The following is a 60,948-nucleotide window of genomic DNA, read 5'->3' as shown; positions in this document are numbered from 1 at the left end:
TTTGAGCGCTCTACCTAGACTACTGGTGATAATGATCAAGTCATCTCTGCGCTCCAGCGATGGTCCACCTCCAAACCCTGCACAGGACGTGAATCCCCACTGATTTCTTAGCTTGAGTTGGATCGCAGGGGCCGTCACATCTTAAATCTTTACAAGATCTTTTGGCCACTTTTACTTGACCAAATGTATGGTGACACAAGACGCGACTGGTGAATACCATAGAAGTGGTTATAATTCAGAATAAATTATTTTATCAATCAGATCAGAATCAGATCATTAGCTAGGGAAAAAAGGCCTTGATGTTTATAATATTGGGAACCTAATGTGGTGCTTTTTTTATGTCTGCATGTAAATGTGCAGCAGTGAGCTTCTGTTTGCAAGATGTAACAGTTCATGTAAGTCATATTTTCCTGCGTTCAGTTATGAATTACAGATACGCCATACAATAATCAGGGGTTCAGACAAAGGCCTGCATTTAGTTGAGTTTGTGTTTAACCACACGTGTGCAAAAAATAAAGAAACGATATTGGTAAAGTCCTGCAAATACGAAACATGAAGTATATAGTTTAATAAATTATGCCTTGAGAATGAACATTTAAGTAGAAAGTCCTCTTGTAGGCCACAAGGCTTGTAGTTGTAACCCTACATGAGCATGGCAATACTACATCTCGAGACACATAAGAGCAACATTTTACATTGTTATTATTGTTCCGATTATAAAATGGACATGCAATGAAACATGTTATTTTGGCAGTTAATTGCTGTCTAGGTATGTTTTGGTGTTACCAAAGATGGCAGTATTTCCTGATCTTTTGGAGTGGTCGCCGACCCTTCGCCGTGCGTGTGACGCTGCCGTAGCGTGGGGTTTCCCAGACCTGAGTGCAGGGTTACCGCGCCCATCTCTGCTGTTTGATGGCCGGAGGAAGAAGCGACTGAGATCCTGGCGTGAAGGAAGAAAACGAGGGACGACGACGGTGGCCGAGTCAAGGAAGGATTTTTTTTTTTGCTTAAAGGTGGAATTTGCGTTGACTTTGAAGAACGCTTTCACGGGACTCTGAAACGTTTATCCGCGTGAACACCGCCTTGTATCTGCTCCTCTGTGCCGGTGTGTCTCCCCCCTCTGCGGGTCAAAAACTGGGTTCGGGGAGTGCCGCTCCTCGGTAGCTAAACTAGCTAAATCTGAGCGCCTGGGTGGAGAGAGGAGAGACAAGATTTTGCTGTTTCCAGTCAATGTGATATAAACAACGGATACACTCGACTGAAAGCGGGTGAGTACACGAAGCGTTTAGTGAAATTATGTTTCAGAAAAATGTCTTGGTTTTTAAGTGGCTGGGCTAGCTTATCGAGCAGCGAAGATGTACGAAGGGTTAAATGGGTTGAGCGGCTCCTCTCGTTAGCCACATGCTAGCTAACGTTAGTCATTGCTGCCAAGAGAGTGGGTGGGGGTCACTGTTGAAGAAACTTAACGCGTTTGTCAAGTACCGAAAAATCCAAACTGGGTTAAGTTGAAGTTTAGGTGATGCCGATGTGTTTTTATTTATGGGTAGAAGTCACGTCTGCTCATGTTGATGAGCATGTTACTTGGTGACAGTTTGATAGGTTAGCCCGCACCCCTCTCCCACGTCCAGGTCTTTTCATTTCTCTCTGGAGAACTGGGGATGTGTTACTTAAAACAAAATAATCCTTGATTCTCTAACCCCTGCGAATTTACCCATATTGTAGATCTCAACGGGGTGCAGTATTAACCGTAAATCGGTGTCAATTGCCTGTTCTGCTGTCGGCCCACATTTTTTTCCATATCTTTGCAACACGGATAGCTAGTGATTGCCTGGTAAGCTAATTTGTTATATTTGTTACTCCCAGTTTACTTCAGATCGGCCATAGGCGAGCCGTTTCGCACGACGTTTAACGTTGCATGCATGCAACTTCTCACACTTGCATAACTCGGACCATCGAAATCGGGTTTCCTTTCATCGGTGTCGAAAATCTGTAGCATCATGCAATTGACAACGAAGAGAGCCTAAAAATGGCTACTTCACCAACAGTATTACCACCACCCCCACTATTCCATAGCAGTACTCGCAAGTTAGCCAGCAGTGACCGCGTCGGTGCGATGTTAGGCTGGTATGGTCGATCTGGGTGTGTAACTTCTATTCCGAACATGGCAGCCAAAAGAATCTGCCTCTATCGTTATTGAATGTGAACTATGTTGTCACTGAATGTCGCGTTTGTTTAAAAGTCGTGGACTCAGGCGGTCATATTTACCTTCCACTAATTGTTTGCGTAATAACGAGTTTCGCAGCAGCAAAGCACTGATTTGAACACAGATTAAAGGGATATATATTGAAGTGCAGCTCAAATAGAAAGCTGTTAATGAAGGGAATTGAATCTTAACGTTGCATTCGAGCCTCTGCCAAAGGTTTTTGCCACCCAGTCATCCACTGATGATTTGTAGAGGGAAATGGCAGTTTCGATATGGTTTTTCGCGTGCAGCAAATGAAGACTCAAATAGTCCTTACATCTGCCCAGAGGAGTTACCAAGCTGAAAGGCTTTACGTAAAATTGTCATGAAAGCGCTGACGGTAATCTGGTCGAGCCAATAGCCATTTTAGCTTCTTTAGTGTTTAAAGCCGAGTTCGATTGCTGTGGCCGGAATTAATTCGAACCTCTTGTTCTAATGCCGTGTAACCGATATTGTCTAATTGGATCTTGTCAAGCTAGTTATTTCGATCATGAGTCCATTGCGGGGCAAGGTGTTAGCGGCTACAGTGGCTCTGCCCCACAGGGCCGCGCTGCCTCATAGTATTAAAAGCTGTAGCCCAGAAAATGGGACCAACTCAATCTACATCAGATCCCGGTTTGCTCAACAATTACAATGCATCAAGGGACGTGAGATGAGTCCGGGGATTTAAATGTATTAGTGGATTTCCCGAAAGATGGTAAAGCGACGAGGCTGACGTGTTGTCGCAGAAAGTCGAGCCGAGCGCCTCCTCCAGCACGGAGGCGAGATACGCGAAGCCCGCAGCCTAAACCAACTTACTGGCGAGCCGCGCTCAGGCTAGACGTCTTGAGAAATAATCGCTTAAAATGATCCGGTTGCAAATGTTTGTTTTTTTATAGTCGTATTTGCTAATCGAGATATTTGTGTGTCCCGGCTCATTTCATTTTGCCAGTGTGCCCCCTCCCTCCGCCACCTCGAATGAATGGGTTCCTGTATTCAGGGCCCAAGCAGCTGCAATGAACAAGATGGCGTTCAAAGCCTTTTTCATCATCGCCTTTTCTGAGACTGAGTGAGACATCTGCCGAGCATCGGATGGGTTCTGGCTTGGCAGACTACATTTAATTGTACTACATTTAATTCCAGCACTCCCCTAATTTATTTTTTCATGAAACATGTTTCAAGCTTTGCTGCCGGTTTTCGAATGTTGCATGTGCATCTCAAATATAGGATATGCCGGGGAAGGTTGCACATCTTGACAGTGAGCATTTATACAAGAGAAAATCCTCAAATACTGAATTTCCTTTGATGGCTTATGGCAATATGAATTGTATATTTTTGAATTAAGGTTTAAAAGACAGTTAATATCAAAAAACAGCTATTTAGAGATTAAGAATTTTGTAACTTTTCCTGCAGCATTGTTATAAAGTAGTTTTCATTGGCAGACTACCTGTAAATATTCATAGCTCAGAGCATGTGTGGCTGCATCGTTTCATTGACCATAGTTGCAGCTCTGAGAATAGCATTTATGTACCTTCAAGCACATTCACCTTTTAATATTATTATGAATTCAATTTTGCCAGCTTGTATGACCTGCTGACCTCTTTCATAATACTGATTCAGGCTGTATGTGACTCTGTCCAGTGACCTCACTGATAGAAACTGCATAAATTGAATATCTTAATATTTAAAAATTTGTATGTGGACCTATAATATTTTTCATTTTTCCCCTTATTGAGAGCAACCTGTCCGGTTGATAAGTGCACCATGACACTGCAAGTGTATGTTAACAATCAGAATCATTAGCCATTTTCACCCTGATCTTTTTTAATTTCAAAAAGTGATTTTCATCTTGCTGTGGCATTTTTTCCCCTTATTTTTCTTATTTGACAAATGCATAAAAAACAGGGCTACCAATCCTATTGTCTTTATATATAATTTCTCTGGTATTGCTTGTCCTGGTTAATGACAAGGGGGAAAATACAATTTTCCACAGTACATTTATACTTTAATTAATTTAGACACTGATCCAATGACACTATATCGCTCACTACTCTCCCACAGCTATCTTCCAAGTGAATGTTTTCTGTTATATCTTGACTCCGTTATTATCAAGAGGTGTACTTTAATATATTTTCTAGACTGCATGCTGAAAACAGTTAGATTATTGTATTATTTTCTCTCATACAATATCCATGCTTGAAAGATATATAATCAATTGCTTTTCTAAGCATTTGGATGAACTCTTATAGAAGGAATACAACTGATCCTCAACCACTGCCTCAAACTGAGCTGCAAGTCACATGACAACCCTATGTTAGTAGATGGATCTGCAGATGGGTCAAAACTGCTGTCAAGACTAGAAATGTGCTCAGTGGCAGATTTTGTGAACTCAGTGGATTTATGTAAGTGAAAGTTTACAATGGCCACAATATTGGTTTTGGTTTTCAAGCTACTAATAGAAGGCTCACAAAGTGTTTGGCCAATCAGGTGCAGCCATGATATGTTGTGTAATATCAGCTGATACCGCTGACGGTAGTTTGTTTGTGTTTGCAGTTGTCCTATTTTGTCTGGCTAGGACTTTTTTATTTTTCACTGTGGTATGGAAAGAGGTGCCAAGTTTTTTTTGTTTTTTTTTTACTAGTATAGCATAGTATTTTGTAATTAGTATTAGTTCAGAGAGTATTCTCAGCAATACCAGAAAAAAACACATACATGATTCATATTAATGATATTACTACTATTACACAATACATAATACATACTGTGGTTAGATTCGATAATTAAATTTATGCTGCTTGCTGTTGTCCTGCGTCTTCCCCTGATATCCTGTTCATCCTTAGAAAGTCTTAAATTTAGATGTTCTAAGGAGGTCATAAAATGTCAAATCTTATTTTTAATTTAGCTTGTTTTGATTTTTGAGGTTCTGGGTATTTATATTCAAAGTACTTTCTATATTTACATTTTTTTAGCCTGCAGAGAAAAAAATGTCTTGTCTCAAATCATTTTACTAAATTAAAATGAAATTAAAACGCCACTATATTTTGAAAAGACAACTGCTGGTAAATTAGGTGACATTTGTTGACCTATTAAGTCAAGGTAGCTCATTATTTTGTAATTATTGATCAGGGATAAAGGTATCATCATGTCAAGCATATCGTATTTGTGTTTCTAGATTATGCAATGAAAAATATAAGCTAAGCTGCAGAAAGACCTAAGGTTTGTCCGTGTACATTAACTGCAAATGTCAAACACCTCTGTTGATTCCAGTCTACATGGTGAGACTGAAAGAAAAAGAACAAGAGAAACATCAGAAAATCAGAGGCTCACTGCTAAGTTGTCGTGAAATATTTATAGCGTTTCACTACAATGGCGCCTAGTTGGCTTTGGTGTACTTTGTGGTTACTTGTTTGCACAGCATTAGTATAAATGGTCAGATAATTGTATAATAATTTTGGAATTGTTCTCTGAAAAACTGGTTGTGTTTGTCCTTCAAATATTGATAATATAACACACTTGCAGTTACCTTAGAACAGTCCCCCCTTCACCAAGAAAGAGGTTGAAAAATACGGAGAGAAGGGGTGGTGATTGCCTCATCCTTTTTGATATTGGTCCCTGTACGTCAAATTGTAGATCTGCTCGAAACAGACATCTTACTGGCAACTCAGGGATTTTACCTGTGTCTCAGCCAGGGGACCTTCAATGTAATTACTATTTCATGAAAAGTCCCTGCTCCTGAGAGAGCATTTTCTATTTGCAGAAAGTTTAATGGGTGTTATCTTCAGTGTGGGGCTGATATGTCAAACACTAACCCTGAAGTTACTACTACCAGGTCTGTCTAACCTGGCACAAGAAGGTAGTTTTAGACAGTAGTTTTCACATGCGAATTGGATATGTCATCACAATTTTATTTTTAGTCATTCATATTAAATTGCCAGCATTTGTGTGTTTGTAGTTAATGCGTGAATTACGAAATCATGGAATATTTTTCCAATCAATATATTGAGATCCTTCTAGTGATGTGAGACCAAACAAACAATTCTTGCATATTTTTGAACATGTCCACTAAATTGGTTTGACAGTGTGACCTTTTTCCCCCGATCAAGAAAACTCTGATGTGTTTCATCGGTCAACAGTTATATATTTTTCTATCTTCTGTATTTTACTGTGGATTCCTTATCAAGAATTTTTGATATTGACTTGTGTTGTAGAAATTAGTACCAAGTTGAAAATTGAATTTTTACCAATTTTTTTTTCTGACATATTGGAAATGTCAGATGAAAATAAGCTGTCTTGAATAATTATTGAGTTATCGGGTATTTAATGTTCAGTATTTAGCAATCATATGTATATTGATATTCATTCATGTAATACTGAAAAGATGACATTCATGGTTTCATTTGCAAAATTTTTTTTTCGTAGTTCCTGTATTTTCCAGCCTGCTAGCATCTGTGTTTGAGTATCAGAAAAAGTGGGGTTTGTGTTGCACCATCTGGGACTTTAATGTAAGTAAAATAAACCATTTCATTCATTCTGCGTGTGTTGCACTGTAATAGAATGTTATAAAATCTTAATTGATTTAAAGGCCAATAAAATATCTAGACTATCTGTTCAACAAGCTCTTGCATAAATAGATGTTTTTAAACTACTTCATTTTCTGTGTACAGCACTTTATTTTTAAGTGTTCTGGCAGTTGTACTATTGATAGACTGAGGTGTATGAAGGACATTTGATATGCATTTTTTTTTCTTTTTTGCTTCTCTTTGATATGTAATCCATCATTCTCTGTGGTGTGTGTTAGAGGGAAGGGGGAGAGACATCTTAATATATACTAATCAAACTTATGTCGATATAAAATGCATTAAGCTTGCTTTTCAATTATCTTCAAAAACTGTTTTGTTATTTTTTTTGTTTGAAATCTGGCAGATCACTGCTCACAAGCAGTTTGTCAAATGAGCATGGACATGTTTGCACAGTTGTAATGGCATGCCAAACAAACATCCAATTTTGGAAAAACCCTTGTGTTTAAAACAAGGGATTGTACAAACAGAACAAGTTCAACTGTTCACCATGTTATTTTGAGCATGTTAAAACTTCTTATTAGTGTTAGGGGTTAAACACTCTCATCTATGATGTCATTTTTTAAGAGTCATTGCTGATAGATTTTCTGTAGCTTTTCAAAGTAAAACCAAGAACATCTATAATTTGAAAATGATTGATGTATCTTGATGCCTTTTATCGTGTCTTTTAATTGTAAATCCAATAGCAATAATGTATTCTTAGTATTTCTGACAATACAATACAATAACTTGCGAACCAATAGAAAGCCTCAATAAGGAGGTGAAAAAGCAAAAAACTTAAGTATTGAAAAAACAAACAGTACCTTGAAATGGAAATTTGTAATGACTACCCATGTTTGTTACATTTGATATTTTATCAGTGACTTGATGTCAGTCTCTGTTCATAATCAGACCAAATGTTGAGCGTTGAGTTGGTTCTGCTTATTTGCTTTTTTTTATTAGGATCTTGGATCATTTTTCAGCCTTTATTTGTCACAAAATGTTAATATGCACGTACTCAAAGGACAGCTAAATTGCTTCTGATCACTGAGTGTAAATAGTCATATGCTGTAGCTGAGCATAATCTGCACATGATGCTGACAAGTACTGTGAAAAGGGAAAGGAGACTAGCATTAAAAGAAAAGGCAGCTTTTTCCTATGTGTTTTGTCCCAGTTACCTCCCATACGCTTATAGACTCACTCTGTCGTGATTAAGTACACTAATATACACATACACATTATCTGCTGTTTACCACTTACCCTCGTTTTGGAACAAGGAAAGTTGGGAAAACTAAGTAGATGCCGGAACATTGGACATTTCTGTCTCTCACGTCTCTGTAGCTGTGCCAGTTCTGGGTCAGTATTACGATCGTGCAATGCTAACTTTGCCGATTTGAATGGATAAAAACAGGCTTTGAAGCAAAGAATTTGTAATTGAGCTGAAGTACTGTTTTCGCCAACAAAATATTGACGTTCAAGTTCTCAAATGGAAGGAGAAATTGAGATAAGATACTGTAGAATGTAATTTGCAGAAATTAAGTAAAATGAAGATCATATTTTCACCTAATATTGTAACAGAAAATTAAAGTGCAAAAAGGAATATATTTCACACAAAAATTAAGTACTACTTTTGGAACTTTGGATTTTCTAACACTATATAACTGTAAGTGAGCTCAACTACTCTCGCTTGTCTAAGTTTCACCACTTTTCATTGAATGTATTCTGCAGCACTGGCAATTTTCAAATCAACTGTCATGACAAATTTTGGGGGTTGCCAAGATTTGAACTTCTTACATGCTGATTAATTTGAAAAAAATGCCAAAGACCTCTAATTCTACCTGTGGAATGTATGTGCTACTGACCTGACTGTGATACAGTGTATATGATGTAAACCACGATGGTTTTAAATTAGATTGGCATGGGATCAGTTATACTAATGCTTTTTTCTTGTTTCCGGTCATGAGCAATTAATCCTGAAACCAGTTGATTGTTTTCACCATGTCGTTAGGCTCTTCAATATCATAGGTCTGGTATGTATATTTCTTTCTTACAAGATTGGGGATCAAAATGTTGTCCATTATGTTTCTTAATGTATTATGCTGATAGATGTATGCAAGAAATGTGCAGTTGAAGACATGATTCTGCAGTTAAAAGATAACCCTTTTAATTGTTCTGTACAGTTCCAATATGAAATCTTTCACATTAAATCACCATAAGAACATGTAAAATTTTAGTAAAAAAGGATAATAAATGACAGTCTTCATTTAGCGACCCAAAAATGCATTGAAGAAAAATAGTCTGATTTAGGAGATATGAAATAATTTCGCAGTTTTGATTTTAGCAGTCCAAAATGAAATTAGTGACATTTTGGAAAACAAATAAACAAAAATGAATACTTAATCAGCTTTCTATATCAGGCACTCCCTTGTCTTACAGTCTCACAGTTAGTCTGTTACAACTGTCTGCCATTTTCTCACTTATGACAGCAGTTACACAGAAAGCAGACTGGCCAAATACCATTAAATGGCGCGTGGTGTGGAGTGGAACAAAGAAATGACACAATGAGGAGACCTTCACCAAATCAAAGTTATTATTTCTTACATGTTACTTGTGTTTACAATTCTATTTTATGGCTTGAATGGAGATGTAATGTGTAGAGCCGGCTTGAGTATCTTACTTTCCTGCTGTCTTTGCAGAACATCTGTACTGCTGTGATTCAACTTTCTAATTTTAATACCCTTTTAAGGTCCCAACTTTTAATTGTCTGCAAGCTGTTAAAATCCCTTTCAGTGTTCCCTGTGCCCTGCCAGCTATAGGGTAAAAGCACCAAACTCTGTCAGGTTTCATATGCAGGTTAATGCAGTTAATGAGATGTTGACAAACCAGTCAACTCACTATCTACAACACTGAATTTTCAAAACTGCAGCTTGTCTTAATTTGTGATACTTCAACTGTTAACCTCTTTGAACATGGATATGTTTAGACCTTGAGCATTTAATACCGTTTTAAAAAAATGTTATGGTACACAAATATGGTCATGTGATGGGCATGAGCCCAAGCAGCTTTTCTACATTGGCTTGCAATGTGAAAGAAGTGGCTGTTAAGCGGTGGATACATTAGGTACTCTCTAGAGCCAGAATTATATGAGCTTCTGCTTGTTTGGGGTGTGGTCAGCTTGATTGTAATGCATCAGTCTAAATCGTGCAGGTCAGCATGTTTCCATTAGCAATTATGAGAGATCATGGTCAAGAGTAGATTTGCTTGTATCTAACTTTATGGAAGTGAGGATTTAAATGCCTGCATGTATATGTGTGTGCATGCATGTGTGCGCCCGCCCACAAGTGTATCTATTATTGTGTGTTAATTGGGCTGAAAAGGGGCTGCACTAGTGGTTTAAGCACTATGTGAGACTGTTACAAATTAAGTATGCTCCAAAAATAATGTGGATGAAAAAAATCCACCCACCAGGCTATTTTACTTGGCAAAATAATTGTGTGCGCGAGTGTATGTACACGCGTGTGTGCGCGGATGTGCTTGATGAGTTGAGGATGTCAGTCATCAACGACAAGAATTGATGTCTGAGTAGTTGGCTCATGACAATATTTTATTTTCTTGATGATTCTGTTACTCATCCACTGTCATGAGCAAGTTTTTTTATTTCTCAGTTTTATTGGTCACCAAGAGAGCAGTTTACAAAAAGTAGGTGCAGTTCCTTACGTCCTGCTTCAGGTGCTTCTAAAATCTGAACTGGAAGGCATCTGTGTACACATTCTTCTTCTGTCAATGGAGTTCATCATTAAAAAGGTAACCAAGGGGGTTTGAGCAATATGGCCTTGAGCAAGGGAGGTCTGAACAAAGAATAGTAATTGTTAGTTTATCATCAGGGTTGATGTTAAGTTTTGGGAATGTTACTGCCTTCTCCCAAATAAATTGAAGGTGAACAAGTTTGTACGGTGCAGATTCAAAGAGTACTTAGTGTACCAAATACTGCTGGAAGAAATTTCTAAAGAAAATCTAGATGTGTGAGCAACTTTTTAAGTATCTGAAAAGCCTGTTTTACACAATGATAATGTGAAATATATATTTAGAAAGTTTGATGAGGTTTTTGTAATTCAACTTCTTCCCGCAAAAATCTTAAATAATTAACCATTTCTCTGGTTTTATTTGTATATTTGATGTCCAAGCTTTTTAAAGAATAGATAGAATAGATAAAGTGAAAGGCATCCCTTAAAAGATATGGGTGAATATCTAAGTGCATATTATATCAGACGATACGTTCGGAGATTTACACTTGGGTTTGTTTTCCAAAAGTAACCTAGACCTGTTTAGTGGCCACGTATTATCCTTGTCAGCCACATTTTATTGATTGGATTAATAAATGTAACCAGTATGTTTGCATGAGTTTATATTTCCCGAAGCTGAAGTAAAATCAACATGCAGGGGAAATGGCACTTCAGTGTCGTCAGCCAGTGTAGATTTGACTGGAGTTCGGCATAGGTAGCTTGTCATCGCTGGCCAAGAGATCCTGGCTACTGTTTTGAATAGCTGAAGTGGCACCAGGACTGTTTAGTGACTCTTTCAGCATACCGACACTGACAGTCTTACTGAAACCCGTGACGAACCCTGACAGAATTCTGCATGTGCACCTCAACACTCTGCTTTGAATAGAAACTGTCTTTCTATTTACATTCTAGCCCGTAGATTTGTCTGCTCCAGGAAAAATGTGACCAAACCTGAAACTCGGCATGATGAGGAATGTGACAGTATTAGTGAAGTTTCTTCTTTAAAACAAGAAAATCTTAAGTCTCTTCAGAAAGAGTGGTCTAGCTGTCATGTGACTTTTTAACACACACACTTGTTTCTCTCTTGAAGGCTGGGGGAGAAAGCACAGGGGGAGGGGAATGATTATAAATGCAATCAAAGAAGTGTGTTTTATGTTTTAAATAAAGTCATGCTTTTGGCTTTAGGCTAGCCTGACCTTCCTTTCCTTTTTTCTTTTACTTTTTAAATCCAATTCATTCACTTTTGCATATGAAAAGCTGGTTGTGCACATGTTCTAAGCACAAAACATACTTTTGTGAATCTATATGACTGTGTCTTTTCGACACGCAATATTTAATTGCTTTCATGCTCTAGTGTGGAAGCAAATTCTTTGGCATACCTCTACTGCCATGTAATAAAATGTATTGTTTTGTTTAATTCGATTGGATCCTGCTTCACAATTGTGTATGTGTACATTTTAGAAATTTCCAATAATTTTGAAAATCTGGCCTGTATCTGTCTAAACACCCAGTGCAGGTGAACCTTAGCCTTTTTGTTGGCAGGTAAAGAGCAAAGTCTTGACTTCAGTATATGAAATATGTAGGATGTGAGCACTTAACTGATGATAAAGTGATCAGAAAGTTGCAATACATATTGTTTAGTCCAATAGTGTTTGCCCAAACACTAATGTAGTTGTAGAATTGTTGTGCACATACATACCACTGTTGGGCCTGTTGGGTGGTTTGTCTGCCTGCTGGCATCACATTTCTCAGGTATATCACAGTTCCTTTTTCTTTAAGAAGGTTCAATCTCTGAATTTTTATGTGGTGATGTTTGTTAAACCCTAATCTGTGACATCTTCATGTATCATTACTGCAATAACTGTGTGTGCAGAACAAGCAGCATAATTTTCTGAACACGTACCTTTACCTTCTCCAGGCAGATGTTGCAGATTTGCGACAGCCAAATATCAGATTTTTCCTGCAACTACAACTTAATTTGAGCCTGAGAGGGTTAAGTCTGTTATCATTTTAGGTTACATATGAATAGGAACAAAAGATTTAGCATGTTTCAGTTGGATTTTCTGAAAAAGTAAATGTTAAAGCCTAATTTTGTCAGACACACTTTGATGAGATTTTTCTCTGTGTAAATGAATATGTTGAGCTAAAGTCTGTTATTTTCACCATCAATACCCTGTCTGCTAAGTGCATCATGGAATGTTTCACTAATCAATGAATTAAACTCTTGTGTCCATCCCATTGATATTGTGTCCACTGTAATCAGACTTTACTCACAATAGACAAAGCAACACTGGGGTGTGGGGGGCACATATTTTTGCACATATAAGGGGTCAGTATAAATCATATTCTGTTGAATGGCAAAAACTATTTCGCGCCATCTCACAGATTTCACCAAAAGCCTGTGTTTTTACTGTAAAGATTCTCAATACCTTATTTTGAAAATGTTATTTTGCTGACTGCAACATGATTATGGTCAATATGGTGAAGAGCACTGACAAAAACATGCCACTTACAAATGTACCCAGGTTCTTCCTCTCTCTCTCACACACATACACACACGCAAGCAATTTATTTTCTTGCTGTATTATATAGCCGAACTCTGATTTATTAGATCATATTCTAATTCAATGCAAGAGATAATGGGTAGCACCACATGACCCATCTTACTTGTGTACTTTCAGTACACACTGTGTGAACTTCTCAGTAAACATGCCATCCAAGTTTGCAAAACATGCAAATGGACACTGAAGGTGAATAATCCATTCATGTTATTTAAAAAAAGATCCCTTATCAGACATTACTAGCTTTTCTTATTTTGTGTTGCAGATTGGAATAATCTGAACTAAAGACTAATGGTGTTGACTCTTTTTTTTTTTTTTTTTTTTTTTTTAAATCAGCCTAGTAAACTGAACAAACTAAAGTGGCAATGATGTTTTGCCAGAAACAGACATAGGACTGTTTTCACACTGCATCTGAAATCCCAGTCCTCCAAAGTTCCAAAGCTCGCTTTGTGCTCACTCATTTGAATTAATCTTCTATTTGGAATAACAGTCCCTCCTACCTGTGATTCTCATGGTTTTCATTGCACACTGAAATATAGACAGATATGGTTCTTATTTTCTTAATGTACTTTATCTTAGTCTGTCCAATCCAACCCCAAACCTTTGTATCCATTCCATGATTTTTATTTGTCTTACCAATCCACTGTCCTGTATAATGTCTCACTGCCTGTATAATTTTTTTTCCAGAAAAATCATGCAGCTTTTAATATCATGTGGAATACCACAATCTAAACTGTTTCAGTTCATGCATTCTCATTCGTAGCCCCAGGAATTTGATCCACTTTCTTTAGCAAAATAGGTTACGGAGCCTTAGGCTCTTCTTTTTCAGTTTACCCATTCTTGAGACCTATAAAGATTTGAACTCCACCTACTCCTCTGTTAGTGAATACAATGTTTGGACAAAATCACAGCCCGAGACTCACAGCGGTGTTCATCACTCTGCAAGGACCAAGATTTAGAACTGTGTTAAATAGTTGCTCTTGGAATATTTGTGCTACATAAATCCTGCCATCCAAGCATGATGACCTTTTAATGAAACCGATAACATATAGTGTCACAGTAAAATTAGAGATCTTTTTTGAGTAAACAGAAGTAGTTAAGGAGGTCTATTTTTCTGTTCTATTCATTGTTCAATCTTTGAACGATACAATTTTTGAAATACACCTGAATTAAACATTATCTTTAATTTGTGTGTGTGTGTGTGTGTGTGTGTGTGTGTGTGTGTGTGTGTGTGTGTGTGTGTGTGTGTGTGTATCTATATGTATATAAATCACACGCCTATCGTGATCTCTGCACAATATTTTTCATATGTTTTTCATTAGTTGTGTGACCTCTGCTGCAGAAGTCTCCTGCATTGTTAATGATGTTTTTCAAATTTGAATGTGGTCAGATTAGGATGTTTTTGCTTTTATTGTCATACAAAAATCAATCAGTATGCCACAAGGTGCCTCTACTACACAAAACTGTCTAACTACACACTTGTCCTGAAAAAATGTCAGCAACTAAACCAGTAGAATTACCATAATAAATCATTTTAAGTAGGGAATCTTGATCTGAAAGAATAAGTAGTAGGCCAAAATCAATAATGTTATTCAGATATTATGGCTAGCTTTTCTTGTTCGGAAAATTAAATTAAGTTCTGAGTAGACTCAAAATTAGAAAGTACAATTTTAGAAGAGTGTGTGGATTGATAATTTTTCCGTCCTCTGAGGTTGTCTTAGATTGGTAGAAATATATAAAGCCAAAGATTGTGTGTTCTCAAGACATACAAGGAGATTGGATGGGCTTTTAAGAAATGTCCGGGAGCAATCTCCTTGTGTCTTCTCTTACTGCATCATCAGCCCCCTTGTTCCGAACTACTTTGACCTGGTTGTATTTCAGCTACATTTACCATGCATCACTTCTCTAGAGTACTCAGACCCTCACCCATAGCCTCGAAAAAAATAAATGACACCCATATGCACATAGGATATGAATCCATATTGTTTAATTTTGACTGAAAAAAAATCTATGTAATACCATACCAACATTTTGAAAATTATTTTGAAGTGAAATAACCGCCAAGTACTATCTAGTAGCTCTTACAACATATTCAAAAAGTGTATATTGATGTGATTTGTCAGTACACTCTGTACTGAATTTGACATTTTCTGCCACAAAATTTTCACCAATGACTGCACTTTGGTAGTGGCTCACTTCAGAAAAGTCAAATGGATGGAAAAGCTATATTATCTATATATGGCTCAGGGCAACTAATCATTTAATCTGTTTAGATTTTATATTTCAAGACACTTATTGATAGTGATTTTGTCAGCCAGTCACTATTTGTGTTATGAGAAGCAGAGAGCAGAACACTTAAAATACTGTAGACTGTGAGTCAATTGATTCTGAAATGAGTTAGTTTTTCTGTAGTGGTCCATAAAGGCCAATCAAGTTGCAGTAAAATCTGAGTGCTACTGTTTGGCAATATAAAAACTGTTACTTCCTTCAGTCAGAAGTACAGCCAGTAAAGTAGTTTGAAAAGGCTATAGATGACCAACATCCCCAAATTGTCATCTGAGCAGAAAGTTTCCAGAATGGCTTAAACTGATTTAAAATGATTAAGATCAAAGGTTGGTGTATCCACAAAATCACGAAGACCTCCTACATTAGATTTAACACTTTTACAAAAATGCTAAATTTTGATATCACTGTTTTCAAATTTGTTTAAAATTTCTGTGTACTATGACAGGCAATACTAGTGTCTTCTGATGTCTTGTTAAATGTCATTACTGACGTAGAAATTCATTAGTACCTGTGAATATTTAGATCTGTTAACTGATTTTATAGTTTATTAGCCCTCAGATGCGACAATGTTATATTGTGTGAATGTCAATGATCTAATAATATCAGGCATTTGCAATTTCCCTCTGGAGGATCAAGACTATTCTGATCAGTAGAATTGATCTTATTTATAAAACAGGGATGAAAACTATGGGATTTTAGATCAATGTTTCAAATAGCTATTTTGAAAATGACAGCCAGCCCCAGCCTTTTTGAGATTAAAAACCAAAGTACACTTTTTCATGTGAAGTGACTCAGAAAGCTGCTTTCTTAAATTTTATTATTTATAAATGATATTTCAAAAACATTCAACTTGGACATGGCAGCTTGTATTGTAGGCGCATGATGTTTAGCATGTTAAGGGATATGTAAAACTATTTTCCCAGAGGCCTGTTGATAAAATACCACATTTCATGGTAGAATAATAGCGCCAATCTTACTTGTCCTTACTTGTTCCACCCAGTTGGATTCAACCTGTCTTTAAAACGCTGGGGTAACTTTGCTGAGCTGCACCCTTTTCAAGTTGGCAGCATTTTTAAAGACAGCAGACATTGCCATCCTGAACTATTTCCACATAGCTTATATGACATCACATTTCTTCTTGGATAATCCGTCATTTATGTGGGCATGCTACTTTGTTGAAATTTCTCGTGTTGCTCGTAGAGAGGTGAGGAGAGTTAGTGAATTACAGATAATGTATTGAAACTCAATTTTCATTCTAAACATTGTGTGCATCACGATTTTGCATGAATGACTTTATGTGTAATTGCATGTGAGTGAGAAAGTGTCACCAGTTTGACTGAATGGCATAATTCCCCTAGAGAATCCTGCTGTGCTCAGGTCTGTAACTTTTTTTGTGAAGTAAATATGCCACAATACAACCAGACACCCCGTTAAAAAAATAGAATTTAAAAAAATCACATGGCAAAGGTAACTTGTATTTGTGGCTACTCAGTAATGTTTGCTAGAATAAATGTTTTTCATGAAAGACCAACCTGTGTTCCTATTTGTTTCACATTCAGTTTGTCTTTTGTCCATTAATTTGCGTTTCATTGTGTCCTGTGTAACCCAGGGTTGTAATGTGGTTGCATTGGTTAGTCTGTAAAAAATTGGATTGACACTGATGACTTCAGTAAAGGTAGCAGAAACAATTAAGTGTGTTTGTAAAGTGTGCTGTCGCCACATCCGTTGAATGTTTTGACAAAGGAAAGAAACCGACCCGGGAAACACCCTTGAAAAGGAAACGCCTGCTTAGAGAGGCTCTATGCTAATATCAAGATGGAGGCAGCTTGCTGACAAAGATGATCTCTTGCAGAGAGATCACAAACTGATCTGCCTGTTTGAGATACAAATGTTTTAGGACTGTACAATAATTAGAAAAACTGCATAACTGATACTAATATATCTGATTAACTTTGAGGGATATTTCATTTTAAGTAATTTTCTGGACTGTTTTATATGGGGAATTTTTTTTTTTTTGTTTTTTTTTTTAAGTAAAATATACAATTTGAAAACAGGGCAACATGAAGTTAATGCTGTCAGAAACATTTCAATTGCATCATTTTTTGTCTCAAATGGCTTAAAAATAACATCAGTCCAGATTTATGAATTTTTACATGCTTTTTGAGAACCATTTTCTTCCTCAACCCAATAGTGCTCTCAAAGATTTGGCGGAAATTACCATGCTGACAGTGGAGGGAGGTAGCAGGGTACAGTCCTTATGAAAGTCAGGGGAAGTGTGGCTGCTGTCCATGAGAAATAAATTATTAAAGTCACCATCCTAACCCCACCCTTTAAACACTGCGCTGTCCCTTATATATTGCTTTATTTAGATATTTATCTGTGTGACAGTTAAAAATTAGTTTTATAAATCTGTGTAAAATTGAAGCTAGACCTCTAAATTATGTTGTATCAGAAAGCTATTGTTTTCTTGTATGTTTAGTAGAATAAGCTACGCAATTATTAGCTGCAGTGTTAGAAATGAACTGTAATCTTTGGATATATACTTAACTATGAACCAGCAATAATCTGGTGATGTAATTGAGTGAGTTTGCATTTCACGATCCCCCATTTCCAGTCAGCAATCTACCTCGCATTTTTATTGTAACAATTATATTTAGAAAATTACAGCTTCCATTATTACGTTTACCACCACTGATTGAATATACAGTCATGTAACTGCTGGGTGTGATCTGTAGCAGTGTCCAAAACCATTTCCTACCTATCATATTTTGTTTAGTAAGTACAGTATATCATCTCATATTGCAGGTTAAAAGGTCTACTTGAAATCATCAGTACATAATAGAATATCTTTGTCCTCTGCTCCTGTCTGCTAGAATCAGGGTGGAGTTCGGATATGTACAAACACATTTATATGTGTTTGGGTTTCGGTGCAAGCAGATGCAAAAGCACAGCAGAGCAGAAATTCTCGCTATCTCAAGCCTAGTTGTTCACACCAGGCATGAGTGCTCTCTGCCTCATATGCTCAGCACTGCTATCAACAATTCTTCAAATTTTGTGTGTGTGTGTGTGTGTGTGTGTGTGTGTGTGTGTGTGTGTGTGTTATATTTTTTATTTTGGTCATGTACTGGCTTTGAATGTGAATCATAAAGTAAATCTGCTTTGTGAAATAAAGCCAGATGATCGTGTTGGAAAAGGTAGATATCAATTATTTGATCAAATCCAGGTATACCCTGCTGGACCAGTTAAATCAGGAAATGAAAAAAGTGAGATAGACAGGCACTTTTAGAACAAAACACATTACATTGCAATTCACCCCAATGAAAATTTAGACAACCAAATTAAGGTGTGGAGTGCTTTTAATGAAACAACACCGTATTTAGGGAGACATTAATATTTTTGCAGTATAATTGCTGTTGTGTATCCCCACTGGACCCAGCACACATCTTGACAGCCAGCTGCACATCGCCACCTATACTCTCTGTCAAACACAGGACTCATCTGAATGAAAACAGGATGGCACCAAGTTGCATTCTAAACTACAGGCATTGTCCAAGTTATCTCACTAAATCAGTTTCCACTTTTCCCAAACACCCAGGGAATAAGATTTTCTTTTTGCATATATGTGAAGGAGACTAAGTTCATAATATTGTGTTTTCACATACCTCACAAATTGTTACATTAAGCCTTCAGAGAAAAAAATGATGAGACCGATAAACATGTGTGTATGTGTGTGTGTGTGTGTGTGTGTGCGCGAGTGTGTCATTCTTTTCTCTTAATGCTTATGCATATACTTGCATATATATGTGTGTGTGTGTGTGTGTGTGTGTACGTGTACATATGTACACATATATGTACATATATTTGTTTTGTTTTTTTGACAGATATACTGCAGATAGTTTATTCTTCCTAAAGCATGACATTTCAAAGATAAACATTACAGCCTGTTATGAAGCATGTTTTAATCAGTAAAATGGAAAAAATGAATTCAGAGCAATAAATTAAAGCTCTGGTCAGTTATTTGGATTTGCCAAGCTTCCTCTTTCCAGGAAGCACAATCTTGTCAAACAGTCCAGTTGTTCTTGTCTTATAATCACACCCACACTTGACAAGAGCGTATTTGCACTGAATATTTTTCTATTCGATGTGAATGCTCATCTCATCTTATCTGTTCACATGAATGTAGTGTGACCCGGCAGATAAACAGGGAAACTTGTTCCTTTCTGGAGAGTCATTGAAACCAACTGTTTACACCTGAATGCATATTAGCATTGCAAAAGTTAGTAGTCCTTTTCATGAAATGTCGACCATACATTCCTATGTTAAGTTTATTTTCCATTTATTTTCGTAAAATGAGTGTGAAATTTGCATTTAAGAAATGTAACAAACATAATGTGAACATTTAGCTTGGTTTTTCACTGTTGGCGTTCCTCACACACCAGCTTCAACCAGCTTTGCAGTTCTTTTTGTTTAAGTTGGATATCCTAAAATGGCTGTGTTGTTTGACTTCTACACACCCTTAAATTTTATTAAATAGGAGAGACAGCTATAACATTGAAGTTGGATTGCATCACAATTGTTGATATATTCTAATGCATGAGTAGAAATGACTTTCTTCATCTGAGCATGGTCTAAAAATTAGTTTATTTAGCATCGCTATCTGGATGTCATTAAAAATTATCTATAATAATCTATCTTATCTATGGTACTCTCAGTCTAATTGAAAAATAAGGTCACTATTTACTACTTGAGTACTAGTATATTCTGGATACCCACAGAAAAGCTTAGGTATAGTTTGCTTTAGTTTTATCTGATTGAAATCTCGTCATTGATGATGACTCATGAATACCATGATTTTATTTTATTTTTATTCATTTTTTATTCATTTATTTATTTTCATGTTAATGTAGTTTTTATATTTGTAATAGAAAAGCTAAGAAGGCAAATCTGTCCGCCTGCGCAAATTGGGTAGGTGTAAGATTTTTGTAAAGAATCTACATTTTGCGAATGTTGAGCAGAACTGTTTTAAATACTGGGAAGCTCACGGAGTCTTGGTCCCCTTCACCAAAGGGTTAATTAGTAGCTCCCCTCCCAATTGTCCTCTGCTTGTTCACTCTCATTAGTTTAATCTGGCTCTGCCCTCCAGCTTGCCTCTTGCCTATATCCTCTTGTGCACCAGAACATCTCATTGCCTACTCCTCTCTGTAAGTCATCATAGTGGAGCCTCTTGTCAACCCTTGCAATCTATTGCAAACTCCATGTGCTAAAATATAGCTAAAATATCTTCAAGTCACAGCATTTAACTATGCTTGGACACCCTATGTTTGACATCTCCTGCAAACATCTCTATAAAAACTATAAAATCTCTTATGAAGCCTACCTCTTTGGAAGTGAGGGCAACGTTAAGATATGCCATGATGTAAACTGGTGGCAGGTAGTTGCAATTTATTTGTTTTTCACTCATTACGAGTGAACGACCATTGACTAAAAGCATCCATTTCTTTAATAGCATTATTGGCAGCCATGACAGCAGAATTATGAGGGCCCCACCTCTTTGTGGGTGAAGTTATTCTTAGGTCATCAAATGTACTGAAATCAAGTTGGTCTTGACCTATACATTTCTATTATTTCAGTCATTCATCTCCAACAGATAATACTCTCCCTGGTCAAAATTGGTTAATCTTCATCTTCTTAAATTGTATCAGCATACTTGTTATGCAAGAAGTCACAGTTTTCAATTCATAAGTATAAATTAGCTGTTTTTGTTTTGTTTTTCCTCCATATCAGGTTTACCTTGAGTACCTGTTAAGTTCGTACAGTGTTAAATTATCAGCCAATACATGTTTAATGCTGTATCAGAAGTAAATAACTATGAAGTGGGCATGTGTGCAAGGAGTCAAATTACACTTCCTCTCTCCTTGTCACTGTTTTGTGCTTGAGATGTCAGAGCTGATAGGAGTGGCTAGAAAATGTGAAGTCTGCTTCCCTCCCTCTTTCTCCTCCCCCACCACCTCTCTAAAAATAGCTGGCAGAAAGAGAAGGCAGTAAAGTGGAGGCTCCGCTGTGCTGCCATTGGTTCTAATGCTCCCAACATCAGCACAAGAAATGTGTCCTCTAAATCACACTTCAAATGTCTATTTCCTGAAATGAACACTTTTAAAGACAAATGTAAGCAGAAACTTATCATCTCTACAATTTAAGTTTTATGCTTTTAATATAGAGATGAGATTATAAAAGATGTGAAGACATTTGTAGAAATGTACAGCCTTTTCACAGATGTAGTTTGTCGACAGATATTGGAGTCAAGAATTTCCACTCTATTCTTCACCTTTTCTCTTTATCTTGATTATATTTTTTCTGCTTTTTATTTTGATCTTTTAGTTTTATTTGATTCTTTTGGTACCCTAGGTCTATGTACTTATTTTCATATTTATATATTTATACATATTTGATTTCCCCCAATTGCCTCTCAGGGACAAATAGTAGATGTAGAATAGTATAAAACTATAATCAAACATTCATCTTCAAAAATCCATCCATTTTTTTCCTTGTAAATGTTAAAACTGTGCTACAGTGTAACAAGGGACACAGTGGCAGCTCTTCAAATCACACCACTCAATAAATGATGTGTAAAGAAATTTCTTATATCCTTGTCAAACCCCTAAATGTGAGGCAGGCTGTGAGGAAACTATTTGATAAAGTTAATTGTGTGGCTCGCGATAGTTTCAGGTGATTTGCTGGAGCGCATAACGCCAGTGGGTGGTGAACAGTTTAGCGTCCCATTGGTTGGGAAGGGAAACTAATCCTGGTAGCTCATATCATGGTTGAAAGTCCTCTAAAAGGCTCTGTTAATATACTTTTCCACAGCACTAATTTAGGCATACCCAAAGCAATACTTAAAAAAATGGATGTTTATTTTCTACTGTTACTGTAATGAAAAAAACACAAATTTGATATTTTTTCTCTGGTTATTTAATCCTAGCCTTGTGTTCGTAACACTCTTTTCGGACTTAATTTTCTGCATTCTCAGATGGTGTTCTTAGATGCAATAAAACAAATTCCTTACCAGTAATATATGGTGCATCTCTTCTGCGCTGCCTCAATTCTTTGTTGGAATGTGGGTTAACTATCTCAGTTGGGTGACCATATATTTTGCTTGTCATTTGTGCTTATTTTTCAATGATTTCCCACATCACTTAGATAATAGTGGTTGGTTCACATTAACACTAATCCACTAGCCTACCTGCTGTCTGCTTCCAATAAATAGCAAATGCTTCTTTCAACAACCTTACAAGATATAAGTAAGCTATGACGTGATATTACAACCCCAAAACAATATCAACTGAATATTGAATGTTTTTATATTGCAATTTTTATATCCATCCCTAGAAACATCAGCAAGTTGGAATTCATGGCACTTTTATTTCTTTATTTTCATATCTCTAAGCCTAGTGTGATTTAATTAGATTTTGGTACATATACACCAGTACATCATAGTGTCCTGTACTACCATCCTTGTTTATATGGATTTATGTGATAGCCAGTTGATCACAACCATTATTGCCACCATCCCTGTTCATTTGATTGTTCGGAAAAAGTAACCTTAAGATGTTTAATGGAAAAAGATGCTTGGCCCTTTCAGAGTTTGTTATTGAATCTTTTAGACCAGTCTTAAACATTTAAAGTGACAATAGAGCAATATGATTTGGTGTGGTGTGTTTTGTTTTTTTTGGTTGTTTGTCTGATTGTTTTTTGGGGGGCGTTGTTGCTACTTAAAATCCAACACTGTGTTAGACATTGTAGACAAGTAAAGATTGAATGAAATATTGAAATATTTTTTATCAAAAACCAACAATTTTTTTTTTACAATTTTGCTCTGTAGATTCTGACTATTTTAGATAAAAGAATAGCTTGCTTATATAGAATGTGTCAGTTAAACATTGTGACGTAAGGGTTTTATTCACTAAAAACAGATTTCAGCATTCACTCATAAATAAACATAAATAAGCAAACCTTTAACATTTTTCAAGGTTTTTCAAAGAGCTTGTGTTAAAAAATAAGCACCCAAACATGAAAATTTCAAGATAAAGACAAGGAGAATAAAATCCTCCCGCATGAAAAAAGCTCAAGAAGTACATGTGAACACCTCTGTTGTGCCCCTTGAATCCTTTTGACTGCGCCGTTTGGAAATTCCTGAACGTGTTCCATTAAAAATGCAATTTTTGGTATAAATTGAAGTTGGCCCAATGTTTATAAGCACTGGGTTTGACCCCAGCAAAGCTTATGGAATCTAGTGACAGCAGACTTGAAGTAACTCTAACTACAGTTACTTCTTTAGACCAAGATGAACCAGAGGACATGTACAAAGGACCTGTACATAATTAAATCAAAAATGTTTTAAGTAGTACAATTTCAATAAGAGGGACATATGCATTTATAATGCATGCTAACAAGAATCTCAAAGTCAGACCGGAATAATTGATGCTTTAAAAAATTGCACCATGCCGATCAAATAAAAGATTTGACTGAAGACCTCGCGAATGAGTTTTCTTATATATGGTCACAAAGATACAAATTAGCCAGTAATATTACCGCAAATGTTTTTTTTTCCCCCTCATCATCAAGATTAGGCAGTTAAGGCGCCTTGCTTAGATACAGCCCCATTTAGCAGGAGTGGCCAATCAGGCGACACTCACTTGGATGTTAGACACCTGAAGGATAAGTTGTTCATTCACAAGGTCTCAAAACTCCCCTGGACATAGGACCTATATTGAATTCCAGACAAACAGGAGGTAAGATGTTCTTGCCATGGCAGCTGACTCGTATTTAAAGATGGTGTGTTCGACTTTGAATATTTCCCATAAGAAAGTTGTTTTCAATTAACTAATTGTTCTTTGGGAATTTCTAATGTATCTAATGAAGAAGATTTTCTATTTAACATTTCTAAATGAGATATTGACAAGTTTTTAAAAAAACAATCCCACAGTTCTCTTGACTACTTTCCCTTTCTGAGCTACATGGGCATGTGCATTTTCTATTTACTGTGTCACGCAGAAAGGTTTTTGATTGATATCTAGCAATCTAGCATTTCCCCTGGTCTCAAGCTCCGGTAGCTTTGGTTACAATGGTAGTTTTCTTTTAAAAATAATTACTTCTGTCTTTGGAAAGGGAAAGTGTCAATGTTAAAAGCGTCAACCCTGGGGATTGGGGTCAGCGGGATAGCCACTGCTTTTAGGATCATCAGCAGGTTTTGTCTTAACCGGATTTGGCTAGAGGAGCTGAATCAACTGTGTCCCAGGATTACAAGAATGACATTGGAGGAGAGTTTAGACTCCAGAGGCCAGAGCAGTGACTGCTCCGTTTGTTGACTCCCATCACCTGTGCACCTTGAGTTTCCAGCATTGCTACAAAACATTGACATCCAAGGACTGTACAACTTGAATCTACGGTACTGCTACAAAATCCAAAATTGGTCTATTGGTTTGCCATCTTGAAATCTGGACTATCAATCCTTGCTCTGTTTTGAACATTCATTTGCCTTTAAAGTTTTTTTTTCTTTTCTTTGTTTTTTTGTCTTCAACATCATCCTCAAAATTGTTTTATTTAGGTTGGGGTTGCTGCCAAGTGTGTGTTGCTAAATCATAGTTTCAAGCTTGGAAGAATATTTTTGAAAGTGGCTAGAAATTTACTCTGCGATTCCCTGTGACTTTGAATGTGATTTTCAGACTTGACCTCAGAAATGTGAAATTATACTCTGCCAAATTTTGTTGAAATAACACTGTCCTTAAATTGTCATTAATTGTCACCAACATTTTTGGGAACTTTCTTACAAGTGCATTGTGGCAACTATCAAGAAATAATTTATGTTTAGTTTCTCATGTCTTGTCTTCTAGATCAGAAAGAGTTTAGGCAGCGGAGCGAAGCACACCATTAGCAGGGGAAAATGAGTGAACTGGATCAGCTACGCCAGGAGGCTGAGCAGCTCAGGAACCAGATCAGAGTAAGTACTTTATTGCTAGTTTATCCTTGAAACTTTTTGACTTTAATGTTTATTACACATATCCAGATTAATTATGTCAATTGTTTTTTTTTTCTTCCTGAGGTGTTTCAATGAGCAGTTCTTATTTATCCTTGTTGGGCTTACTGGATTGTTTTGTTTCAGGATGCCAGGAAAGCGTGTGCGGATGCTACCCTGTCTCAGGTAAGAAATATAATCACCATGAAATTTGACATTTCCCCACAGTGGGATGATTAAAGGCACATTCTATTCTATCATTTCAACTTGCTATTTTGTATTTGTAAACTACATATCTGTCGTTAATACAAGTTAGGTGCCTTTAAGCAGTCCCTTATGTGATCTAGTTGAGCTACTGTGCTTTTGTGGCTGCTGAGTGACTACCTATTTGAATTTGTCCTTGGTATTCCATAAAAGTCAGGCCCCTCCTTAGTCAGGGCTAAAGTGTTCACGATTACCATGTGTAAATTTTCTGTTTTTGGTCATACCCCAGAATAGCTATCAGAGCAAGTTTTGGTCTCAAACCAGATGTTTCTCTAATCTTAATCCTTTTTAGATCACAGCTAACATTGACCCCGTTGGCCGAATTCAGATGCGCACTAGACGGACACTGAGGGGGCATCTGGCTAAAATCTATGCCATGCACTGGGGCACTGATTCAAGGTAATTTCATTTAAACCTATTCAGTCCATTAATTTAATATTTCTTTCCATCCTGGCCTTAATGAAAGAAATGGCTTCAGAAGAATGCTTGACTTTTTTTTGCTGCTAACTTTTCCTCAGGGTCTTCATCTAATCATGGCATTCCTCAGTACTGCTGTCTTACGTCTATATACAGGTCTTTTTCTGTCTGCTCATGGTGCTCAATCTCATTAATGTATACACTGTTTTAACTATTTAACTGTAGGTATTTGCCCACAGAAACAATTGATAATGCATTTTTGTTATCTGGTGATTGCATTTAGATCAGACCCCTTGAGTGTGTTTGCTAAGTTGTGTGTTAGTGCCCTTGTGTTTTCTGCAGTGGAGGTTGGTATGTTGCTTGAAAATACACGCAGAATGGAGTCACTCTTTTATTGAGCTTTGTTTAAGTTAAGAGCCAAAGCAAAATTTTCTACTTCAGATAAAGTATTTTTCCTAGTTATAGACATCTCTTACCTCACCAGCCAATAAACTAATCAGAGTGGTGCTGACCATGGAAAACTCCTGTAATCTCCCCCCTCCACACAATAAAGTGGCCAAGAAAAGTTTTACACTGAATTAACCATTGTTGGCTTTTGTCGTTTGTTTGTTTTAGTTTTTAGTATTTCACTCCCCAGAGGAGTATGGGTATTTATTGAACTACCTTCTGAGATTTAGTCACTCAGAAAGAAGGTCACATGAGGATGTTTTGACCCAGAGTCTAGGCGGTCTTCTATTTTTAGCCTATCGAGAAACTAGCTTTTTGCAGCCTGGCTTGTTTTTGCAGTGTCAGAATGAAGTTCATCAATAATCTACACTACTTTTCAGTAATTTATAGTACTTTCTAAATGTTAATCAAAGTCCCACTCAAGTGCAAGGGAAGCACTTAACTGCCCTTTTTAATCTGGCCAAAATGTATTTTATCAAATTAACCAATTGAAAGAACTAATCAGTAGAAGATCTGATACATTTTGGGGGAATGCCATCTTGTTTGACAAATGACTTTCGTGCATAGTTCAATATTAACATTAGAAATTACATTTAATGAAGGAAAATTTTAATTCAGTCATTCAATCTGGATCTATCAAGTGAAAGAGTAGCCTGACTACACTTGTTGACTCTCAGTCTCCTGTTTATTTCTCACACACCTGAAGTTAATCTTCAGTCCAGCTTGACATGGGAACATCCCCCAACTTCTGATCCTATCCTATGCTTTATTTCAGTTTGATAGTTGAGGCAATGTATTTTAATAGGTCTTTCCCTTTCCCGTGAGTCAAAGAGTGCTTATGTGACCATACTTCATCTAGCCCGGTAGTTAAGATGTGCATACTCCCCGTAGGCTTTAATGTGTTCACTCTTTTTCCTGTTCCTTTGTGCACTGGGATTGTTGCTGTGGTTACTCTTGATGGATTCACCCAGATAGCAGAGCGCCACCAGAGGGCTACCTGAGAGCCTCTATAAAAAGGTTTTATAGGTTTGGATAATGATTCGCATTAGGGCAGAAAAGGCATGTCAGTTTTATAACATATATGTGAATTATATTATCATTTTTTTGTTCGTATACTGTTGTAAGTGGGTAAGACTACTCAGCACCACTATATACTGAAAATGGCGTTACTAAATCCTTAAAATTATGTATTCACAGGCACACGCCCCAAAAACTTTGAGGATCAGTGGAAGAACTTAAGAAATGATGATTGGATACAAAGCAAAATACTATTTAGCTGAGATTGTGAGGGGCGGCCTACATGTGATAATTGTAAATTGTGTTTTTGTCCTTATTTCAATTTTACCTTTTGCTTGATGAGGTTATTTTTCCCATAATTAAAGTAATAATGCATCAACATTTTAATGGTGTTACTGTTCTACTATATTGTTATAAGGAACAAGATTTTTTTTTTATATCGACTTCTATTCAATTCAGGATGGTGTAATATTTTTGGTTTCAGAACTGATGTAAAAAGTGTCTGGAAGCCTTGAGATGTGATTGTGGTGTACAGACATATAGAGTCATGTTTTATGTTAAATTTATATTTAAAATGTTCATTTACTAGACATTAACTATATTTCTTCTTTACATGACTGTAGGTAAACTGGACATTTTAAAACAACTGATTTTTTTAATGTTTTTTCATTAGGCTTTTGGTTAGTGCATCCCAGGATGGAAAACTCATTATTTGGGACAGCTATACCACAAACAAGGTAAACACACACCAGAAAATAGATAGCGTACAGCTGGTTGCTCACATTTTTGGATGATTTCACAAAAAAAGACAGTCTTTTCATTATACAAAATTACCCTAGTATTATTTTTCAGTGTTACACATTGTAAGCATTCACAGATGGTGTGTCTGCATATATTCCAAGGTGTATAATACTGTATTTATAATATAAAATCAAAGCAAATGCCCATTTGTTCCACAATGAAAAGGAAAACCCTCTGAATAATTTGAACCATTGGCCTATATTCCTCCATTGAACCAGTCTTATTCAACAGCAATAATCACTAGCCCCTTTTTTTTCTTGCAAATGGCATCAAGTACGTTGACAAAATCACCAAGCTCATTATAAAACAATTCACAGGTTTCTGTGGGTGCCAAGTAATGCTATTTATAGTGCCCTTGAAAGGTTAAGTTAATATTGTGGACACACTCTGTCACATGCCCTCCCATCTCTGTCCCATCTGTCAACCCATACTATCTAATATTAAAATCTTTCTTCTGTCCTTCAGGTCCATGCTATCCCACTGCGTTCCTCTTGGGTGATGACATGCGCCTATGCCCCTTCTGGGAACTATGTTGCCTGTGGAGGCTTGGACAACATCTGCTCTATCTACAACCTGAAGACCCGTGAGGGAAATGTGCGTGTTAGCCGCGAGCTGGCTGGACACACAGGTATGATTCTATCAGTGTTTTGATTGAAGGTCCACCCTTGGTCAGCTGTCTCTACCATCCTGGTAGCATGTGATGCTTGGCTGAATTGTGTATCATTTTTAATGTTTTTTTTTTTTTTTTTTTTTTTTTTTTTTTTTTTTTTTTTTTTTTTACATTTTCAGGGTTATTTAATACATAGCATGACAACCTGAAAAGGAACACTTCCTGTGGCTGATTGTTACATTCACAACATGAAAGCAAAAGTATGGGAAGCAAACTTTTCTAGTGAGGTTATGTTAGAAGAGGATAGAACCAAATGCAGTTATGCATAATATTAACTAGACCTTCCATGATGTTACCTACTATACGTTCAAAGGAAAAATAATTCCATCAAGATAGCTGTCTCGTAAAAAATTCCCCTGGGGCTAAGTACTGAATGCTCGATTGCATTGTCATCTATCTGGCATGACTCCATAAGGTGGGGCAAACCCTGATAATCAAAAATATATTGGACCAGTCCTGATTTCATGACCACCATCTTTTTTTTTTACATTAAGTTTACAGGTTTGACATTCTCTTTTTATAAAGACATGTCAATGAAAGGGATTCTATTTATAGCCGTACAGCTATGTTTTACAGCATATGAAACCAGTTTATACTGGCAAGTCTTAATGTCTTATCAGAGATTGAAATCACTGTGTGTGCGTGTGCGTGTGCGTGCGTGCGTGGGTGCGTGCGAGTGCGCGTGCATTTGTGTAAGAAAGCAGGGGCAGGTTGGAGATATATCCCAGTAGATACTAATGAAAGTGTTGACTTTGGAGCCAAGAAGCATTCATCTGATCAGTGTCACATGATGCAGGAAGTGTGTCAGCATTTTAGTTCTAGTTCCCTATAGGGAGGGATACACTCACTTAACCAGTTAGTAACAGATGAATTATAGACGTGAGCGATGAACTGGTAGATGTCCCAAAGTCTGCCTGCCTGGTAGCAAATCAATTAGTCGATTATCCAAATGTTACCTATAACCACCCATAGCTAACATGCATTGCCTTATCAGAGAAGATGTTTACAATTAGAAATAGACATTCTTTCATGTGTTAAATGTTTGAAATTGAGCTTCTGTCCTAATACTTCTTTTATCCTAGCACTTCATAAATGAGTTTTTTAATCTGTGCCTTTGATTCTTATCAGGTTACCTGTCCTGTTGTCGCTTCCTGGATGACAACCAGATTGTCACTAGCTCTGGAGACACCACCTGGTGAGTTGGTACACTGCGCCCAAACAACCAATGCACTGCAAAACACTGCTCCTAAAATGTCCAGATAGCATCAATATTTTTAAACCAATTTCATGAAATTACATTATATTTTTTGTCTTGTCACGGTTTTCTATCTTAAGGTTTTTGTGTCTTTCTTAGTGTTTGTATTTTTAGCTCATGAATCAGTAACTCGGGCCTTCTGTCACTGCCATTGACTGAAGTTGCTGAACAGCACTACAGCTTTTAAGCGTCTCAAAATTCCATAATGGCTTGTGGTGTTATCCATCAATTATGAATGGATGGAACTAGTGGGCTTTTAGTTTTATATAAACATATGGCCGTAAATTGTAATTGGAAACATCTTTTACAGATTTTTTCTTTTTTGCCCAGCTACATTGTTGTAAAGAATCATGACAGGAGAGTCTACATGTATTGTTCATTTTACTTCGAAATTTCTGCAGTAGATTTACCACACATGATTAAGCAAGGGGTTATGAAATGAAATCCACTGAAACTCTTATAGTTTGAGTGTCTGTGTTTTATGTATATATATATATATATATATATATATATATATATATATATATATATATATATATTCTTTTGTGTGTTTTCATGATATCAGTAAGTTATTTAAATTAGAAGTCCCAAGCTCTATTTGTCAATCCTTTTCCTGAAAATCCTTTTGCTTTATGCATTGAATGTGAATTTTATATTGTACCTTATTCTTTCTTTCAGTGCTCTGTGGGACATTGAGACTGGTCAGCAGACAACTACATTTGCTGGTCATACTGGTGATGTCATGAGTCTTTCTCTGGCGCCCGACACCAGGCTGTTTGTGTCTGGAGCCTGCGATGCCTCAGCCAAGCTCTGGGACATTAGAGAAGGAATGTGCCGACAGACCTTCACTGGCCATGAGTCAGACATTAACGCCATCTGTGTAAGGCTATAAGCACACTATAACATGCACTAATCATATCAGGGTAACCGGAAAAGTCAAGTGTTCGAGGACAATTTACGTTTAGGAAACATTTTTTGTTTATCTGTCTAAGTTCTGATCATTACGTTCACAGAACATACAGAGTGTTTATATTATTTCCTGATCTGAGATTTAGTGTGATTCAGTGGAAGTTTTAGAGCCTGTGTGGCACCGCACAGGATGGAGTAGGTTGCTGATAACAGAAGTTGACTGCAAAACACATAAAAATATTTGCGTTGTTGCCCAAGGTATCAATGCTTGAACATTCAAATTTTTTAACATTAAAACCTCTTTTGACATTGATTTGCAGTTCTTCCCTAATGGCAATGCCTTTGCCACTGGGTCAGACGATGCTACCTGCCGGCTGTTTGACCTCCGTGCTGACCAGGAGTTGATGGTTTACTCACATGACAACATCATCTGTGGTATCACCTCCGTGGCATTTTCCAAGAGCGGTCGCCTACTCCTGGCTGGCTATGATGATTTTAACTGCAACGTCTGGGACACCTTGAAGGCTGACCGTGCAGGTAAGTCCCTATATTGGCAAAAATGATGGTGCTACATTGATATGTTGTGCTTTTCTGACCGCCATTGTTCATGGAGTCTCAGAAATTCACTTTCCCCAGGTGCTTAACTATTGTTCAAATAACCACACATATAACTCTTGAAAATTTTGATATGAATTCAATTTTTTTTTTTTGTGGAATTGTCATGAAGAATCATAGTCAGGTCCTCTTAAGCGAGAACGTTTGTGTGGAGGAATCTCATTTTACTCTTTTTCTGACATATGACACCGGTTTCAGTAAAAATCAACATCTAGTTTGCATGATAAATCATCTCAAAATATTTTTTCCTCTCTGCACACTAGCATGTAATAAAAGTGGAGGAAATAGCAGTAACATTATAGACCACACATTGGACGATATTAGAATGTTTTTTTTCGCTATTTATTAAGTACAAGTTATGCCAACTCTATGCATTTTGTTCAATTTTTTTTTTTTTTTTACATCAAAGTCTTGTCCCACCCCTTTTCCCCCTGAAAAGGGGCATGGCAGCTCCAATTCCAGCTCAAATTCCAGCCTTTTCCTGCAAAAAGAATAACATAGGAAAAAATGGCAGCAAAATGAAGCTAATGCACATATTGGAAAACTACCCGTAGAGATCATTGTGCCTCTGAAATGATCATTCTCCAAAGTGTGGACATTAAGATTGTCTTTAGGAAGCATCAGTTAAAAAAAAAAAACATTAAAATAAAATATTGTCAGTTATGATTTAAAGAATACATTTTAACATGAACAGCCACAGACACCAATGTTACGGTGTTCTGCGCAATAGTCCCTTTAGACCCCAATACCAAAGGTTTTCTTGTTAAGCCTGTATCAAGACGTTAATCCTCATGCAGGATGGAAACAATGCTTGGGTTGGTAACTCAGTGCAGAAAACTATACAATTACATTGTCAAAAGGATATCATCTAAATTATTCTGTACATATGAAATAAAATTCAAAGACAAATAACTTTTAGTTATAACTTTCAAAGCACTTTAGTACAAAATGAAAGGATAGTTGACGTGTTTTAGATTCAAGGTTAGAAATCTGAATAACAAATTTTACCAACTCGGACCAAATATATGCTCGTAATTGTCATAATGCAAAAACGACAAATACCAATATCAAATAGTCTGAAATTAAATGGAAATACTTTTCTTAAACATGCATTTGACACAAATACATGCTTACTGTGATAAAATAAATAGTTTTGTATGTATCAAATTAGCACAAAAAGAATAAACCAAAATGTTTTTGTTTTAAATTTCAAGAAAGATCTCAGTTGGAAGAACTTACCTAGGAGTTTGCTTGGGCTCACAGAGGTTCCTAGCAAACTCCTACCATGATAGAGGAAGGTTTGCCACTTCCTGCAGAGGTCTGCTGAATGGGAAATGCATTTTTCCACGAGACAGGATTCAGATTTGTTCTTTTGCAAGCCAAGATAAAGTTGTCCCTGAATAGAATGTTAACATTGCTCTATGGAACCAAAACAAGATATGTGGTCCCCATAAAGAGCAGGTCATAAGCCAAATTCAGATTATCCATATTATAAGACTGCATGATCACAGGCCCTAAAAACTGATTTCAAACAAGTTTCTACACCTAGGTAGTGTCAGTTTAGGACAGCAAATAAGTAAATGATGTCAGCAAATCTCATCCTGTATCGTCCTTCAAAAAAATGAGCGGGAAAAAAAATTTTGTACAGAGATATGAACTTAGTATTAGGCTTTTCCAAATGTGGAATTGCAGGGGCCACTACACTTCCCCCTCCCCGCTCCGTTTTCCTCCTCACACCATGTTTTTTTCCAGTCATGCTAGAGAATATAGGAATTCTCCTTTATATATTTAATAAAATTAATATGTATTTCAGTTAGTATAAATGTTAAGGGTTCTATTGATATAACTGAATTAATAATAAAAAAGTTGAACTTCTCTAGGTGGTAGCGTGCCATATTTGTTTATTGACTTGGAATAACCTAACTATTAGCTGGTCAATAATTTAGGATCAGGTAATTTTTTTATTTTTCTATTTATTCATACCACATGTTCCTGACAAGAAGTGTTGTACTCCACTGTCAAAAATAATAGGCTGTCATAATTATCCTGCAGTTTTAGACCAAAGCATACTTTTTTTTAATCGTTCAGAAAAACGCCTGATCAAAACAGCCTTCTAATAGATTATTTGTAATATGTTATTTGTAATATTGTATTGAAAAATTGAAATGATGTAAGCCAGTCTGAAGTAGAGGCGTCATTGCACTATTAGCTAAATTGTGAAACAGAAGTCTTGAAACTGTCTAAGTAAAAGGGTGTGTTTAGCCTGAACAGGCTAGAAGTTCAGTATTTACAGCATTCAACCTCAACAATGCATATACAAAGAACAGATAGTACTTTGATTATATGTCTAAATTTTTATTCAACAATTCACCTATGGTAGTTTAATGTTTAAATAACGATACTCTGACATTTATTGAGCAGATTGACTCTTCTCTATTGCCTAAGAGATACATTCAAATGCCCTCCAGTACTACTATATGGTGAAGGTGATATGTTAAAGTCAGTTTTTAATTATGTTGTAAATATGGTTTTTAGGCACTACAATGGTACTTGACTTGTCCAGAAAACTCTAAGGAAGTTAAATTTGCAGACTTCATCCTGCAGTCCCAACTCATACCTCTGAACAAACGTATTGGCTCCAGACAAGCCCGACATTACAAAAAGAGCATAGAGGCTGTGGACCTAATTCTATACAGGAGGGATGAGCTGATGTGGAGAACATGAAGTTTCAAAAGGTCCAGCAGGGAGGAAACTCTGTGGAGACATTAGTACTTTATAGTTACTGACTCCATAATGGAATAAGTATTAAAGAAAGCCTACATCTGTGCAAGCGTATACATACACACACACACACACACACACACATACACACACACATACACACACACATACACACACACACACACACACACACACACACACACACACACACACACACACACACACACACACACACACAGTCCTATTATACATAAGAGTAGAACATTGTTTTTCATTATATTGATTCAGTATTTGCCCTTAGTTTTTGCTAATGCTTCACTTTAGAATTTTCTGTCTGGTCTTATTCAGATAAAGATATTGAAAAAATATCTGCTTCTTTGACTGTCTCCTTACCAGTTGCAACGCAATCCTATTGAACATTTTTATGTCTTTATATACATTTCATGAGTACACTGTAATGCCACATTGAAAAATCACTGCCAGCTTACACTCATGAAATACAATACTATACTAGTCATCACATGCTCAATTTATTTCTTACTGACACAAAAAAAGCTTCAAAGTATGCATTGATATCTCTCAAAAACCTTTGAGGTTTGTTGATGTGTCTAAGCCTCTGCTGTGTCTGCAGGTGTCCTAGCTGGTCATGACAACCGGGTGAGCTGCTTGGGTGTGACCGACGATGGTATGGCAGTGGCAACAGGGTCCTGGGACAGCTTCCTCAAGATCTGGAACTAGAGTCTGAAGGTGACTGACAACATCTGGATAATTTGTTTTCTGCCAGCTGGGGTATGAAAAGAATGTGCACCAATAAATAGAAAAAACTGGAAGTCAACAGTACACTGAATGTATAGACTTTTTAGATAGGTTTGTTTACAATTCAATGACCATTTTTGGGTTGGTCTTTTTTTTTTTTCGGGATCTTATTTGGAAATTCTCATAAGACAAATGTGTGATTCTCTTGAAATGACTTGATATTAATAATGATTAACATTGTTCATTGAAGTGAATGATGCGGTTTAACATTATCTTTTCCTGTTGTGTTTGTTTCCAGATGGCATCCGGACTCCAAAGTTGAGTGGAAGACCATTCCAACATCACAATGTTCAATTGTATTGCATATCCAATCTTTTCAAAACACCATGATACTGACTCAAAACACCCCCAAATCTAGCAAGGGCAAAAATTCTCTCTCTCCTTCTCATTTAAAAGAGCACAAATGTCTGTCACTCATTCAACTACAAAAAAAGAAAAAAAATCTTGAGGAATTTAGTGGTTTCGAAATGGAAAGGAGAGGAAAATTGTACATTCCTCCCATGACCATGGTTTGGTATTGTAGTAAGTGAAAATACACACGCTCGCCAGCGTTGCTGCCACCACCAAGCAAATGTGTCTTTGGACCTCATTACACCCAGGTCAGAGTGAAGGTTATTACGTGACAGTTATCTCTCTGAATTGCTTTTTTGGCCACATATTTGTTTCTTAGTTTTCATGATTTTCCTGTGGAGAAGTAGATTGGTGAACTGTCAGCTAATGTTTAAATGAGGATCAAAGCTTTGTTTTATTTCCGAGTCTTTACACATTTTAAAGCCTTTTAAGTTTGAAACCTAAAAATGAAACCTTCAGATCATGTCATTTTAAATTCAGCTTTATCCCAATGGAGAACAAATGAGAGAATTTAGCTTCAACAGGGAGTCCTCAAGCCACTTCTGGCCCTTCTGTATATTTAGTCCCATGATACTTTTATTGTTTCTTTTTTCCAGTGTAGTCCACAAATCTTTGTTTGCACAAAAATTAAACTTTGCATATATAGAATAATGTCTAAAGAAAAAAAGTTAACTAACCAAGCACATGCTGTTTATGATAATGAATGCTCGTTTTTAAAACGAAAAACAACAAAAAAAAAACAATCATTTTAAACATCTTACACCTTTTTGTCTGGCAACAGTCTAGACTAATTAAAGATTAACCCGTCAGATCATAATCCACCCTGCCCCCTTTTTATTCATTTTTTTCTCCTTTATGTTAGTTTAGTTGTCCCTGGTTTCTGTTGCCCATGGTCGGGACCGGTGATGCAACTGGTGGGGTAGGAGGACCTCCACTTTAAGCCCAGTTGCACTCCGGATGTTTCTTTTAACAGAGGTGCCCATTCAGTGCTTGGAAATGCAGTTACTACTCTGTGAATGACATGTTGTATAAATCAATGTTTGAAAATAATGATATTGAAACTTTTTAAGTTAAAAACAGAAAAAAAAAAAGATTTTGGTTGTCTGCAATGGGTGGGTTATCTCTTAGAATCGCATGCTGTAGAATTGCTTAAAAAGGTGCATATGGAATTAAGTCCTTTGATGTTTTTCTTTTAAGAAAATAACCTGTTGAATATATCAATACAATGGTATTTATATTTTTCTTTTTCTTTTTTCTTTTTTTTTTTTTTCCTTTTTTTTGGCTACTCCGTGCATACATGATTCAACTAAAATTTCAAAGCTATGCACTTGAGAAGCAAACCCTACGACATCAACGGTTACTTGGTCCATACTTGGGAGGGATTCCACAAATTAAGAAGCAACGTAAATGTTTAAATTGTACACATATGCATACATACATACATACATACTTACATACATCCATTAACTAAACATACACAATGGGACAAATTTTCATTCCTTCTGTAGCAAACAAAATTCCATTTACAAAGAAACATTTTATAACAGGTTTTTTTCTGTCCTTTAATAAAAAAAATGAAAAAAAAAATCTTGCAGCATCTGAATGGCAGAATTTTCTGTTGTTCCCTTCTCCTTGTAAACAGAGACGCTCTTTCTTTAGCAGTAGTGACATTTTTTTCCATTCTGTTTTTTCTCTGCGACATTCTGTACAAAAAAATGTGCTGTAATTGTGCGTTAGGCCTGGAGTTGGCAAAAAAAAATAAAATGAAAATAAAAAAAGTTAAAAATTATTAAATTCCCTTCCCTTTTCTCTCTTTCTCTCACTCTTTCTCTCTCTCCATCAAATAACTGTAGAGCTCTGCACCCCCACTGTTCCCTTTTCACCTTTTGTATTTAATTTTGAAGTCAGTCAGTGTACAACCGAAAGCTGGATGCAAGATAGAAACTATATTAAAATGTACTGTTATTTAAGATGTAATAAAAAGCAGTTTGAGATGACCTACTGTGTTGAGTGTGATTCCCTTAGAGTGGCTCCTACAGAAGCTAGAATGTTGCAGACTGTTTGGTTTCCTTGTAATTATGTTCAAGTTAAATAAACAATTTCTTATCCACTGTTGAATTGGCTTGGCTTTTCTGTCCAGTTATGTGCAACTACCTTTCCCATTCTTGTGAAGGCAAAATTTCTTCTCTTAAGTTATTATTTTTAAATAATTTATAAGTGTGTGAGATTATAGAAGACCCCCTACTCGTTTGTATCATGAGAAATTGTCATATGCATCTCAATAACTGTTCGTGTTGGTACTCCATATGTTCAGTTTTGTGCAAAAAAAGCATCAAAGTTGGGCTTTTAGAATATACACAATATATACACAATATATTACTGCAGTTGGGCCATGTCTCCATACACAGAATATTGTCACCTACTCAATATAATTGCCTCAGTCTGTTTTTACTTTTTTATCCTAAATAATTTTCTTATTTAACATATGGCTCAGTTATTTTGTGTTTCCTGAAAAAATGAATTGGTCAATTATTTAAAGAAGGTGGTATATGGATTGCGTCCACGCAAACCTCTGACTGCACCCACTAGGCATTTGCTGCCATCTATTGAACATAATTATGAAATACAGTAAGGAAGTTCTGGAAAAAAATGTTTACATCCCCTGTAAATGTGAACTTTGGACAATGCCTGTATTTTTCTGTTACTCTTAATTAGAATGGTGTATAATTAGAAGACCTATCTCTTGTCATCAATGAAATAATTTCACGTGCATGTTAAAAAAAATGTAAGTCAAAAACGAATTACTGTCATGATTTGAGAACTATATTTTCATAGGTCTTTATGAGTGACCATTTTTAATCAACTGATTTATAATATGTAAAAAGATGCCCTTTACATTTCCAATTTTTTTTTCAAACAGGCTTTTACATTTCATGAGCTCTGTGGAAAAGGAGCACGATATATTATAATAATTGGCAAATAATTATTTTTGTTATAGTTCATCATACACGCATAAACACACAATACACCTGTTGTTTCCACTCAGAGGCTCAGTTTTGCCTCAGGATCCTCCAGCAAGACATACAACCTATTCATATCTATCTGACTGTTCAGTCATTTTGCATCATTGTCCACGCAACTGCCATTTTGTAGTGACATGACTGTCAGTGCCACTGAATAACTAAAAAAACAGGGTGGGTCACCACTTGTGTTTGTAAATCATTGCATGATAATTAAATAAATGTCTCCTATTTTGAATCAAAATACATCTATAGTTACATCGAATAACAGGATTAAATCAAAGCAGCAGAATTAGAATATATTGAAATATACGTAAGATTCATGCAAACAAATCTCAACACTGTAATTTCAGTAGTTATGCTGTGGTTTTGAAATTGAAAATAATTTATTGATCTTCTCCTTTGAGTTTGCTTTGTGAAGAATACTCAAAATAAGATGAGAGTTACATGTATCTTAACAGTATTTCTTAACAGAAATAAGAAAAAACATGTCAGGAAACACAACAGATATGAAACACTGATGACGTATATGTGGTATTTGAATCAATTACAGTAGTCTGCGTGCGCTGGCTTTATTTCTAATACAGCGGGGACAGGCCTGAGCCTGACTATATAATTTAGACAACTAATAGGGAATGTGACTTGGAGAGATATTTGATTCATATTACCGGTATAATGTTCTTCGATGTCAATAATATTTTCTGTCATAAAAACATACAAAACATTGTTATGAAGTCGTCCAACATGACGTAATCAAGGGGACGGCTTTTGATTGGTTGGTCGGAATAAGGAAGCGATGAGCTGATTGTTGACAGAAAGAAAATGGTGTAACGGTGTCTAAAATAAAAAGGAAGAGGTTCTGCTCCTGCGACCGTGTGCAGTGCCTCCCGTTTGTCTCGTTCCGTGTAACGTTGTGGGTCAAAGGTAATGTCAGTCTGAGAATTTGGTGATATTACGCTTTGTGCTAAATATGCTTAACTGCCAGCTTAGCTCGCAAACTAGCTTAACAGGAGCTCAGTTAGCCACCCGCCGGACCGTCACCATTCATCTGCTTCAAAGGCATGTCGTTGTTCTGTCAAGCTTCAATTTTTCACCAAACCCATGGGAAATTGAGTTTTAAGGCCGCACTTCCTTACTGCTGGAGACACATTTAGCGCTGAAGTAATATTTACGAATAATTATGTGTATATGAAGAATAGCGAGTTATCTGTCAGATAAACAGCTGACATGATTTTCTTAGTAAAAAACTAGCGTGTTAAAACACGGTGTTTTTCAGAACTTTCCCGTTCTATTACAGAATGTAACAGACATTTCAAATTTCTGTTGTTTTGTTTGTTTGTTTCGAAATCGTTTTTTTTTTTCTATCGTACTACCTGTTATCTCATATAAAAGGGACCTCGCTGCATACTTAGTCAAACACCGTTTGTCATATTTGAAAGAGGCTCCAGTGGCGCGGTCTGGCGACTGGTCCAACCGCATAGTTATCAACCAATAACAAAACGGATGCTCATGAATAAATGGCCAGGAGGGGAAGAAACGTGGGCAAGCAGGTTGGAACGGATCGAGAAAAGTGTCAGGCCTGACTTCTGATCGAAGAGGATCGGGGAAAAATTATGTACGAATGAATGGGAGTGAGTCCATCAGAGGGACAGCATATGTCAGATGGTTTGCAGATAATATCAGAGACCTGACTAGGAATTTTTGGATATGTACAGAGGAAAGATAGTAAATATCTGAATAGAAGGAAGCTGTGGTTGAAACTACCCAACAGGAGGCCTGGAGGAAGACTGAAGGGGAGATGTATGGATGTAGTGAAAGAAGAAATTAAGCTAGTTGGTGTGAGAAAAGAGTATGCAAACGATATGGTTCAATGGAGGCAGATGTTTGTGTTGACCCCAGTTTACTTGCAGCCTGGTAGTGCAAGATGGATGGGGAAGAAGAGGTGCGGGTGGAAACTGTCCCATACTGCTGCTCCACCTGTGATGGAGGGGAGGTGTCCAGTCATGGCCTGAGTCGCAGAAGGAAGACCCGCAGCCTGAGCACCTCATCAGCCAGTAGCTCCTCTGAACACAGGTAGATCTAAGACCAACATCTCACTCACAGTATATTATTGATGTTGTTTTGGGTTTTTCTTTAAAAAGAATTCATTTCTTTGGTCTAAAAGTAAGTCCTTGATTGGCAATACAATGCTTTAAATCCCTCCGATGTCTTCATAGTGTCAAGAGGAATTTAAAAAAAACTTCTTTTTATCACTGAAAAAAATTTTTGGAACCAAAATTTCTCTTATGTTGTTACCACCAGGATACTGAGCGTGAAACACACATAACTAAATAATTACTATTACTTATACACATAGAATTTTCAACATGGCTTAAACTTATATGTTCCGTGAAAGAATTGTTTATTGTTTTATGTGTCAGTATCCCCTTACATTTGAGTTTTATTGGCATTTAGAACGGTTTGTAAAGCCTTGGCTCAAACTTGCTTTAAGCTGTAGGAATCAAGTGTTGAAATCCAGTACATATTTCAAACCAGTAAATATCTGAGTCCAAAATATTTCCTTTGAAAACTGTATTGGCACTCACGCTATAAAATTGTGTGAGTATTGAAAGTTAATTCAGGGGTGGTAACATTTATTTAACCCTTTTAGAAAATGACCAGTTGTCACAAGACTAAAAAAATACAATCCCACAGTTTTCTAACTTAATCAGTGACAGACAAGATATTGTAGGATAATGCTGCCATTTATTAACACAAAGTAGAAACAGGTGCCTAATTGATTGATACGCATTCATAGTGTTCCTTTTTATTGATACAATAATAGTCTACCTTCAGAATTCTACAATTCATTGTTGGTGTGTCAGCATCACAAATTGGAAATGTCTGCTTATCTAAGCTCTAGTGAATCTTTAAAAATCATTGGATGAATGCTTTCTTATCACTTCTCTTATTCCTTTTCTTTTTTTCTTATGGAAGGAAAATCACAGTTAAATCTGACAAAAATTTATTCCTAAATGAATTACTTTAGGAGAGCATCACCAGTAATAGGTCAGTACTGGAGCGCAACCCTAGCTAAAGAGATCAGCATGTTGTGTCAAACTCTTGCGCTTTGAACCTAACATCGTGATTGCTAATGCTCTGAAGGAAGGTTGAAGTTGTTGTTTTTTTCATTGTCTGTTTTTAGGAGGACTCAGTCACTACATGGACCAAGCCCTGTTACAACCTTTGGCCCAAAAGCATGCATGCTTCAGAATCCAAATGCAGTAATGTAAGTCTTTCACAACCATGTTTTTGTACAGCCTTCTCATTTTCAAGAATCAGTGGCATGTTTTCATGCTGTATTCACTTTGGTTTGTGATGGTCTTCTGTTGAAGTCTATGCTGTTGTTTCAGTAACAGGCTTAGTATTTGTATCGTGTTTATTTTAAATCTAGTTGTTTGATGCATTTAATGTTACTTTTCTTTAGTTAGTGATCTTTCTTTGGGAACACATAAATGAAAAGAGTAATTACAAACCAGGCCAGAGGGCTCAATGACTGTGCTCATGTACATCCACCTATCCATACTGGGTATGAGGAAAAAAAAACTGTGTTTGAGTGCTCTAGGTTTTTTTTTTGCTCTTGGACACAGCAGAGGGCCAGTACACCTAACTACCAACAGATGGAGTGGCTTTTTCATTTAACTTTTAGCAAAAGGTTTACACCCTGTTGGTCAAAGGAATGTCACAATTCAGGAGCAGTTGAATGCAAACATGTCTTTCCTGTTGCAGCCTTATTGTTTTCCTTCTTTACAGGCTGCAAATAAGAATTAACATAAGAAATGTTAGCAATAAGCTGGATACTCAGAGGTAGTCCTCATTCTGTTTTGTGCATGTTACTGTATCATTACTTAATGACATTTTAATCTATCACTTTGTACTTTAAAAATTCTAACTTAAAGTTACACATTGATAGAAGGATTTCCTAAGTAATACTGTCATACTTTTGTATTGATAATAAGAAAGTAATACTGTCATACTAGTAATATTGACATATTTTCCTATCGTTGGAACCCCCCAAAATTGTCATTGAGTCAGAAAAACACTAGTTGGACCATTTCACAAGAGAGGTATGGTTTATGTTATGTTTATGTTATTTATATTTGCTCAAGCCTCAAGGTGACAAGTTGCACCAGTAAGACCAGTAACCTTTCCAATTTCAAAAACAATGGCTAAAGTGGCTGGTCCCAATGTGATTGTTGGCCTCTTGACCTCTCCAAGCAAAGAAGTAGCTGCTACCTCTGCTTTTTGTCAGCATTAATTTAAGGATTAGCTTCTTCCAGCCTAAAGCCGCCAGACATGTTCAAGGAAGTAGACCTATTTTTAGCATTTTTGTTCATAGATAGTTCTAATGATCTGACCTGTGAGATACAGCTGGCAAGCAAGAGGCGTGTATAAATTCTTGGAACAATGGAGTATGTGCTTGGGCACAAAAGAAGAACATAAAGAACATTTCAGTGGCCCAAAATGGAAACTGACCACTTTTTAATTTCTTTGTGGAAGGGTGGAGTTCAGACACTTATCAAAGCAAACACCTGCCTTGCCAGCCGCTCTTTCCTGTGTTTTGTTTTCCTTCTTGAGGTTTGACACAATCACATTTTCAGGCAGTTCGACCCATTATTTTATTTTTCTTATTACAGCTTTGATGAATCAATGGTATGATAAGACAATTATCCTATTAGGATATAGTCCATCTTTCAGTGGTATTGTTTTTCAAGGAGACGTTTAAATACTTTTAACAGTGTATTTTTGAATAGCACTATATAAGTTGTCACATTAGTAGAACTATTCTATTGTTTTAGTCTACGAAAAGTAAAGTGATTATGTTGAATGTTATGATTTCTCTGAAAAATTATTTAATCACAGTTTATGATTCATAGACAATGGAGAAAATATGACCTTTGTGAATGTTGCTTACTATAGTTTAGCTTTTGAGATCTGAATGAGTGTAATGGGATATTGGGAATTTCCAGTATATACTGCCGGGTTCCAGTAATAACCCGATGCAAAACTTTAGTAACTAAATTCACCCCTAGACTTCCTCTTTCTGCAGCTCACCTGGCTTCATGCATGAGCCAGTTAAACAGTGAGACAGTGAGCAAATGAGTGAGTGAGTTTCACTAAATGCTATACATACATTTCAGACATGCATTTCACTATTTCGCCAATTTACATTTTTTCGTCTTTTGGGGTGGTCTCACTTTGGTTGGATGTTTTTCCCAACAGTCTGGCCAACTTTCATGGCAGGGTGGCAGCACCACAGGTAGAAAGTGACAGGAAAAAGGAGAAGAAAGCGAATGATAGCAGGAGTCCAGACACAGAATTATTGGCGTGCATTAATGGCGTTCCGCCTAGTGCATCCATCGAGATTCCCCAGCATTGGGGACACTGAGCCAGTGTGAACAATGAACTTTTGGTCCCATTTTGAACTAAAAAAGGCTAGATTATGACTGGAAGACTGTTCCCCAGGGTCTTCTAAAACTGATGATGCTTGACCATTTCCAGGTTTTGGTTTCGGTTTGAAAAGGGCTTCAAATTATCTTCTGTATTTGACATTTGAGCTGCTGCAGAATAGCAAATACAAGAAAAATGTTTCCTGTCATGTTAGAGCAAGCAGCACAGCACTCAACAAGAGGGTTTTTTGAGACCAGCCTGATTGTAAAGAATCATAAAAATCCACCCTGGTTTCTGATGCTGTGCAGGTGAAAAAGAAAAGCTTATTTAATCTTTTTAGTACTATCTCTTTATCAGTAAAAAACTCAGAGAATTGGTCTGGCACCCTACCACCAACCCAAAACTTATGACAGAGAGAGGAACCCGTTTTTGACTGAAATTCTTTGATAGAATAAGCTACAGCACAAGCTCCACAACCGGTTTTCTCCTCATCGTACCTTTACATGAAGAGAAACCTCCTTTTCTGTGTTGTCAATGGTGTGTCACATTTTCCTACATGTATCCTCTGCATTGGAGGAATGACTTCATAGACTACTAGATTTTGTTACTGTTGTGAAGACTGCACGGATTTTAGGGACTATTAAGGAAACCTTTGTTTATCTGTGATGTAGTGAGTTGAAGGTCTTATATACCCCAATCTCTGCAAATAGAGAAGCTTTCACTTCCTCTTCCTACTCTCTATGTGTTTGTGAGTGCACCACCCATGCTGTTACTTGGAAAATGGAGCATTAACCGTATTATGATGATTTAATGACTATTTAATAAGTTATTATTTTCTTTCGATGGAGTTGATTAATTTTTTCAGATTGCAAACATTATGAATTATAACAGTCACATCCCTGCTGTTCACATTCTTTCTTCTCCTTTTTTTTACTGACCTGACGGGTTGTTTGTTATTTTTCTGAATAGGGGGCAACTCCCAGGTTTAAAGTAGGGAAGCTTTATGTGATTTATGCTTCAGGTAATGTATAAAGGTAATCACCATTGTGCAGCTTTACTGTCAAGACCACCAGTTGATAAGAGGATTAATTACCTCAACGAACAGCTGTGTTTTGTAGTAAACCTCACCTGTTGCAAAAGCAAAGCCTTTCCCTGAAGTGGGCGTTCTCTGGCCAGCACAGTGGGTGGAGTTAAGATGAAGTCAACCTTAAGACGAGTGAGAGCTTTAATTGAGCAGCAGAATGCACCAGAAAGCTTTAGTGGTAAGTCCTCTGGAGGACAAATATAGCAACAGAGAAACTAGCTGGGGGTGTTGTTGATCAGGGCGCTGGATCACAGACTAGTAGACAGTTTGGTGACTGACTCACAACTCCACCTCAACAAGTGAGCTCTCTCAGTTCCTCAACAATATGCCGTCTTCGAGGAAGTTGTTAGAGGTAGAATGAATTGTTGTGTCAGCAGGAGCCACCTGGACAGAGCCTCTTTCTCCAGCTAAGTTGACCTCAGGCAGCATCCTCATTATATGTGTACAACTATGAAGTTCAACAATTGCCAACTTCAGGATATTCCTGGAAACCATAATGAAAACCAAGTGTGGAAATGGTAAGATGAGTTTATTTGCTATGTCGTGGGTATTTTTCAACAGAAAGAGTGAGTTATCTCAGTGATATATTAACCGGCACTCCTGGGTAGCGTATTGATTATTATCCACAAGCTGGTCAGAAAGCCTCACTGAAGTAAGCTGATAGTAATATTATACTAATCCAACATCATATTGCTTTTTGTAAATGTTTAGACAAAGTAGAATCAGTTCTCAAATCAGGAAGTTACTCCAAAAATAAAGAGGATTTGAAAGATGAGAACTGGGCTTGGGTGACCTAAAATTTCCAGAGTGATGAAAGTATAGGAAATGTCTGTAAGTGGGTGTTTTCACAGGCTAGCTGTTGTGACAACATGACTGGTTTGAACAGTGTGATCCTCCTGAATTAAATGGTGTCTGGCTGTTGAAGCTTTGTGATGGTCAGGAAGAGAGAGTCAGCCTGAATAGATCACAGACTGTATCTGCTTCAGATGCTAATGAATTTTTGCTTTGCTTTGCTAATTAAGTTTTGCGCAGTTTCAGCTTGATCTGGGCTCATTTGTATTTGGGGTGATTTTATTTGTACTGTCTAATTGCTATATGAGAGTAGGAATTTTTAAGTGATAAAAACAGTGGGAGCTGATTCTTAGAGGCATTTGAACTTTTGGAGTTGTAACATTTGAATATTTAAATGATCAATATTTATTCTTCAAATAGCAGTGTGCGGTGGCAACTGGCTCCAGGGTTTAACGCAAGAAAAAAAATGGCTTTTTCGTCATCAAAGTCTCCAGGTGCATGTGGGTTATTGCTTATTTTCTGCCTTATGAGCACTATATATAATGTTCCACATTTACCAGTGTTTTATGTATTGGGTCTAAATGCCCTTAGCTGCTCAGTTTAAACAGTCTTTCTGATGACAGCCTGGAGGCTTTAGTTTTTGTTACATGAGAGATTGCATTATTTTGACCCACGTTCTTATAGTTATGACACAGGAAGAGGATATGTTCTCATCTGTTTGCAAATGATGGCGTAGTTCAAATATGATTTTTTTTTTTTTTTTATGGATTAGATTGTGAGATGTATTCCAAATACTAGTCATAAAACATCCCGTGTGTCAGAGGAATTTTATTTCTTTTCGGTTTTGTTAAAATTCCTGTATTTGGCAGTTTATTTAACAGGATGCAAAACTTTTCAAAAGAAATTCATCAGAGAAAGAGATCGGAGTTGATGATTGTGTTCAATGTCACCAATGGTGAGAGATAAGAGTGTTTACTGTGTGTTCAAAAAAAAAAAAGAATAGGTTACACAAATTTTAAATACACTGTATCACATTGTGTCCGCTATCACTTCAGTTAGTGGATGTTGTCTCATGTTGTATCTAACAAAGTGCATAGTCATTGTCATTATTCTAACCTCCAATGTATCTGCACGGCTAGATTAAATATTGAATAATAGATTTATACATATTTTTGTCTGCTTGTCATTTGAGCAGGAAAAAAAAATCATCCCCTAACATGCTCATTAGCTTGAAACAGTACCGCTGTTTGTGAGACTCAGTTTCTTACTGGCCGTGAAAGCGCCATCCTCCACAAGTGAGTGGCGTTTACTAATGCTTATTTACTAGCTCTGTGAATCAAAAAAGTGTAGAGTATAAAGTGCAAGGTTTTAGTACTTTGCTCTGTACCTCATCATTACTGTTGATCATATTAAGATATCAATTCACTTATAAGATGCAAAGCAAGGGTCTTTGGACAGTTTGCCTCCTTGTATCTACCCAGCAGGGTCTATTGATTAGAAAGGAAATGTGCTTTAAAGCTTTACAATGATAAAAATAAGTTCTTTTGTAAGGCTTGGACTTGGATCCTGTTGTACATTCAGTATTTCACTAAGAGGAACGACAGAGCTGGAACTAAATACAACTGGAACTAACACAAGTCAACAGACTGGCTTTGTTGAATCATACTAGTCCCAATGCCTTTGGCAACTTTTACTTTGACTTTTACCCGTTTTTGTTTTTCATTTTTTTTATATAGTTGGTGTTTTCAAACATTTGAGTTCAGATTCATTTTCTGGCTCCCTGTTTGTGATATCAGAGTGGAAAAAAATCTTTCCTCATAACACAGCCCTTTTTTTCCTGAATCTCATTTCAGTTTTGAAAGTTTTCCTATAATGAATTTTCCCTAAACACACCACGTGCTAAAAAAAGGCCACTGTCACTGTCAGGTTAAGTCAAGTTGAAGACCCTGCAGACGGCTAATAGGATCGCCCAACAGTGTCCCGTTCAAGACAGCAGAGATTGCAGTTCTTACATCACCCAAGATCTATAGCTCAAGACTCCGGAGTCATGGAATCCTTATCAGCTGACCACCGATTGTGTTCTCCATCTCCTGAGGCTTCAAATATGTTTACTTATTCAGGCACATTCAGGACCCTGCCAGCCAGAGACTGACTTGGAATACTCCACCAAAAAGTGTCCTTGTGATCAAGAAGATCCGAGATGCCAGTCTGCTTCAGCCTTTCAAAGAGCTTTGCATATTCCTCACAGAGGTATGGTCGTGTGTGTGTGTGTGTGTGTGTGTGTGTGTGTGTGTGTGTGTGTGTGTGTGTGTGTGTGTGTGTGTGTGTGTGTGTGTGTGTGTGTGTGTGTGTGTGTGTGTGTGTGTGTGTGTGTGTGTGTGTGTGTGTGTGTGTGTGTGTGTGTGTGTGTGTGCGCGTGCGCGTGCGCGTGCGTGTGTGTGTTTTATCGTCTCTCTTGACATTATGAAATACTAAAGACCCTACAACTGCCTTGCTCCCGTACTACTTTGTAACTAGATCAAATTGCATGTTTTCAAAATGATCACATCTGCTGAAACTACATTTTTTTTTAGTGTCACTTCATTCCTATGTGTTCATGTTCTTCCTGAAGATGTCTTAATTCTCCCTGCATGTTGCAGGCTAAAAACATGATTGTTTATGTGGAAAAGAAAGTTCTTGAGGACCCAGCCATTTCTGGTGATGAAAACTTTGGAGAGATTTCAAGAAAGTTCTGCACTTTCAGAGACGGTGTGAATAACCTATTATTTTTCTATAAAATACACAAGATAAAACATTAGTCAGTCTTTTAAAAGAAAATTCAAACCATTTTGTCTCTGTGTTTGCCAGATCTCGATGACATCTCCAATCGCGTTGATTTCATCATATGCCTGGGTGGAGATGGTACTCTGCTTTATGCATCTTCACTCTTTCAGGTATTCATATCGAAAATACCGCTTTCAGCGCAGCACAGCATATGTGCATTTATATCCATACTGGCATGAAATAGTAATCACGGGCCACCTTTGTTCACGTGCAGGAGAGTGTTCCACCTGTCATGGCTTTCCATCTGGGATCCCTTGGCTTTCTGACACCTTTCAAATTTGATACCTATCAGTCTCAGGTCACTCAAATTATTGAAGGTATTGTTCAGCTTCCTCCCACAGCTACACGCCCATGATCTTTTTGCCATGATGTGCTCTAATTTCCACTTGCTGCACAGACACTGTGTATGTGTGTGTGTGCTATTTATAGGTAATGCTGCTATTGTCCTGCGCAGCCGCTTGAAAGTTAGGGTGCACAAAGACAACTGGGAGAAAAAGGCCAGAATGGACGAAAAGGGTATCATCTTGACCAACGGGGAAATCGAAAACAGCCGCAAAGCCCTGCAGTATTCGGTAGGCCCTCCAGCTCAAACACCAGTGCAACCAAAAGCTTTACAACGTTCTTAAGAACTGATACACCTTTGTTGCTCTTGCATTTGACCCACATTTATGATGCTGTACTTGTTTACTGAATACCAAACAAAGCAGAAGTAATGAATTTGCATTTGAAATACTCAAGCATTCCATTCCGAGGTGTAATAACTAGAACAAGCTATTCCGCCTTCCAGTTATACACAGAAAACTCGGCATTTCTCGACATAAGAGTAACAGATTTGTATATCAATGTCACAACCACTGAGCATAAAGCTCACAGAACTGTGAGGAAAAATAATGCAAATATATTTGATTGAATGGGGTTAATCTATAGGAGGATTGTTAAAATGCATCGGAAAAGTTGAAAGTTTGTGAGAAAAAAGGCCATAAGTTTCAAGCACGAAACTGTAGTCAACCATACAGATTCCAGTAATGTTCAAGCAATTTCTAAGTGTTTCCTTCTTAATAAATATAATTGAAGAATGCCTTTTCATTAATTTGACAATTGTTCATTACCTATCACTTACCGCAAAGGTATATATGTGGCTTTCACTTTGGAACTTTTTATTTTTTTCTTTTTTATTTTTTTTCCTCATAGATCTAAGAGCTATCATCTCGAATGTCGATTAGCTGAGTTATGAGCTGTCAGGTTAAGAAATATCTGCTTCAAGACAAATGGAATGAGTATTTGTACTCATGTATGTCAGTATGGGTATCATTATCAGCTTTGGATTGTCTTACCCTCTCTTTCACCTCTAATTACAGCTTGTTAACATTCAGTTATGCTCTTTATCATGTCATATGCGTGTGTTGTCACTGATGCTATTGTTGTTGTTGCCCTTGGGAAAGCAGGTACAGAATTAAGAGCTCAGGACAAACTGGAAACAGCAAAGGTTACACTTAAGAATGTTTTCCAGGTGCTGAACGAGGTGGTGGTGGACAGGGGACCATCTTCCTATCTCTCCAATGTTGACCTTTTCCTGGATGGACACCTCATCACCACAGTGCAGGGAGACGGTGAGTGAGCAGCAGTCAGATAATTTAAATACCCGGCAGTCATTTCGAAGTGAGATAAGGCTCCCAAGTGTTAAGTTTCCAGGACTGTGAGGCATTTGATTTGTCACTACCATAACACAACTTTGTGTAGGTCAGACAACATTTAGTCTCCGCTCTCATGGCCAGCCTTCACCCACCCCATGACTAAATTTGTACAGACATTTCCTGCTCTAGAACATGATCGTGATATGTTCACAGAAGCTTTAGCTTGATCTAAGCAAACTATTTTATAGAAGGAAAAAAATATACTTTCATCAAAACATAGTCAATCTCAGTGTGATATTATGTAAAAAAACAAACATTAATGTGTTTTGTATAATATTTGTCCCATAAAGACATATTAGTTATTGATTTCCTGAATGAGCCCTGAAACATTTTTACTTAATCTAAATAATCCTTCAAGACCCAGTCCCGAAAAATCGATGAGCTCAGGTTTTCAAATCAAATGGTATCATTTCACTTTTATGCTAATGAAATCAAGGACATCATCTGAGACTTTGTAATACCGTCATCATCAACCACATGAAAACAATAGCAATTCATCTTTTGAATAAATTAAATCCCTCTCTCTGTTTTACTGATGCTGTTGTCTGTTATTTTTATTGCACAGTGTATTTTTAACCCATTATTAACCACACCTAAGCTCCGTGTCGAAACTGAACATGCAATAACTCCACAAATGGAACTTGTTTGTAAACTTTGACTGTCGCCTCTGGAGACAGTCATTACTAGTTTGTTATTCTGTTTTTTCAGGTGTGATCGTATCTACGCCTACTGGGAGTACAGCATATGCAGTAGCAGCAGGAGCTTCTATGATCCATCCTAATGTCCCTGCCATCATGATCACGCCCATCTGCCCGCACTCGCTCTCCTTCAGACCCATCGTGGTGCCTGCTGGTGTAGAGCTCAAGGTACTTACACAGAATGTAGTTCAGTTAGCACCCACTTTAAAGGTCAAGACTTTAAAAAAAACACCAATCTGTAAAATGCAGAACGTCTAAAAGAGAGAATGCCAAAAGTTAACAGAGTGCATGAAAACAGTCCCACATAACCATTTCATTCTTATCACATGGTGAAATAAGTCCCAGCACACACACACACACACACACACACACCTCTATTCATACACAGACTGGACACCAATCCTTTTTTATGATAAACAAAGTGAATCTATTGTCATAGCAGGTTTTCTTCAATCAACCCTTTATCATCAACAATTACTTTAACTTCTCCTAACAAGCACCTAGTAGTTTTTAGATTATCTCCTGCCGCAGAAGACTATTTTTAAACTTCCGATTGACGGTTCATGCAAATATTTTTTCATTTTTGAACTGGTAAGTTCCTGGCTCCGATCTCCCTCCTCTTTGGTATTTGGCCAAGAGGTTTTTACAGGTTTTTACAGGATGACATCCATTTTTAATCTGAGGGTTACTTCGACTTACCCAGAGTAATAAATACCCTGGGTATTTACCCTGAATAAATACCCAGGGTATTTATTACTCTGGGTATTACCCTGAAGCCACAGCTTCAAGGTTATCTGAGGCAGGCCTGCTGGACTATCGTTTTAAAAGGCTGAAATTTGGGGAAATAATTCCCATTTTATTGTCACAATAAGGACACATTGTCATTAAATGATGGGTAATATTTCCTCTCAAACTCCCCAGATCATGCTTTCATGCGACGCCAGAAATACAGCCTGGGTGTCATTTGATGGAAGGAAGAGACAAGAGATCGGCCATGGAGACAGGTTAGACTTCTGCATCTCTCTTTAAATAAACTAATAAATATCTTCCAGACAGACAAGGAGTGTACATGGATAAATATAATTCTGCCTCCCTCAACACGGAGAAGCTTTGTTATGTCACCTTGTCAATCTGCTTAGTGGACTGAAGGCAGATCCAGCCTCTTCTTTATGTAACTCATCAATCACCTACTTTATACTTAAAATGAGCTGCCTCTGTATTGCTACATGAGGAAGTGTTCCCACTCGCTGTTGTCACCAAGTCTTTTGTAATCACCCCGCTCAGGTTTCTTCTTTCCTCACCCTTTTCTGATAAATTCTTCTTTCCTCTTCCTGCTATAGCATCACCATCACAACTTCCTGCTTCCCTGTTCCCTCCATCTGTTTCCGAGACCCTGTGAACGACTGGTTTGAGAGTTTGGCTCAGTGTTTGCACTGGAATGTGAGGAAGAAGCAGAACTACCTCAGCTCGGAGGACAACGACTTCTAACATTTCTAGGATTTCCAGCGTCTTCCAGAAGGAGTCCTGAACTCTAGAGGTGGTAAAATTGCCCTGTGCCATTCTGTCTCTTGCAGATACAGTCTTGCCTAACTCCAGGGTAATGTTGCAGAAGATTATGCTCAGAGAAACAGGATTACTCAAGTGACCTGTAGATTTAGATTAGAATATGCAACTTCTATTAGAGGTTTTTTTTAAGTCCTCTTAAAAAGTAAACAATGTTGCGTTCTGCTTTGCACAGGCGTTGAAACTGTAGATTTCTGAATGGAGTTTGGCTCCAAGATCTTTCTGTTTGTTTTTTCTTCGACGCTCCTAAAATCTGGCCTTTTGAGGCCTAACTCTTTGTTGTCGTTCAGAAATCATCGGGAAATTCAATGCTGAGGTTGATCTTGGACTAAAAGACCCGAGGTCGGCGTTGGGAGGACCTTTTAGGAAACTCTGGATGGTACCAGATCTCGTCTAGCACTTTTTAACCCCCTTAGAATGGAAAGCAGGGACAAATCAACTTTATAAAATAACTAAAATGTTTCCTCATTGAAGGTAAAGGCTGAGCTGTGCATTTGTCAAAAAAATGTATTTAGTTTTTAATATATCTGATGAAGATACTGCTACAAATTGAATTAATTACAGTATGTTGATGAAATCAGGTTACATTGAATAAGAAGTGGTGCTCTGGAATGGGGCTAGGAAATATGTAGCTCTCTCTCAAGCCTGTGATGGACTGAGTTATTACTTAAATTACCAGACAACAGTCATTATCTAATTACGTTTCTCAACATATTTGAAGAATACTTTTCTTCATGTTTCTGAAGTTTTCAGTTTTCCTTCATCTTATTCCCCTTCTTCTCTACCTCCAACAAAACAAAACGAACAAAAACTACCTTATCTAAGCTACCTACCTACAAAGCAGCCTCTTTTCTAAATATGTAACAGGAATCTTTAAAGGTCATGCGAGTGAAGCCGTGTCAGATTTCTGACGCCTCTCTGTTGTGTGCATTTGATGTCTGTTGTTCCATGTAAAGCAGGTGTGTCAAGATGTGAGTGAATAATCAGATTTCTGCATAATCTCCGAATTTTGCCATATCACCCAGCCCCATTCCAGAAGACATTTAGTTGCATGTCAGATTTCATTACCCAGCAAAAAACTGACCCAGGTGTACAGACTGTGCCTTAGAAACGGCTATTATCAAAGTACGGAGTGAATTGATTCGCCGTCGTCGTTTTTCTAATATCACGAGCTCCACAGATGAGATTTATTTTTAACTGTAACCACACGCCGACCATCAGCAGAAAGTAAACTCAGTGTATAGTTTGTTACATGGACTCTGATCTGTCGTAAAACAGTTAATTACAAAAGACGAAGCATCGTTTTCATTCCGGAGACTTCAGTTCCCCAGTATCTTTACACTGTTTTTCAGTCTCCTAAGCCATAGCATAAATTCATTTCTGCACAAATGTCTGCGGGCTTTCAGTCGGTGCGTTTGAGTGTGTATTTTTTGTAACCAACTTACCTGTTCTTTAAGTTTACAAGTTCACCACTACAGTCTTTTCTGAGTAGTACTTTACATATCCATTCTAATATTAAATTCAGATATTGTGATTTGGCTCTACAGTGAATGGCAAGGACCAACCGAGCTCAAAACAGCAATCATTCCTGTGAGTGCGTATTTATGTGATGCTTGATAAAGATGTATTTTGTAAAATATCTGTTTATTAACTGGTTTAGATTGTATCACTGCTGAAAATAAATCTATTTGGTACTTTTTTACAAGAATAAGTCACCTTGTTAATTATTCTTGTCACTGAAGTTTTTAGGTTTCGGCTTAGAACAGTAGTCAGGTGGAAAACCAGTGGAATACGTTTAGATAAAATATTATGCATGAAATGTCAAGTTTTCTGCCAGAATTCATTTTGTTCCCCAAACAACTTCAATGTTGAGACAAAAGAAAACAGGTATCCCATGGTTAACAAAACAGATTGGACAGCAGACCTAAACATCAGACAGTTTCATTAAAGTGCAGCAGATTATCGATAGTGTAAAATAAACAAAATATAAAATCAATCACTGATAATATTCCAAAGTAGTCCAGTGTTGCAGAAAGTCGGTTTGGTGAAAACAGAGATGATGAGAACCGGTTTTCAGTTCCAAAAGAGATTGATTCTAACTTGGGGTCAGTAACCATGGTAACTGACTGAAAATAGCTGTCTCTTGCTGCATTCAGCAGCAGGCAGGTGCTCTCACATTCTCATTCACTCAGGTCAGTTAGAGGCACCCACTGGATTTTACACATAAACAAATGAGCTGTTTGAAGTGAGACATGTAGCCTGCAACTCGGCATAAATTCATTTGTCTGCAGAGATTTAACCCCCACACACCCACCCACACACACACGAGTTTCCATCTCTCTCCTATTTCTCTCTCAGAATATAAAGGCATTGGAAAATAGATGAAAAGTAGGAGAAATAAAGACTTCATCCCCTTCAATGGTGCTGACCCCTCACAACTGCAAGATAATGATAAATCAGATTAGATCATTGACAGCTTACTTACAAGATACAAGATGATTGCAAGCCACAAATACGCAATTGGTAATTTTCCCTTCCTGAAAAGGAAATTACTATCTTGGTTTCTCTTTGAGGACCCTCTTGAATTTATGAGTAAATGCCGTGTTTAAATCAAAATGTAGCTAAAAGTAAGATTGAAATTAACCCTCTGTAATGTCTAACGTGCCACCGATTTAAAAACGGCCTTTGGCTCTCACTTACACGGAGAGCCATTGTCTGGGTGTTCTATTGATGGTACTTTTTAAAAAGTCCTGCGTAAACTAAGCTGAGAGACACAGGGTCGAATGAGTCCATTTGATCAGCTGTTCTGAAACTGAAATCTCGGTTCAATTCATCACAGATTCATTCCCCCTCGACTCCTTGAGGTCATGCCAACCAGGCTCACCTGGTCTTAAGTGTTTTTTTTTTAAGTGTCAGACAAGGGAAATTATGAGGAAAAAAAAAGAAGAGAAAATCCCAACAGTACCAAAGATATACAGTAAGATGTTACAGTAGAAGTACAAATACAAAAACATGATCAATTAAAAAAAAAAAAAATGATAATAATGCCACATCATGAAAACACCTATATTTTCATCTTGGACCAGTAACAGGTGGAGGCACATCACAAAAGTGTCGTGGAAAAAGCAGATCTTCGGGCATTTTGGTCATTCAGTCCTGGTGCCAGAGAGGTTTCTCACTTGCTTGGGGCAAACACTACAAGGAAAAGGAAAATGTGAGATTGAATGAAGACGTCAGTTTTCAAGACAAACGAGCTCGGCCTGCAACACTTAGGATCCTGGATATGATTAGGACTTCATTGCTCAAGTTGTAATTATTCCTCTGATGCAGCATTTGTCTTGTCCTTAGCTAAGAAAAGCAGAAAGGGACAGTATCACACACTCACTTCTCTCCCTCAGGCCCTGGCCGAAGCTTTTCACCAGCTTGACGAGGTTCCAGAATAAAACCACTTTAATCAGTAGAGAAGTCACAGCTCCAATGATAGCCGTAGCCTCCAGGGTGAGTTTGCGGTCTTCAGGCCCTTCGACTGCCACCTGCAATTAAACCATGCTGTCACGCCCTCGAGCACAAAATGCATCTGTATGTAGGAACAACTGGAATAGTTTGTGATGAATGTGCAATGGCAGTGTAGTGTGAGTTAAGGTGGTTCTGTCTCAATGTTCCCGAGTATATTTCCTTGTGAATATCCAGTACGTTAAAACGCTGACGTTACCTCATATCAATATGTTTGAAAAGTAGAGAAGTACAAGCTGCAGCATCAAAATGGACTGATGTCTGACACTCACGCTCGGAGTCCCAATGCTCACCGTGTACAAGACAAACACAAACATGGCTGCCTGAGGAATGTTCTGTACCATGAAGACCCAAACCAGGACTTTGGACTCCTTCAGAACCTGGGTTAGAACGGAAGAGTTACAAATGATTTTCAAGATCTGGCAGGATTCACTCACATGAGGAGAGAAACTCACCGCAGCTGCTCCGACCGTGGCCGTCAAACAGGCCCAGACCACCCCCACGCCCAGGATGATGCTTTTCAGGGTCGACATTTCATCCCGTGTGGTGATAAGGATACACAAACTCAACTGAAAGAGGACGACAATGACACGTGACTAATGAAACAAGCCCGCCATCTCCCTCTCGAGTATTTCTTGGAGGCATTTTTGTACGAACACATAGAACATTCCAGAGACCAGCGAAATGGATGCACCTGCAGAGGCGCTGCTTTCATGTTGGGTTTTCTTTTTATTTTTTTTTTTCATTATTGTGGTGCAATCAATCAAAGTATTCCAAATTAGATGGGAACATAAGAGCCCGGATTCTTGTTGAAATCTTGTCTTTGCAATTGAACTTGACTTTCTTCAGTTGGAAGACGTTTCACCTTTCATCCGAGAGGCTTCTTCATTTCTGAAGAAGTTCTGAACCTCACGATTTCCGTGAACTTTGCACCAACATCAAATTTCTTTTCATATAATAAATCTTCAGTGCTCATGTGACAGCTGTTGTAAAAGTTGTCCCAGTGCTGCAAATATGGACTTGCCCTGTTGAAACTGCAGAAGGTTCTCAACACAGAGAATCCAAATACGCTGCATAACAGTAACTGAGCAAAAAGCAATCAAATAATGAGAAGGAAAACATCAGTGTTTATTTCCTTGCTAGAGGAGGTTCCACTCCGACCTGCTGCAGCCACGAAGCAGGATTGTGCATAACTTGCCCAGAACGAAAGCTAAAAAGGCAAATTTCAGTAGAGCCTGAAGAGTTTTACAGAGATCATGCGAATCATTGCAGTCTACCTGAGCCTGCAGGTCAAAGGTCACCAAGGAGAAGCAGAGGTTGAGACGGCAGTACTGCTCCTGGAGGCTCTCCAAGGCTCCCCCCACACGGAAAGCCATCATGTTGGGTCTCCGGATGAGCAGCACCGTGCAAAAGATGTGGACGAAACCAAGACACATGATGCACACAAACCGTACCTGCAACACACACACGATAGGAACCTGGAACACCTCATCTTGTATAGGCCTATAAAGAATGATTAATCTGATCCTGTCAGAAGCAACACATAATTGTTAAAGACAGCAGGTATAAAAACCTGTTGCTGCTGCCCTGAGATGACATTTTGCCACAGCGCCTGTGGGGTAAACAGCCCCAAAGAAAGCTTTATTGCAAGACAATAAAGAACATACCAGTCAAACTCAAACCTGAGATCTGAACGTCTAAAGAAGCAGCTGCTTTAAGCGCATCAAAAATCTGTCAGCCTGATGCCAGAGGGATGAAACAGATGCTGATTATGTGTGTGTGTGTGTGTGTGTGTGTGTGTGGTTTGTTGTGCCATAGCCTCCTGTTAATTTTCACACTATAGTCTGGGGGTGTAGTGAAACAGTTTGGCTCTGATGCAGAATATTGTGTTTATGTTGATGTGACTGACACAGGTAGCTTTTGGATCAATGTGCCTCTTTGTCCTGTAGAGGGCGACCTACCACGACCTGCTGCTTGCCTTGTGAGTCCAGGATGGCGAAGTTAACGATGGATCGGACCATGACCACCAGCACGCTGAGCACAAACTTAAACAGTTCCCGCCGGTTCTCCTGCAAAACGCCGCGGAGGATGTAGTAGATACAGAACACTGCGGATCACAAGGGGAGGCAGAGTATGCATCAGTAGGAGATGCTCCTCTTGAGGAGGTGATGGCCAGTGCAGGGCTGAGCTATATGAAAAAATAGGGTACACCGGTAGGGCAACAAGCCCCGTGTCGTAATGAAAATACATTAATATATCAGGATTTCTGGTCAGGTTAAAAAGAATAAGAAAAACAGTAACTTGACTTAATCCTGATTTACATGATGGCTTCATTCTACTTTTTTTCCTTTAACTGCCTTCATAGGTGAGGATGAGAAGCTGCCTCCATTTCTACATGTTGGTATATTGTCACTGATTCCAAAATGAGGAGGAAGAAGAAGAAGAAGAAGAAGATGGAGGACACTGTCTTAAAGTGAGTAGAAAACCCCTAATCTAGTTTTGAAGTGTTTTACTGTAAAACTGTTCAAATCTACAGCTGTCATGTGAAAATCTGTGTCTTGTGATTAACTTCCGCTTTTAGCCATGGATATGGCTGCCTGGCAGAGAAAAAAACTTCCTTAAAAGGCTGACAGGGAGAGACTTCCTTGGCAATGACTAGGTGAAGTCACTCACGGATCCCAATCAGCTGGATGAGAGAGATGGTCAAACTGTCCCTGTCCGAGGCCTCCGTGTCCAAGTGCTGCTTGTAGATGCTGAACAAGGTGAGGCCTAGCAGAACCAGCAGAGACCCCAAGGTGAAGCAGAAGTAAAGCTTCAGCAGACATGACAGCTCCGACCAGGACTTTATCTGCAGTGAGGAAAGTGGGGGAGGGGCGGGTTGCGTCAATCAGCCCGGGTAAGAGAATAACACATCATCGGTAGAACCACGAAACGTCTCTTTGCAATGTTTTTCATCTCCAAAAGTCTGGATTTGGTTTCCGCTGCGACGTTAAATCAACTAACCGGGCCACACGGTGTCGGGATCAGGTCCTGGTGTCTTGGCTTGAGGTTTGGAGACATAAGATCCTCACTCTCCTGTGCTTGATGGCCCAGCAGTGGCCTGTGAGAAATTTTACCGACGTGAAAAAAAAAATGTATAGACGTCTTTTTCTTTTAAGCCAGCAAATTATAGATAATTACATCCTTCCGAGATCTTTGGTGGTGCGGGTGCAACTGAGGCAACAGAAAATGGCAGACTGACGAGAAAAGGGTGGAAAAACCAGTTCATCTATAAACAGGAAAAATTTAGAAGGCATACAGAAAATATTGAGCATAACGGGTTTTGTTTCTGTGGTATACCAAGCCATATTTACTATGTGAAATGACTTTTTTGAGTTTGTAATGCCTCTTTTTCTCAACCAGTAGTATTGACTCCAGTTTATGTCCAGATCAATTCAAATCTGTGAATCAGAACTGGCTCTTAGTCTGAGGGCCAGTCGGGATGCTTCTTCACCTTTATATTCTTACAGTGATATCAAATAAAACTCCCCATCTCTCTTCACCCTGTAGAATACGTTATCAACCTACAAAACTGCCAAATATCAGGAATCGGGTTTTATCTTTAAAAGTCTATTTTAATAAGACGCTTTATTACCACTTCCTACCCTGCTTATGTACCCGGTTGTTCTCAGTAGATCATGAATGGAGCAGAACAATCAAAATAAAACGAGTTTGTGTGTATTTATTTGTCTCCCCCCCCCCCCCCCCCCCCCCCCCCCCCCCCCCCCACGCAGCATAAGGTAAGTACTGTGAATAAAGTTGCCTACGTTATTTCGTCCATTTCCTCAGGAAGCTGCCCGTTACATGTTTACAATCGACTTCTTCACTGAGTTGACAGAAACTCTTCCCCGTCACAGAAACTGTCTTAAACAGGGTCTGAAATGTTGTCACCGCGCTTCTTCTTCAGTGCTCGATGCTTCGGTAGCGCCGGGCGATGCTGCCACTGAATGGCTTATGGAGGTATATCAAGCTTTTCCAGCAAATTAAACACAATCATTGAGTGTCACTTGAGTATTTGTGAGTGTTAACTTGAAAATCAGATTTAAAAAAAAAAAAATCACTCTCGGAGAATGACAATAATGAGCGATTACATGTACAATCTTCTACTTTTCTTTTCGGCTTTTCCGGTAAATGGTCGCCGCAGCGAATCAACTTCCTCCAGCCGACCCTGTTCTCTGTATCCTCTTCTCTCTCACACCAACTATCTTCATGTTCTCTCTGACTACATCCACAAATCTTGTTTTGGGTCTTCTTCCAGGCCTCCAGTCTGGCAGATCCAACCTAAACATCCATCTACCAATAGATTCGCTATCCAGCCTCTGTTCATCACAAAACCCCTGATACTTTTCTCCAGACAATCCAACCTGCTTGAACCCGTTTCTTTACCTTCACCTAAATGCGCAATAGAATTGTAGGTATTTATTCAATATACCAATAAAAGAAATAATAATGTCCAATACACTCCAACATGGTGTTAGATTGTATGTAACAGGATAATTTCTTGTTATTCAGCTCCTTGCCACCGATGCAAGTCATTTTTTTACAAATTTATTAAAGCAAACTATCCCGGGATTGACAGTAAGGTTTAATT

At 37.7% G+C, this 60,948-nt stretch overlaps 3 protein-coding genes across 7 annotated transcripts; 2 read left to right on the top strand and 1 right to left on the bottom strand.

Annotated features, from left to right (window-relative positions):
- The first annotated feature begins 876 nt into the window (after positions 1-876).
- LOC147227210 (guanine nucleotide-binding protein G(I)/G(S)/G(T) subunit beta-1) lies at positions 877-37,811 on the top strand. 4 transcript variants are annotated; one of them, XM_086159182.1, is made up of 12 exons: positions 942-1,268; positions 6,641-6,723; positions 25,297-25,403; positions 25,566-25,604; positions 25,975-26,081; positions 28,237-28,300; positions 28,830-28,992; positions 30,163-30,229; positions 30,968-31,169; positions 31,519-31,735; positions 35,166-35,281; positions 35,589-37,811. In XM_086159182.1, exons 3-11 carry the CDS (start codon positions 25,347-25,349, stop codon positions 35,270-35,272), a joined length of 1,023 nt encoding a protein of 340 aa, XP_086015308.1. In that variant the 5' UTR covers positions 942-1,268; positions 6,641-6,723; positions 25,297-25,346; the 3' UTR covers positions 35,273-35,281; positions 35,589-37,811. The 4 variants fall into 4 exon arrangements, with proteins under 4 accessions (XP_086015306.1, XP_086015308.1, XP_086015307.1 ...); XM_086159180.1 differs by lacking the exon at positions 6,641-6,723 and having other exon boundaries at positions 877-1,268; XM_086159181.1 differs by lacking the exons at positions 942-1,268; positions 6,641-6,723 and adding an exon at positions 24,079-24,195.
- A 1,692-nt stretch (positions 37,812-39,503) lies between these two features.
- nadka (NAD kinase a) lies at positions 39,504-55,207 on the top strand. Of its 2 annotated transcripts, XM_086159437.1 has the most exons (12): positions 39,504-39,645; positions 40,632-40,794; positions 41,906-41,989; positions 48,148-48,277; positions 48,667-48,775; positions 48,875-48,960; positions 49,065-49,167; positions 49,280-49,422; positions 50,361-50,460; positions 51,253-51,410; positions 52,164-52,246; positions 52,583-55,207. In XM_086159437.1, the coding sequence occupies exons 2-12, from the start codon at positions 40,646-40,648 to the stop codon at positions 52,728-52,730; spliced, it is 1,293 nt and encodes a 430-aa protein (XP_086015563.1). In that variant the 5' UTR covers positions 39,504-39,645; positions 40,632-40,645; the 3' UTR covers positions 52,731-55,207. The 2 variants fall into 2 exon arrangements, with proteins under 2 accessions (XP_086015563.1, XP_086015564.1); XM_086159438.1 differs by lacking the exons at positions 39,504-39,645; positions 40,632-40,794; positions 41,906-41,989 and adding exons at positions 45,410-45,534; positions 45,613-45,753.
- Positions 54,632-60,259, bottom strand: LOC147227208 (uncharacterized). Its single transcript, XM_086159439.1, has 9 exons — positions 60,125-60,259; positions 59,322-59,418; positions 58,992-59,166; positions 58,280-58,425; positions 57,596-57,772; positions 56,774-56,887; positions 56,612-56,698; positions 56,191-56,338; positions 54,632-56,000 (listed from the first exon to the last, which is right to left on the bottom strand). Exons 1-9 carry the CDS (start codon positions 60,136-60,138, stop codon positions 55,981-55,983), a joined length of 978 nt encoding a protein of 325 aa, XP_086015565.1. The 5' UTR covers positions 60,139-60,259; the 3' UTR covers positions 54,632-55,980.
- Positions 60,260-60,948: the final 689 nt, after the last annotated feature.

The sequence above is a fragment of the Fistularia commersonii genome, chromosome 14, assembly GCF_037954325.1.
Source record: "Fistularia commersonii isolate RoL2024-O1a breed Wild chromosome 14, RoL_Fcom_v1.0, whole genome shotgun sequence".
Lineage (NCBI taxonomy): Eukaryota > Metazoa > Chordata > Actinopteri > Syngnathiformes > Fistulariidae > Fistularia > Fistularia commersonii.
The sequence above is the reverse complement of the archived record's forward strand: the minus strand, read 5'-3'. Positions and strand labels throughout refer to the sequence as shown.

Bases quoted from the DNA above. Each gene is read 5' to 3' on its own strand.
- LOC147227210 (XM_086159180.1), top strand. From the start codon at position 25,347: ATGAGTGAACTGGATCAGCTACGCCAGGAGGCTGAGCAGCTCAGGAAC. The intron at 30,230-30,967 runs GTGAGTTGGTAC...TCTTTCTTTCAG, and splicing joins AGCTCTGGAGACACCACCTG to TGCTCTGTGGGACATTGAGA. The intron at 31,170-31,518 runs GTAAGGCTATAA...ATTGATTTGCAG, and splicing joins CAGACATTAACGCCATCTGT to TTCTTCCCTAATGGCAATGC.
- nadka (XM_086159437.1), top strand. From the start codon at position 40,646: ATGGATGGGGAAGAAGAGGTGCGGGTGGAAACTGTCCCATACTGCTGC. The intron at 49,423-50,360 runs GTAGGCCCTCCA...AATGTTTTCCAG, and splicing joins GCAAAGCCCTGCAGTATTCG to GTGCTGAACGAGGTGGTGGT. The intron at 51,411-52,163 runs GTACTTACACAG...CAAACTCCCCAG, and splicing joins CTGCTGGTGTAGAGCTCAAG to ATCATGCTTTCATGCGACGC.
- LOC147227208 (XM_086159439.1), bottom strand. The intron at 56,888-57,595 runs GTAGACTGCAAT...GTCCTCTTTCAG, and splicing joins CCTTTGACCTGCAGGCTCAG to TTGAGTTTGTGTATCCTTAT. The intron at 56,001-56,190 runs GTGAGTGTGTGA...TTTTCCTTGTAG, and splicing joins CCAGGGCCTGAGGGAGAGAA to TGTTTGCCCCAAGCAAGTGA.